General features: G+C 48.3%; 3 protein-coding genes across 3 annotated transcripts in view; all 3 read left to right on the top strand.

The window, feature by feature from the left end:
* Positions 1-8,672: 8,672 nt before the first annotated feature.
* LOC111160819 (paraneoplastic antigen-like protein 8A) lies at positions 8,673-10,437 on the top strand. Its single transcript, XM_022524175.1, has 2 exons — positions 8,673-8,731; positions 8,877-10,437. Exon 2 carries the CDS (start codon positions 8,965-8,967, stop codon positions 10,435-10,437), a length of 1,473 nt encoding a protein of 490 aa, XP_022379883.1. The 5' UTR covers positions 8,673-8,731; positions 8,877-8,964.
* A 26,079-nt stretch (positions 10,438-36,516) lies between these two features.
* LOC111160599 (paraneoplastic antigen-like protein 8A) lies at positions 36,517-39,451 on the top strand. The gene is made up of 2 exons (XM_022523795.1): positions 36,517-37,688; positions 39,036-39,451. The coding sequence occupies exon 1, from the start codon at positions 37,073-37,075 to the stop codon at positions 37,685-37,687; it is 615 nt and encodes a 204-aa protein (XP_022379503.1). The 5' UTR covers positions 36,517-37,072; the 3' UTR covers position 37,688; positions 39,036-39,451.
* A 12,490-nt stretch (positions 39,452-51,941) lies between these two features.
* LOC111160589 (coiled-coil domain containing 8) overlaps positions 51,942-53,209 on the top strand; it is a 47,434-nt gene continuing 46,166 nt past the window's right edge. The window contains exon 1 of the mRNA XM_022523783.1: positions 51,942-53,207. Coding sequence (XP_022379491.1) covers positions 52,161-53,207 — 1,047 coding nt within the window. The 5' untranslated portion in view covers positions 51,942-52,160. The remainder of the gene's footprint in view (positions 53,208-53,209) is intronic.

Below are 53,209 nucleotides of genomic sequence, written 5' to 3'. Positions count from 1 at the left end.
GGAGGAAGCAGGCTCCCCGCTGAGCAGAGAGCCCGATGCGGGGCTCGATCCCAGGACCCTGGGATCATGACCTGAGCCAAAGGCAGAGGCTTTAACCCACTGAGCCACCCAGGCGCCCCCTGACCCAATAGTCTTAACCGTCACCTCCATTCTCCACCTGGCTTGCATCATGTCTTCGGAGAATTTATGGCAAATCCATCCAATAAAATTATCCCCATTAGCCCTTTCTCTGGGTCTGGCCTGTGCTGGGTATACAGAGGTAACCAGTGACAGCCCTGGCCCTGCCCTCCCAGGATTCACAATTCAGTGAGGGAGACACACCCATCTGAAGACCAGGATGGCCCAGAGTGGGCAGAGGTAAAACAAAGGAGCCTAAAGGGGGCACTGAACCTAGCTTCGGGGTCAAGGAGGGCTTCCTGGAGGAGGAGGTGAATAAGTTGAGATTTGAAGGACAAGGAGGTATGTTCCAGGTCAAGAGTGACCAATGCTTTGCAGAGAGAAGCCCGGGGACCTAAGAGAGTCTACAAAAACTTACAGTAAATGTAAAAACCCAGGCCAAACCATAAAAGTACATTCTAGAGCTTCTCCAGAACTACTCTAAGGTAATCACATATTTCAGGCCTGGCCCTGAGGCTTGGGCTCAGATAGGTGGATGGTAGAACAGAGGAGCATCTCTGCTGAGAGCGGCTGTCAGTCTGTACCAGGCCCAGGCCTGCTCAGGGATCTCCGTCCTTCCTTTCTCCCCTGCGCCGTTCCAGAGCCAATGTCAAGAAGCTTAGCTTTACATCCTCTTTGCTTGGGGTCCAAGTCCCCAGTTAGGGGCACAGGGAGCCAGATAGATGCAGGTCCAAATCCTGGTTCCCTATACAAACTGGACTGTAGTCTCTGGGCTTCATTATCCTCATCTGCAGGATGAGTTCATAATCTCTATTCAATGTGCCTACAGTAAGGGTTAAATACAGACCAGATCACACTTCTGCCCAGATTACCACAGTGGCTCCCGTATTCCTCTGAGTTAAAGCCAAGTCCTCCCATTGCCCAACAAAAGCCTGATCTCTTCTTCCTTCTCTGGCCACCTCTCCCACCCTTTTCCCTTCCCTCATTCTGCACCAGCCACACGGGCCTCCTCACTGCTTCTCAAACCACTCACAAGCTCTGACCTCAGGGCCTTTGCAAAGGCCATTTCTCCCACCTGGAAAGCCTTTATTGCACCTATCTCTAAAGCTCATTCTCTCCCTTCACTCAGGTCTCCATTTAAAAGTCACCTCCTCAGAGAAGCCTTCTGTGACTGCTCTCTTGAAAATACACCTTCTCATCCATCACCGCCGCCTTAGTTTATTTCATGGCACTCCTAACCCCCACCAGGATGTTCCATTTATTTATTTACTGCCCTCCACTAAAGCCTGTGGATTTTGTTTTTCTCCCTGCTGTACCCACGGTGTTAGAACCATGCTTTAAAAATAAAAGCAGCCATTTTATATTACACTCTATGAATATATTAATATGCTCATGATGATGGTGGTAATAAATAATAAGAGCGCAGCCCCACCCCAGAGTTCGCCCCCCTAACTCAGGGCCTCCCTGTCTCCAGCTCCCCACGCACCCAGGAGCCAGGCCAACATGGGTTTTCCTAGAAGATGACTGTCATCGGCTCTTCCCATTTGGTGATTTTTTTTCAGCTGGACTGTTAGGGAGAGGGAATTCAAGAAATCTGCTGGGAAAGTTTGCCAGGCTAGAAAATAAATGTTTATGGTGAGGTCAGAGGCAAGCAGAAACGCATGTGTGCTGGGGGGACAGTGAAGGAATATAAAGCAGACTACGTGAGCGGTGACTACTGCCCACTCTGTGTGCCCGGGAGAGCCAGGCTTTGGGAAAGATCAGATTGGACGTGCTCCCAGGGAATGGCCCCCCACAGGACTCAGGGCCATCTGGAATGACTGGCCTCACTCCCTGGCACTGGGAAAACCCTCCTCCCGAGGCAGAGGGAGGGCAGGAGTTTCTCCCGTGGAGTTTACTACTTACCTACACGAGTGAATAAGCATTTCTTTGTTCTAGCTTTTTCCCAGTGCTGCAGACAGAAGCAAATTTCTGTCTTTTTCCTCTGCTGCTTTTTTATTTTTTATTCTTTATTTTAAAAAATGTTTTATTTATTTATTTGAGAGAGAGGACAAGGAGTGGGGAAAGACAGAGGGAGAAGGGGAAGCAGACTCCCAGCTGAGCAGGGAGCCTGACCGGGACTCGACCAGAGGACCCCGAGATCATGACCCCAGCCAAAGGCAGACGCTTAACTGACTGAGCCACCCACATGCCCCCAAAGAATAATTTAATGTCTCTCTGTGGCAAACACTGTCTAGGTTCTGAGAGTATACTAGTGAGCAAGACAGAGAAAGTGCATACCTTGGGGTGCTAACGTTGCCATGAGGAATACAATTTTAGGGAAATCACTATCTTTAAACCGCTCTGGGGGCTGTTTGTTATGCAGCAAGTGCTAACTGATACACTAATGAACCAAAGGAATGTGATAGTGACTTTGGTGAGTGTGTGTGAGAGGAAAACTGGTGGAGTCTGTTAAGACTTCTTAGAGGCAGTGACATCTGGACAGTTTGGAATGACAAGAAGGGAACACATGAAGGGGTCAGGAAACAACAAATGCACACATCCTAAGGTATGGTTCACAGAAGAGCACAGCTGAGAAAGACCGAAGTGGACAGGGAATGCTTCCACACAAGCTGGGGGGCAGGTTGCGGGGGCGGGGGGGGGGGGGACTGGCCCCAGGTATAATTTATACCTTTGTCCATTTAACTAAATATTTAATAAATGACAGTTCTCGAATTATGGGAATAATGATCCAAATAAAGAACACAGTATATATTCTTTGGGTTAAATATTTTAATAAGATAGGGGCGCCTGGGTGGCTCAGTGGGTTAAGCTGCTGCCTTCGGCTCAGGTCATGATCTCAGAGTCCTGGGATCGAGCCCCGCATCGGGCTCTCTGCTAGGCAGAGAGCCTGCTTCCTCCTCTCTCTGCCTGCCTCTCTCCCTACTTGTGATCTCTCTGTCAAATAAATAAATAAAATCTTTAAAAAAAAAAAATATTTTAATAAGATAAAGAGGCACCTCTTTCTTCTCAATACGACCATATGAATTTTACAATATGAATTTTACCCTTAACTGTTATGGAAGGGGTTACATGTTATGAGAAAGATTAGAATTAAAACAATAAATCCTGGGGCGCGTGGGTGGCTCAGTGAGGTAAGCGTCTGTCTTCAGCTCAGGTCATGGTCCTGGAGTGCTGGGATCCAGCCTGCGCAGTGCTCTCCCTGCTCAGCGGGGAGTCTGCTTCTCCCCCTGTTCCTTTCCCTTCCTCGTGTAATCTCTCTGTCTCTCCCCCCCCGCCTCAAATAAATAAATAAAAATCTAAAAAAATAAAAAATAAAAAGCACATACACAAAATAAAAACCCAAAGTTGGAACAGAAAGGAAGAGGATTGGAAGGGTGATCCCAGACCGGAAGTGCAGAGACCCAAGGAACGGTTGGGGCTGCAGTGGGGGAGGGGGGACGGGGGATGTGTTGTCATGGAAACCACAGCACTGACTTCCATCCAGAGGGCTTCAAAAGTATTTTTAGATCTGCTGGTAATCACCGTGGCTCCCTGGCAGGAGAGGGAGCAGATAGCTAACTCTATGTAACACACACACGCATGCGCACACACATGCACCTTCACCCACCCATACACGTGCGGATACACACACAAACACATACATATGTGTCATTGTATGTTTACAAATATATCTATTTATATATTCCTTTTGATATTTATTTTTTTTTAAGATTTTATTTATTTATTTGACAGAGAGAGATCACAAGTAGACAGAGAGGCAGGCAGAGAGAGAGAGAGGAAGGGAAGCAGGCTCCCTGCCGAGCAGAGAGCCTGATGCGGGACTCGATCCCAGGACCCTGAGATCATGACCTGAGCCGAAGGCAGCGGCTTAACCCACTGAGCCACCCAGGCGCCCCTCCTTTGGATATTTAAAAACAAATTAAAATTTTGTGTTTTTTTAATTTTTAAAAGATTTTATTTATTTATTTGAAAGAGCGTGACAGGGAGCACAAGCAGGGGGCTCCCTGCTAAGCGGGGAGCTCGACCTGGGACTTGATCCCAGGACCCTGGGATCATATCCTGAGCCGAAGGCAGACGCTTAACAAAGTAAGTCGCCAAGGCACCCCAAATTAAAATCTTTAATCTCAAACATTTATTTATGTATCTTATATGTGTTTTTGGAACACTTAGCAATCTGCTTCTCTGATCGATCCCTGATGGATACACTGATAGGCATCCATGCATTAAGGGGTTAACTCAGTAGGCCTGGGTTGTCCAAACCTGCACATTCCAAGGAAATGACTGGCTCTTTTTTTTAAAAGATTTTATTTATTTATTAAAATTTATTTACTTGACAGAGAGAGACACAGTGAGAGAGGGAACACAAGCAGGGGGAATGGGAGAGGGAGAAGCAGGCATCCTGCCGAGCAGGGAGCCCGATGCAGGGCTCAATCCCAGGACCCTGGGATCATGACCTGAGCAGATGCTTAATGACTGAGCCACCCAGGTGCCCCAAAATGACTGGCTCTTGACCCACTCCTAGTTGACCTCTAAGCGTTTGGAGAATCCCATACTAACAACACCATTCATCATGGAGGCCTTGAGCCGTGCACTATCACTTTGACCTCTGGAGTCAAAGAGGCAGAGTGAGCTCAGCTACACAGGGGCTCCACGCCTATGTGATAGACCCAGAAATAAACATGGTGCACACTGTGGCTCAGGTGAGCTGACCTGTGGGCAATACTGTGTGATGTGCTCTCACCCATTGTTGCTGGAAAAAGTCAGCGCTGTTCATATGACTCCACTGGGAGAGACAACTTGAAGCTCATGGCTGGTATCTCCGAGACTCTAACCTATCTATTCTTTCTCATTTGCTGATTTCACTAATTCAAGTCATCAGGACATTCCACAGGAAACCACTGTCCCGACTTCTAATAGCCTAGATCAATTTTGTCTGTCTCCTGAACTTCATGTAATAAATGGGGTCATACCATACATGCTTTTGTGTCTGGTTTCTTTGGCATAACATCATAGTTGCAAAATTTGTCCACACTGTTGAGTATAGTTGTAGCTCATCCTTTCTAACAGAGTAGTATTTTATTATGGGAACATGCCACAATTATCCCTTCTGTTGGGTAGCTTCAAGATCACAGCTCTTATGACTAGTGTTGCAATGAATATCCTTCCCCCCCAACCCCCACGGCCTTTAGTGAGCACATTTCTGTTGGGTATATGCATCTGGGATTGGAGTTCCTAGGTTGTAGAGCTTTTGTACATTTTGCTTTAGTAGACACAGCTAAAGAGTTTTCCAAAATTCACATTGTCACCAGCCATGTACCTGTATGAGAGTTCTAGCTGCTCTTTTCTTCATCAATGCTGGGCATTTTTGTGCTTTCTCAATTGATCTATTCTCAATCAGCAAATTTACAACAGCTGCCTGTGTTAGCGCTAGATTTCATTACAAGTTGCCAGAATTTTCTAATGAAATTACCCCATTTGGTAGCAGTTAAGCTATACCCTCTTGGTGCTTTCTGGGACCCACCAGTTCAACCATCCTGGTTCACTGGAAAGAGCATAAAAGAAAAGTCTGCTCAACAGTGGGAAGGCCCCTCGGGACTCCTGTTACAATAATAAAAAGAGCTGACTGTGTGTCCAGACCAAATACACATTTTGACAAAATACTGAGTGGCTGAGTATTTGGTCACAGGCAAAGATCGCCATTATAGAATAAACTTCAGGCAACATAGGAACAAATCTGAAATGTTATCAAAATCTTTAAATTCATATCACAACTTTATTTTTTCAAAATGTATTCACTAGCGTCACTTAGTAGCACAGATGGCTAACAAGACATTTTTGACCAGTGTTGTTGATGGTGACATATCACCAAACTATTAAGATTTCCTTCTTTGTTGGAGTGCCTGGGTGGTTCAGTGGGTTAAAGCTTCTGTCTTCAGCTCAGATCATGATCCCAGGGTCCTGAGATCGAGCCCCGCATCAGGCTTTCTGTTCAGCAGGGAGCCTCCTTCCTCCTCTCTCTCTGCCTGCCTCTCTGCCTACTTGTGATCTCTCTCTCTGTCAAATAAATAAATAAATAAAATCTTAAAAAAAAAAAATTTCCTTCTTTGCTAAAAATAACTGACTACAGTAGAAAATTTGTTTCCCTTTCAGCTCACAAGCTGGAAGATCTGGTTGATGGTGATGATGCTATTTCACTGAAAATGATGCTATTTCACTGAAATCCCACAGAACTGAAAATCCCATGAAAGTGCATCCTTGTGTCCTGCTTGAAAAAGCTGTTTCAGGGAATCTTTTTTGAGGAGCCAATTTAAGGCTGTTGCTTTCTTTTCTTTTGTAGTAAGGCTTTATCAATCATCACTGATCCTCATTGTAGCTCACCTTTGCAGGATCTTCTAATGATCTCTTTTTTTTTTTTAAAGATTTTATTTATTTATTTGTCAGAGAGAGAGAGAGAGAGCACAGGCAGAGGCAGAGGGAGAAGCAGGCTCCCCACAGAACAAGGAGCCCGATGTGGGACTCGATCCCAGGACACTGGGATCATGACCCGAGCCGAAGGCAGCTGCTTAACCAACTGAGCCACCCAGGCGTCCCTCTAATGATCTCTTGCTGCCTAATAGGCAACCCCAAGATTTGGCAGTGTAGACAACTGTTTTGATACATTCATTGACTCTGTGTGTCAGGAATTCACACAGGGAACAGCACTGAAGGTTTGTGTCTGCTACATGATGGCTGGTCCTCAACTGGGAAGATGTAAATGGTTGGGAGTGAGTCAAATGGTTGGGAGCTAGAATCATCTAGAAGCTTCCTTACTCACATGTCTGGTGCCTGGGCCAAGATGGTCTGAAGTTTGGGCTCAGCTGGGAATTGTCGATCGGAGCACACACATGTGGCTTCGCCAGTTGGCTTGAGCTTCCTCACAATACGGCGGCCAGAGGCTAGTTGACCGTCTTCTTACTTGGAGCTCAGGGATCCAAGAATGGGAGTGTCTCAACAAACAAGGAAGAAGTCGCATGGCCCTTTATTACATGAGAAGTCACACAGATTCCCTTCCGTGATGCTCTTGGCCCAATCATTTCCCCTTGACCACACTCTCTGTTGGTTAAAGAATTTACAGGTCTGCTCACATTCAATAAGAGGGACGTAGATCACCACCTTTCAATAGGAATATCAAAAAACTTACAGCCACATTTTAAAACCACTGTGCAATGATACACATTCATTCTTCAGCTGATTAATAGAATTTCCACAGGTGAGGTACATAAGATTTTTATTTTTATTTTTTTACATAAGATTTCAAAACTCTAGTTATAGCTGGAGTGTTTATTGGAATGATATATCCAGATTTAACAATATGAATGACATGTCTTTTTTTTTTTTTTTCATGAAATATCATGGGACCTTGGGCAAGCACAGTCAGGCCTCAAACTCAAAGGATCGATCCCACCCAAGTTCAGGGATACCAGCGGAGCCGCATTTGGCTATTTGGTCTTGCAAAGGCCCCAATTCCAAAATGGAATCCAAATCACAGATTTTGGTTGAATACTTAGGCCACAATTGTACTTCGCTGCATCTTTCATATGTGATGTCCCTGAACCTTCAGAGTGCTGATCAGGAAGGTTTTTATTGGTATTCCTTTTAGGGAAAAGAGGAGGGAGCTTGGAGAGCTCAAAGTCTCCCAGGCTGCGCAGCCATTCAGCAGCATTGCCAGGTGTATGGTTGAGTCCTGACAGGAAACAGCACCTCTAAGGAGTCATTGAGAAGCGCTTCATTAACGATCAACAAAGGTGTTGCCTGTGGGCAGCAAGCTGAGGAAGCCAGCAAGGAGAGGCGAGGCACTATACCCAGGCGTGAAGGGCATGTGGGGCGGAAGGTGGGAGTTTCTAGAAGCTCCTGGATATTTCTGGAACTAGGATAATGGTGAGCGAATGAAAGGGCTGTCAGGAGCTGCGGCTTTGTTTGTTAGAGGAACTCAGGGGTGGGGGGGGCGGTTAAGCGGCTCTTTCCTCTCGCCCTCTGGTTTCTGGTGATTCCCAGGGTTCCCATGGGCAGAACCCAGCAGAAAGGCAGAGGTTAGGAGGACTAGTTGGTTGCCATCGTGGAAGTCAGGACACTCCGCCCGGGTCCCCGAGGCCCACGTTCAACTGAAGTGTGGAAAGAGTGCGTCTGGAGGGACAATCGACGAACGCGCAGACCCTCTGCTCAAGGAGCTGCTGAACGCCCCCACCCCAACTCTCGCGCTGGGCTCCCCAGGCGGGAGGGCGCATCCCGAGCGCTGGCCGGTTGCCATGGCGACCGCGGGAGCGGCGCGGACGCAAGTGCGCAAGCGCGCGCTGCGACGCCGGCCCCGGTTCCGCGCAGCTGCCGGGATCCGGAGGAGACGACGCGTGACCAGCCGGGCCCGGAGCGGGGGCAGACGCCCCCTCCTCGGCCCGTTCCCGGGGAGCAGCCGGCCTGGGTGGGCCGAGCCGGCTCCTGGCGAGCGGCGGCATCCCGGCGACCTGTCCCCGGACCGATCGGGGTCGGGGGCGGGGCTGCGAGATCTTGCCGGGAGGCCGCGGGACAGGCTTTGGGGCAGGGCCGAGCGCAGGTTTTGGCCGGTCGCAGGACACCTGTGAGCACCCGGGGCCCGGTTTGGGGAGGAGGGGCCTGGGAAAGCGCGAGGAGGCCTGTAGGCCCGCAGCGCAGGGGGGCCGCTGAGATCTCTGAGCCTGGTCGTCTTCTGGGGAATCTGACCTCCCTCTCCTGTCACCTTACAGGATTAATATCTGGGGACCGCTGCCTCCTTCGGCCACCTTATAGACTGTCGAGTGCACGTGGGATTAGAGACGCTAGGTGTCCGTGACCATGGCCATGAACCTTCTGGAGGACTGGTGCCGGGGAATGGAAGTGGACATCCATAGGTCCCTGTTGGTCACGGGCATCCCCGAGGACTGTGGTCAAGCGGAAATTGAGGAGACTTTGAATAGGGTCCTCTCCCCGCTGGGCCCATACTTTGTGCTCAATAAGATTTTCCTGCGGGAAGAGAATGCCAAAGCTGCCCTGATTGAGGTGGGAGAGGGTGTGAATCTCAGGGCCATCCCGCGGGAGTTCCCAGGAAGGGGGGGCGTCTGGAGAGTGATTTGTAGAGACCCCACCCAGGATGCTGAGTTTTTAAAAAATCTGAATGAATTTCTGGATTCCGAGGGGCGCACCTGGGAGGATGTGGTCCGCCTGCTCCAGCTTGGCCAGCCCTCACGGCCCCAGAATCGGCCTCCACAGAACTGGGCAGACACTTTGGGGGTGCTCTTGGGGGCAGTGGTGCAGATCGTCTTCTACATGGATGCTGAGATCCGCAGCCGCGAAGAAGCCGGGTTTCAAGAAGGGGCTGATGACCAGGTAGCTTCAGCCTCAGCGGCGCGGAGGAAGGTGAAGAAGCCAGGGTGGGCTGCCGAAATAGGTTCCGCTTTGAAGATGGAGAATCTTGGCAGCTGCAACGACCCAGTAGACGAAGGTGACCCTCTGAAACCTCTGGTTCGTAGGGCTGGAGCTAAAAGTCGCTCCAGGAAGAAGAAGCAGAAAAAAAGACCCAAGCAGGAATCCGTGCTCTGGAGGAAGCCCAGAGGCCGCCGTTTCAACAGCTCGGCCTCCTTGGAGGATCCTGAGGCTGCTGGGGCTGAAAACATGGAGGTCTCCGATTCCATCAGGAGCAAAAGGAAGCTACGTGTGAAGCAGGAGGAGTCGGCCTTGAAGAAGCCCATGGCAAAATGTGCCTGGAGGGCTCCCAGCAGCTCATCCCATGACGCGCCGTCAGAAGCCGTGAGCCCTGGGGTTGCTTCGCAGTCAGACCAAGGTGGCGGTCGGGAGGGCCCCCCAGAGAAGAAGGCCATGGGCGGGGCCTTGGCAAAGAGCCCTGCGCCTGTGAGAAAGAAGAAGAAGGTGAGCTTGGGCCCCGTTTCATACGTCCTTGTCGAGTCAGAAGATGCCAAGAAGAAGCCAGCGATGGGGAAGAAAGGGCCGGGCTCAAGACGAGATGGGTCACTTCAGAAGGCCCCACGAGGCCCCCAGCCGGTGGGGTTGCTGGCCTCCACGTCTCGGGGCCCAAAGGCCAAGCCAGAAGGTTCTCTTCAGGCCTCCGGTGGTCAGAATGGCAACAGAAGTCACTTGGGTTGTGCCGGCGAATGGCTGAGTGGAGAATCCGAGCAGGAGCGACAGGTGCTCAGGGCTGTCGCAGGTCAGGTGGAGCGTGAGCAGGATGCCAGCGCGGTGGAGGGGGCGGGTGGCCCACCAGCTGAGTTTTTAGAGGGTGGAAGCCCTGACCTTCCTCCTAGAAGCCCCTGAAGGTCAACCTTGGGGACACCTATGGGCAGGAGGTGGAAGGGCGAACCCCCCACCTCTCCTTTGTTGGTGAGTGTCACTATGGGGGTCTCAGGTCGTTCTGCCACATCCTCCAACCCAACTCCCTTGATCAGAATCGAATAGTGGGGAGTAAGAACATTTGTCAGGGTCCATGACTTGGAGGGTCAAGTTTTCTGGAAGCCTGGTTGGGGGATAGACATTTTCAAGCACTTAAAAGGTCCAAGGGTGTAAGAAAGAAATTCCAAAGAACACCTCCTTCCCTGGTGAGGTCTTCTAATTTATCCACAGAACCCAGAAAGCCTTGATTTGGGGGACCACCTGTGATGAGTTGAAGGAAGACCAAGGACGAAGCATCCAACGGGGAACAAAGTTTTTCTCCTTATTGAACGTACCATGACTTTGACTTGTAGGAACCCAGTTTGGGGAGATGGGACTCTCAGAGGAAAACCATCTGCAAGCTCTTAGGTGGGAGAGATTAAGGGAGGGAGGTACACCTCTCTGCTCTTTTCTCTGCCAGCCCTGCTTTTGCCCCTCCCCCTCAACTCACCTTCAGAGTTTGGAGAGTCGCTAAGCAGACTGGGAGAATCTTAGAATATTCACTTTTCCTTACAAAGGCAGGGTCCCTGTTCATGTTCTGCCTCTCATCCTTGTTCCCTGCTTCCTGGAGAGTGAGCCGGCATCTGCATGCAGGGCCTGGAGTTTTCTCCCATCTTCTCTGTGTTTCGCCCACCAGGAAATTAAGCGGACATCTTCAAAGCAGACCTGCCTTTCTTGGTGCGGGTGTTCTTCCGCTTCCATCCTTGTTAGCCGGCCAGAAGGCAGGAAGGTCCCAGGAGTTAGTTCCGGAGGACAAGAGTGTGCGCTTAGGCTTTGAAGTGTTTGAGATCTAGGTTCTGTCAATAAAACCGGTACTTGGATTCCCAGTTGGAGTCAGATGCTCTCAGGAAGCCTGTGGGGAGGAGGGGTGATCGGTAGGGAAGGACTCAGGCACTGTTGGCTTCCCAGCCCTAAGTCCATCCAGCGCCACCAAACCCTCCACATCTTCGGGGCTGACAACACGTCTCACATTATAATAAGAAAGGGAAAAAATTCTTTAAAAAGTCGGCTGTTAATTGCTGTTCTCCGAATAGACTAGCATACCGTGTCTGTGTGTGTGTGTGTGTGTGTGTAGGGGAGGGGGGCGGGATACCCAACATCCGTGGTTCTCAGTGTCCCAGGAGGCCCAAGGCATGCTCAAAGATGTAATCCCAATCTATTTTTCTCATGTCTTAAAAAAAAAAAAAAGCTGGAACTTGAACTCGTCCTAAGCCAAACCCGTCAGATAGGAGACAATCAGAATGTTACCTTGTGTTCCTAAGTGAGCCTGATTTTGCGCAGGTCTCCAGTGAGTTGTTTCTGCCATATGTTTGCATACAGCCGGACTTCTTGTAAGGGTGGCTGATGAGAGCGAGGTTGCGAGTGGGAGAGGCGGCGTCCCGCGCATGCTCTGTAGCGCAGCACTCTGGAAGAAGTCTCCGTTTGTAACTCACACGCCCTTGGTACGCTGCGGTGTTCAGCCGTGTGCCACCCCGTCCGCCCGTTCCCGTGGCGCTTAGTAATCCTTCTCTTCCCGCGGAGTTTTAGCCCGTCCATGAGCCCAGGGGTTCTCTCCTGACTTCAGTTTCTGTGCTCGGGAATGTGAACAGTTGTTAGATGTTGTTAATCATTCCAACTTGAAAATAAACGTCTTGTGACAATTAATTCCAAAAACCTGGGTGAGTCTTAACTGAAGATGCCTGGCCGCGGGGCGGGGAGGAGGGAAGAAACCGGTTTCCGGCGGCAGCTCTTTCCTGTGCATCGCATCCGTGCGCGTGGAGGTTTTTCCTTGGGTTTGTGCAAAAGGCAGGAGCGCGCTGGCCTCTCAAGGTGAGGAGAGCCGGGGACTCCCCGGCACCTGGTTTCAAAATTGGGCCCATTGGGTCTTCACTGTGTTAAAAGGTGCTGCCATGATGGGTAAAGGTAAACGTGTATGTTACAAAGTAAAATGTAGCTAATTAAGTCTGCAGACGCGCTTCTAGGTGAGGTCTTGGATTTTTTGAGAAGAGGGTCCCCCCCCCCCCGCACCCCCAGTGAACACCTCGCCATCCTAGACTCCCAGCCTGGCACGAGCTGTTGTCAATCCTGCAAGGATCATCAGTTTTCCCTGACGAAAGATGCCTTCGAGGTGTCCTCTTTGTCCGTGGCCTGCCACCCACGCAAGAGGCTCTCTCCCAGATCTTGGGGTTTCCAGAAGTTTCGGGAACAGGTATCTGGTGACGTGATGAAAATGTTAGTTCGTTTCGAAGAGCAGCTGGAAGAGGAAAACCCTTTCCTCCCCTCCCCTCAGACAGAAGCAGGTTTTTCAGCTACAAATTCAGTTTTTCTCTTGCCCAGCACCCTCCCCTGCGAGGTTTTCTGAAAGGTCAATGGAGGTGACCTTTGGAGAGACCAAAAGGGAAGAAGGCATCTGGGGACAGGGGAGTGAATGCGGTGCTCAAGTAGAGGCACAGAGAGGCCTGGGTACTAGGTTTATCAATTGGGTGCTTTTCCCTTCTCCCTCCATGGAAAAGCCGTATCCGGCCAATGTCTTTGAGTACCTCCCGAGATGTAGCACTCCCTCTAGTTCACCCAGGCTGGCAGTAGAATCTGGAAGGCTCATTGGGCCTGAAGTTGGGGGCCACCCAGGGATGGGGACCAGGGAGATGCCGGCAAGTCGGCTGTCCGAAAGGAAGCCTCCCAGTCCCTCTCTGGGAGGGGGCCAGCATTCTGCTCAGGGCTGTGCTGGGAGCAAGGCTGGGCCTTTACCATTCCTCTGGGGAAGATGGGAGTGATGCCAAGAGCCTCCGTGTAGACCCCTGAGGCCCCGAAGGCCGTGTCCGTGCTCATCCATGAGCTCAGCCAGCCCCGAGGTGTCGGGCATGAGCTCCGTGACAGCCGGGAGCCAGACAAAGATTCCTGCCATCCTGGGACTGGCGTTCCGCTGGGAGGTAGAAACGGGCACACACCAAGCTGCAGATACCGAAGGGGTGGTGAGTCCAATGCTGAGATACACAGCAGAAGAGGGTCCAGACGAGGGAGTGCGTATGTGGGAGAGAGCGCTGGCTGTTTCATGTAGTGGTCAGGGAGGGCCTCCTTGAGGAGGTGACATCTGAACACACAGGCAGGAAGTGAGGGAGGGAGACAGGCGGCCGGCTGGTGGCACAGCATCCCAGGCAGAGGGAAGAGTCTGCGTGAAGAATGCCCCGTGCGGCTGAGAAAAGGTGAGGAGGAGGCTGCGGGTGCGGCCAGAGCAGAGGGGGACGAGGAGGAAATGAGGAGGTGAGGTCAGGGCTGTTTGGGAGGCTCATAGGCTTCGGAAAGGATGCACTTCGCCTTCAGTCTGAGTGAGCCGGAGCCATGGGAGGGTCTGAGCAGAGGGCCGTGATCAGACTTAGGTTTTCACAGGCTGCAGGGTAGGGGTGGAGGGGTGAGGGCAGAGCTGGAAGCCCAGTGAGGAAGGAGGTGACCGCACTAGCAACGGTGGCTGGGCCAGGGGCCCATGGGGGCTCTAGAAAGAGCTGCCCCTTACATGCTAGATCGCAACTCGGTGAAGAATAAAGATGTGAGTTTACTGCCCGTTCATACTTTATGTTCAGGGAAAGGCACAAATTCTTCAGTGACCTGTTGGGTGAGTTTTGACATAAAATGGACCATCGTCACCATTTTTAAGTGTCGAGTACATTCACGCTGTCCTGCAACCGTCACCACCACTATCCGCCCAGCTCTCTCCATCTTGTGAACTGTAAGCTCTATACACCCCAAGATCAAGAGCGGCGTGCCCCGCCCCACCCCCGAGCCAGCCGGGCGCCCCACCGCCGCCGTTCAGCTTTCAGTCTCCGAGCCTCACTAGTCTGGGCACCTCCTGTAAGTGGCCTCGTACAGCGCTTGTCCTTTTGTGACTGGCTTGCTTCACTGAGAATAACGTCCTCAAGGTTCATCCCTGTGGCTAGTTTTCCTTATAAAAGATACATTTGCTCGATCAAAGAAAAACTATAAAAAGGAACAGTACAAAAGTTGTAGACGAAAATACAGATGAGTTCATCCATCATTCTGGCATGAGAGAGGCTTTTCGAAGCAGGTTATAAAACCTAAGGGCCTCGAAAGGAGAAAGATCTGTTGTCAACACAAAGATTTTTTTATAGATTTGCACTTTTTGTGGCAGAAAGGGTGCCGGGCTAGACCAGAGAGCTCCGGGGTCTGTGCTAAAACTCAGCGCAGGGCACATCCAGGCCTGTAGCACTGTCCCCAGGAGGCCGGCTCCACCCAGTGCATATGTCCGGCTCGGTGACAGGTTAGCCATGGCTCCCGAGGATCCAGCCCTGGCTCTCGTCCAGGCCTGATGGTCCTGTACTAGCGCAGGAATGCAGGGCCGGTCTCAACATGGCAACACGGCCCCAGAGGTCATCTTGGTGCTCTGTGGGAAGGTGGCATTTCTCCTGCGACTCGTGCGACTTTGAGAAAGACAAGGAGTCCTCCGAGGTTAAGCATTTCTGTTAACGATACCGCACTTCCTGTGACTCCCACTTTCAAGCTTCTGGCTCGGTTTCACCAAAGCCCTACCCTGGCTCTGCAAAGGGAGCTCTTGAAAAATTGTTCTCCTAATGGGGAGATACAGAAATGTCTGGGGGGGGGGAAACATGCTAGGTCGGGGGTGACCACATCATCAAGAAATATGTACGTAACATGTAACAATGTAAACTTGCCATACATCGTTTAATTCATTTAGAAGGGCAGAGTCTGTGCTTTTTAGCCCTGGAAAGAAAGTGAGGGGAAAAAAGATAAACCACAAATGGGTTTATGGCTGGGACAAATATTAACAGCATTACATAACAGACATGGGGCTAATTCTTTTACCAAGAGCTAATGGGAAATAAGAAGAAAAAGACAGCCTGACAGAAAAATATAAAAGGCCACGAACAGGTAGTTTAGAGAAAAGAAATCAAGATGCCTAATAAGTGTGTGAAAGGAACACTCAACCCCATTCCTATTTAAGAATCAAAAGCAATGAATTCTATGGGGGCGCCCTGCTGGCTCAGTTGGTGGAACACGTGACTCTTGATCTCGGGGTTGTGAGTTCGAGCCCCACGATCGGTGTAGCAATTACTTAGAAATAAAATCTTTTAAAAATTTTTAAAAAGCAACAAAATATAGTTTTTTGACAATCAGAAATTTAAAAGTTGGGTAAAAAGCCACTGTTGGTGAGGCTGTGGGGAAATGGTCGATCTCACCCACTGCTGGTGGGAAGGCGGATTTGTCCGGACATGCTCTAGTGCCTGTGATTTCAGGGCTGATTAAATCAACCGTTGAGCTTGCTGATGTGGAAGGCTTTCTAGGCCATCATTTAAGGAGAAATTCACAAGAATGCATTTTAAGATCGCATTTGTTTAAAGAGAAATGAAGATTTGTGTATAAGTGCTGGTATATGGATAATTTATTTCTCTGAAAGTGATAAGTAAAAAAGCAGTAAGAAGCTGTCACTGTTGTTATTTTGGGGAGACAGTAGTGATATCGTGCTTTTAAATACTCTTTGAATATTATAACCACACACAAATCACTAATTAAATAAGGAACAAATTAATTAACTAAATAAAAGTAGCCAGAGAGAATACAGCCACTTTAGAGAATTATTGGGAAGTTTCTTAAAACATTAAACCTTTGGGGCGCCTGGGTGGCTCAGTGGGTTGGAGCCTCTGCCTTCGGCTCAGGTCATGATCCCAGGGTCCTGGGATCCAGCCCCACATCGGGCTTTCTGCTCTGCGGGGAGCCTGCTTCCTCCTCTCTCTATCTGCCTCTCTGCCTACTACTTGTGATCTCTGTCTGTCAAATAAATAAATAAAATCTTTAAAAAACAAAAACAATAACAACAACAAAAAACATTAAACCCTTGTCGTGTGACCCCAGGCATTCCAGTCCTAAGTGTTTACCCAACAGACATGAAAACATGTCCACGTAAGCCGCCTACATGAATATTCATAACAGCATCTTGCCCATAAGAGCCTGAATCTGGAAACCACTCAAGTGTTTTTGTTTCCCTTGGGTAGATTGCTAGCGGCAGCACGTCCATTCAAGGGAATATCACTAATAACAAAAAGGAATGAAGGACTGATACCCACGACAATATGGACAGATCTAAAGGCTCTATGGTGAGGGGAAGAAGGCAGCCATTAAATATACACGCGTCCTTGTCTTAGCTCAGAATAACACAGATTAGGTGGCTTATAAACAACAGATATGTATTTCTCACAGTTTTGCACGCTGGATGTCCACGATCAGGGTGCCAGCATGGTTCTGGGGAGGGTCCTCTTCCGGGCTGTAGACGGGAGACTTGTCCCTGCACCATCACATGGCGGAGAGAGGACCAGGGATCTCTCTGGGGTCTCCTATAAGGGCACGAATCCCTTTCATGACCTAATTACTTCCCCAAAGCCTCCTCTAAAACCATCACATTGGGGGTTTGGATTTCAACATGTGGGTTTGGTGGGGAGACACACTTGGCTTATACCATTAATGTATGGTTCCATTTCTGAGAAGTTTCAAGCAGGAAAAACTCACTTATGGGTGAGAAAAAAATCACAGCTGTGCTTGCTTCAGCGGGGGACAGAGGGTGGCTGCGAGAGGGCAGGAGGGAAGTCTATGGAGGGCTGGAATGTTTTGTGTCTGGTGGTTACACGGGGGTACACACTGCCCAAACCTAGGGACTTAGAATGTGAGCATTTCACTGTCAGTAACTTTTATAACCTCTAACTTTTACAAAAGCAATTTTTTAAGATGTCATTTATTTATTTGGCAGAGAGAAAGACAGCAAGAGAGGGAATGCAAGCATGGGGAGTGGGAGAGGGAGAAGTAGGCTTCCCGCTGAGCAGGGAGCCCGATGTGGGAATTGATCCCAGGACCCCAGGATCATGACCTGAGCCAAAGGCAGATGCCTAATGACTGAGCCACCCAGGTGCCCCTATAAAAGCAATTTTTGAAAAGTAACCAGGGAGAGATTTTATTTTCATCTTGACCATGCTGTGAGCTGAATAATTAGCCAAAAAACAGTAATGTCGAACAGTCAAGCCATATCACCAGTGAGGCTGGTTTAATGCATTTTGGGTACAATCATCAATCCTGGGGTAAGCCAGAGCCAGCCCACTCAATGGGCCCATGGACCCCTCCGATCAGTGTGTGCCTGGGTGGCTCAGTCGGTTGAGCGTCTGACTCTTCATCTCGGTTCAGATCTTGATCTCAGGGTCTCAAGTTCAAGCCCCGCACTGGGCTCCCTGCTGCGCGTGGAGTCTGCTTAAAAATAAGTAAGTAAAGAAATAAATAAGTAAACAAATGAAATAAGACAACCGTTTATAGCCCAGCATGGATCTGTGTTTAAAATTCACACCTGACACATTTGTTCTTATAAAACCGTGCATGTGATCCGCATCTCAAGTGTGTGGATGTCACATTCAGTTCAAGGTCAAGGGTCTCTAGGTGTAGGGGGGGGGGGGGGGGGGGGGGGGGTGCTGCTGCTTGGTTCACGGTGAGGGCGTAACAGCCCAGAGGAGCTGCTGGAGAAGGTTGTCCTGTAGCAGCCATGACCTTGACATTTCTGAGGGGGCAGGTGCTGGGTTATTGGAAGATGTTAATGATTCCAGATGAATCAAATTCTCCATTGTTGATTTTCCAGCGTCTGGCTTGGTTTAACTGAACCACATCCTGACATCATAAGGCAAACTTTAAAATCCGCTGCCCTCGGGGCGCCTGGGTGGCTTAGTGGGTTAAGCCTCTGCCTTCCGCTCAGGTCATGATCCCAGGGTCCTGGGATCGAGCCCCGCATCGGGCTCTCTGCTCGGCGGGGAGCCTGCTTCCTCCTCTCTCTCTGCCTGCCTCTCTGCCTGCTTGTGATCTCTGTCTGTCAAATAAATAAATAAAATCTTAAAAAAAAAAATCCGCTGCCCTCTGAGAACAGCCAGGACACTCAGGAGAACACAAATCAGTCTGGCCAGGAGAGCTGGCAAACAATGACGTGGGTTATGAAGCTGTGATGTTACTACAGTTTGTTCATGAGGAAGAAACAGGCCAGCAAAACCGCAGGGCAGAATGGTGAATACAGAAATAGAATGTCGTACATGCAGGAATGCAGACTCTGAGCGGGTTCTATTTATTTTAAATTCGTAGAAAAGAAAAAAGGGATTTTTCTCAACATTGCTGGAGCTTAGGAAACTGGCCGGCCATTCGGAAGAATAGACTGAAGTTGGATTCTCCACCTCTTTCCTTGTTTTCCCAAATACTTTCCAGATGACTCAGAGACATAAATGTAAAAATGAAATCAAGAGACATTTAGGTAAAAACAAGAGAAACACTATAGCGTGATGACCACAGTTAATAATACTGTATTGCGGGTGCCTGGGTGGCTCGGTGGGTTGGGCGTCTGCCTTCAGCTCAGGTCATGATCTCAGGGTCTTGGAATGGATCCCCACATCGGGCTCCCTGCTGAGCAGGGAGTCTGCTTCTCCCTCTGTCCATCCCCCCTGCTCATGCTCTCTCTCTCAAATAAATAAAATCTTCAGAAAAAAAAAAAAAAAGAAACATCTCTGAATGCTGCTTCCCAGGCCATACCTTTAATACCTTTTACCAGAAAGTAAACATAATCTTAAGTATTTAGGTGGATACATTTTCACAAAACACACCTGGGTAACCAGCACCCAGATGAAGAGCCAGAACATGCCTGTTACTTCCTGCCCACCCCTCCATCCCCACCTTGCAGAGGTAAGTTCTGCCAAAACCATACATTTTATTTTTATTTTTTAAGATTTATTTATTTGAGAGAGCACAAGCACACAGAGGGAGAGGGAGAGAAGGAAGCAGACTTCCTGCTGAGCAGGGGCCCTGATGCAGGGCTTCATCCCAGGACCTCGGGATCATGACCCAAGGTGAGGCAGACACTTAACCAACTGAGCCACCCAGCTGCCCCTACTTTGTCAATTTTCCACTAAACACTCACATTGTTTTTATTTTTCTTAAGTAGCAAATATTCAGCCATAAAAAGGAATGAATTACTGATACGTGCTATGATGTGGCTCAGTCTTGAAAGCATTAAGCTGGATGAAGGAAGCCAGGCACAAAAAGCCACAGATCCTATGATTCTATTTATATGAAATGTCCAGACTCAGGGAATCTATAGAGACAGAAAGTACATTAAGCGGTTGTCAGGGGCCAGGATCTGGGAATGAGGATCCAGTGCTTAGTGACTAAGAGCTTCTTTTTGCAGTGATGAAATATTCTGGAACTAGATAGAGGTAATGCCCTTGAATGATACACTTCGTTTATTTTTTTAAAGTAAACTCTACTCCTGACGTGGGGCTTGAACTCGACCCTGAGACCAAGCCTCGCATGTTCTACCCACTGAGTCAGCCAGGCGCCCCTGAACCGCACAGCTTAAAATGACTAATTTTGGGGCACCTGGGTGGCTCAATGTGTTTAGCCTCTGCCTTTGGGTCAGGTCATGGTCTCAGGGTCCTGGGGTCCAACCCCGCATCGGGCTTTCTGCTCAGCAGGGAGCCTGCTTCTCCCTCTCTCACCTTCTCTGCCGACTCGTGATCTCTCTCTGTCTGTCAAATAAATAAATCAAATCTTTAAAAAGAATGGCTAATTTTATGTCATGTGAATTTCAATTCAATTTTTTTTAAGTATTAAAAAATCTGGCAGCTGTCTCATGGCTCCTTTTTGAGGGGAGTGGAGTGGCTATTCTCCTTATACTCCCCTTGCATTAAAAAAGCCACCAAGCCGGGGCGCCTGGGTGGCTCAGTGGGTTAAGCCGCTGCCTTCGGCTCAGGTCATGATCTCAGGGTCCTGGGATCGAGCCCCACATTGGGCTCTCTGCTCAGCGGGGAGCCTGCTTCCCCCTCTCTCTCTCTGCCTGCCTCTGCCTACTTGTGATCTCTCTGTCAGATAAATAAATAAAATCTTAAAAAAAAAAAAAAGCCACCAAGCCAAACACATGTGGAAACCACATTCCCTCTCACTGCCGGGTAAATTACTTCCACTGCAGATCTTGGAAGAAGGCTTTTCAAGTCATCTTTAGATAGGCATTTGAATTTTTTAATCAGCATGTTTTTGGTTTGGAGAGTTTTTGACTTCCCGGGGGTCAAGTTTTAAAATTCTAGCCTGGGCTCATGCATTTTTGCAAAACTGGAAAAGCAAGAGGTGTTGCAGAGTGTACAAGTCCAGTAAAGCCATGGGGCCCCAGCCTCAGTGGGAATATTCTAGAACAACAGCGAGTGTGTAGCTAATGCCAATGAATACAGTCTACTTTCATACTTGAGGTGATTCTGAATGTTCCTTTTATGACTTTCACTCTTAGATAAAAAATGTGGGCGCTTAGGGGCGCCTGGGTGGCTCAGTGGGTTAAGGCCTCTGCTTTCGGCTCAGGTCATGATCCCAGGGTCCTGGGATTGAGCCCCCCCCACCCCAATCACATCGGGCTCTCTGCTCAGCAGGGAGCCTGCTTCCTCCTCTCTCTCTGCCTGCCTCTCTGCCTACTTGTGATCTCTGTATTTCAAATAAATAAAATCTTAAAAAAAAAAAAAAAGAGGGGCGCCTGGGTGGCTCAGTGGGTTAAGCCGCTGCCTTCGGCTCAGGTCATGATCTCAGGGTCCTGGGATCGAGTCCCACATCGGGCTCTCTGCTCAGCAAGAAGCCTGCTTCCCTCTCTCTCTCTCTCTGCCTGCCTCTCCGTCTACTTGTGATCTCTCTCTGTCAAATAAATAAATAAAATCTTTAAAAAAAAAAAAAAAGAAATGTGGGCGCTTAGAGAATGTTTCATACCACCGATTTTTCAAGATTCTGTACATGCTTAACTGAAGCATTTTCTCTGAGTCTAAGGTGAGCTGTTTCAAAGATTGTCAAAGTGCGAGAATAGGGAGGGAAAAAAATCTGAAATAAACAACCAGAAAACAGAGAGATAGGTCAATGATGAAAGGGGATTGGCTCTGATTAAAAATGAAAATGCATTATAAAGCTGTCGTTAAAATAGTTTGGTACAGAGTGAAGATTGGGAGAATACCAAGTCTCGCACAGAGCTACGTAAATATACAAATCTCGTTTCCAACAGAGGCGGGGCTTCAACTCAGTGTGGGAAAGATGAATTATTCACAAAATTTTGTTGGGAGAGTAAGCTATTTGGGGAGACAGAAGTTGCCCCTTACATCAAAATTAGTACTAGGAAGATTAAAAGATGTATAAGATAAAATTGGAAGAGTTGCAGAGAGAAAGATGGGTGGGTAATTGATCATCTTGAAGGGGAGAAAAGTTTTCTTTTTTTTTTAAGATTTATATGTTTATTTGATAGAGAGAGAGAGATCACAAGCAGGCAGAGAGGCAGGCAGAGAGAGAGGGGGAAGCAGGCTCCCTGCTGAGCAGAGAGCCCAATGCGGGGAGGGGGGGGGCTTCTCCTGAGCCAAAGGCAGAGGCTTGACCCTCTGAGTCACCCAGGCGCCCTGAGAGAAAGGTTTTCAAAGCCGGCTGGACTTGGGGAGTGCCAAGGTCGGGTGACCCCCACATAAATGTTGGCCAAAATTGGGACTGGGGGTGTTTCTGTCTCATGTAGTGCAAAACCCTCCAAGAAAACCAGCCGCTTAGCCACTGGGACCACAGAAAAGTTAAATTCCTTATATAGAAAAAAAAAAATCCACAAAGTCAAGACAGTGAGTGACATACTGGGGGAAAGTAGACGGAGTCTTCCTTCATGAAAAGCTCATGTAAATGATCCAGAAAAAGAGGAACAGCTCCTGGAATGTCTGGATGGCTTAGTGTCGGTTAAGCATCTGCCTTTGGCTCGAGTCATGATCCCAGTGTCCTGGGATAGAGTCCCACAACAGGGTTCTTGTTCAGCAGGATCTGGTTCTCCCTCTGCCTGCCTTTTTCTCTCTGGCAAATAAATAAATAAAATCTTAAAAAAAAAAAATAAACAAGCAAACAACCAGAGGAACAACTCCTAAGAACAAGAACAAAGGGACATGAGTAGGAAACTGTCAGAAAAACAGATACCATAAACTCATAAAAAGATGCTCAGCCCCACACTCAAAGCAACACATGGGGTGCCTGGCTGGCTCCATCAGAAGACCATGTGAATCTTGATCTTGGGGTGGTGAGTTCGAGCCCCGTGTTGGGTGTAGAGATTACTAGAAATAAATAAACTTTTAAAAATGCACAGCGAAAACAGCTGCGAGAGAAGAACGGACGTACAGAACAATGGAACAGAGCTGAGGATCTAGACAACACCTGTGAGATACCATGTGCCATCCATCTGATGGGCAAAAACTCTGGACTTTGTGTAATGGCCAGTCCTGGCAAGTTTCCAATGGAATAACCTCACTCGATCTCATCGGGAGTGCGAACCAGTCTGGGAACAACATAGCAAAAGCTGTCGCACTTTCAAGATGGCCCTTGTTTTGGGGTTTTCTCCAACATTATATACTCTCAAACGCATGCCACAGTACCCACTCGAGAAATACCCAAGGGGAGTCTGTGTAAGAGTGAAAAGTGAAAGTAAGCCAGGTGTCCATCAATATAGAAGTGGGAGAATTAATTGTGGGGGGATGGGACACTCCCTAGACCTTAAAAAAAAAAAAAGGCTCAGATGTCTTCCGCTGATGCGGAACAACTTGGAAAATATTTTACGTGAAAAGTACTGAGACGCAGTAGGGGTCACGTGGGATCAATCATTTCCATATAAATGAAAACCATTATGTGGTTATACAAGTGGTATTTTTAAATGCAAGTTGTTTTTTTTTCCTGGAGGGAGAAATAACTGTGAAGACGTTACTTCTGAGATGGGGAACTGAGTGGAGGTGGCGCGGGGGTGGGCGTTGTCATAATGGGGACCCATTATTACTGTCCCTATCTGTAATTCTCACATTTGATAACATAAGTTTTTAGAATGCCGACGTGTCAAGATCATTGGACATTTTTCATTTTCTCTATTCTTTGCTTTAAAAAAAGCAACACGGTACTTAAAAAAAAAAAAAAGAAAAAAAGAGGTTAAATCACCCGCCCCAACCACATTCACAGATATTGCTACGTTAACCAGATTTTTCTACAGTTCCTGGAAATGTCTCCTGCCATTTCTGAACAAATATTTGCACTTCTTATAAAGCGTCTTTGTGTTGGAAAGTGTATCCCTGCGGATACTGGTTAAAGTTTAGATTTTGGGTATGGGCATGTCTGCACCTGAAAAACTCTAGCAACTATTTCTGCAAAGCACATGCCTCGTCACGCTCAACGCCATGACAAAGGAACCTCAGGGACAGTTGCCGTGGAAGAGTTCCAATCCCCACGTGATCACTCTGTAAAAGCAAGTGAACGCGCATAACAACTGAGCGCGCTCACGTGCCGTGGGGGGTGGGGCGCACGGGCTGGGTGTCTCCCCGTGACTTTGACATTCAGGCACAGCGGAGTGAACAGCTGTCCCTGGTCTTAGCAACTTAACTGAAAAAGAAAAAACTCCCCACTACCTCCTCGTCCAGCTCCCGGAGGTTAACACATGAGTTGCAAGGATGAGCTGCTTAAAAAACTTGTTACGATAGGAGAGGAACAGAAATTTTGGAAAGGAAGTGTAATAGCGGGACAGGGGCGGGGTGCCAAGAAAGCCCCGCCTGACTGCAAATGCATCATCAATGTATGACATTCCTAACAGTTTGGTGCCCCCAGAGATGAGATTTTGGAGTTTGATGAAGGCCCGATTATGGCAAGTCAGCAGACAAGATCCGACCCAAGCGGCCAAACCTTTGGAGAATAGAAAAATAAAAACTGGATTCCTATGTCCCTTGTACTGAGATAAATTCCACGTGGATCAAAAATTTAAAAGCAAACCATGGGGTCATCAAGAGCTCCAAAACACGGTAAATTGTGTTAACTATACTAGAGTTAAAATAAAACAAATGGTGAGTTCATAGATGCTCTTAAAGTGGAGAAAACGTTTTCCTAAACAGAAAACAAAACCCAGAAGGTTGTTAGGGGCAAGCTTGATACATTTGAATTCTAAAGCTTGTATGTGACCAAAGAATCATACAGAAAGTTTTAAAAACCGACAAACTGTGAATGCACATATTTAAAATCATCCCACTGGGCCACCTGCGTGGCTGAGTCCTTAAGCTTCTGTGTCTGCCTTCAGCTCAGGTCATGATCCTAGGGTCCTGGGGTCAAGCCTGCTTCTCCCTCTCCCACTCCCCCTGCTTGTGTTCCTTCTCTGGGTGTGTATCTCTCTGTTAAATAAATAAATAAAATCTTTAAAAAATAAAATAAAATCAATCCACTAATGCGCTTTCCCCCTCTATTTTCAAAACCTCTTTTTAAAAAAAAAAAAGAAAGAAAAATATTGATTTATGTTTTAAGTAATCTTTGCACCCAGCGTGGGGCTTGAACTCACAACCGTCAAATCAAGGATTGGAAGCTCTATCAACTGAGTCAGCCAGGTGCCTCCAAAACCTCTGTTTATCGTATTTTTTTAAATTGGATTTTCCTTGAACATTTTAATGGCGATTAAATGCACTGGTCTCATTTTCTTTTCAACCATGCCTTGGCTCGCATGACCTGGTCTTAAGCAGTTGCTTATTCTGATCTCCATTACACAGATCCAGAAGGATTCAGAGTGGTGCTGTGGGTTGGTTTTGTTTTGTTTTGTTTTGTTTTGTTTTGTTTTTCTGAACAGAATTGCAAAACTCTTGTCATGTCTTATCACAAATGAAAAATTCACGAGGGAAATACGGAGCCATTTAGACGAACAGCAAACCCTTGTGTTCAGGCTCTCTACACAATCATTTGTTGTTATAAAGTTTTTATGTCACCAAGGCTGAATAAATCCTGGGCAGATGCTCCTGTCATTTCTCAGAACCCAAGGAATGTGAGTGGTGGCAGCTGCCGACTTGGACAGTCTCACATGTGGTGGGGTATTCGCATTGGGGCTGGGATATTCGGATAGGGCTATGTGTCTTATTCAGACAACAGATTTATAGGAGCGATCAGACCTGCAGAAAAAGGGAGGGGGGGAAAGAAAGGAGAAAAAGAATTCCTGTGACCAGTCATGTGGTCTTGCCTTCGAACACATTTTATTTTTAGGTTGTGGTGGCTCGGTTTTTATTTAATAAGTGTCCATATAAAGAACAAACAAGAGATGACCCATAATCCCACAGCCCAAATAGCTCCTGTGGACATTTTAAAACAAAATAGGCACAGCGTTAGGCATTCCAACAGCGCAAGATTGAAAACAGAAAGCACTCCACCATCCTACCTCTTTTCCGCCTCCCCCTCCACGACCGACGGCCCTAGTACGTTCTCAATTTTTCTTCCAAAGAGGAGAAATGCTCTGTGTATATGTACATCTCTCTCTCTATGTGTAAGTGCCTGTATTTGTGTGAATATATATGCGTCTGTATGTACATATGTTTGTGAATATAAGTGTGCAAATGTGTGTAAATGTTCGTATTTATGTGTATGTGTGTATATGCGCGTATATACGCATGCATTTGCACGTATATATGGGCGGACATATGCACCCCTATGCAAACATATGTTTCTATGTGAATAATGTGTGTATATGTGTGTGCATACGCAAGCACGCTTTGGGTTTATGTGTTATATGATCGTGTGTATGACAAGAGCAGAAGCCAAGGTCCCTCAAGACCTAGCCTGGAGGGGCCCCTGGGTGGTTCAGTTGGTTAAGCGACTGCCTTCGGCTCAGGTCATGATCCTGGAGTCCTGGAATCGAGTCCCACATCAGGCTCCCAGCTCCATGGGGAGTCAGCTTCTCCCTCTGACCTCCCCTCTCATGCTCGCTCGCTCTCTCTCTCTCTCTCTCTCTCTCAAATAAATAAAATCTTAAAAAAAAAAAAAAAAAAGAAAAAGACCTAGCTTGGAAGTCACGCTGCATCACTTCCGCCTCCTGCTATTGGTCAGAGCAGTCACAAGACCCGCCCAGATCCGGGAGGCGAGAAGCCGACTCCCCCACTCGATGGTGAAGTCACACTGCAAAGGGGCGTGGCGTAGAGAGACGGGCTTCCCGTTATTTTAACAATCCATTATTTTAACAATCCACCGCAATTCATTATTGTGCTGCACTGTTGGGGCCTTCCAAGTTGGGTAGTAGATTCAAGAGCGTTTATTATAAACAGGACAAACAAATCAGGTGCATACATAAAGCAGAAACTGAAGGGCGCCAGCGACAAGAGGGGGTCACAAAGGGGGCTTATGAGTAACAGAATTCTCTGCATCGAGGTCCAGAATTAAAAACAAAAGTCTCTATTCTCCTTTTCTCCCTTATATATCCAGATCGAAGATGATTCGTCATGGATGTTATAGTTGATTTTGGAGTATTTACCCCAAATTTCAGAATAGCAAACTTGACGTTCTGCTTTTAATTTCTAATCATTTTTCTTTAGTGAGTTGTGGCTTAAATGCAATAAAATAACTAAATACTATTTTTAAAGTTTCATTTATTAAAATAATCTCTGCGCCCAATGTGGGGCTGGAACTCACTAACGCGAGATCAAGAAGTACCCGCTCTATTGATGAGCCAACCAGGCACCCCTTAAATTCAGTCCTTAATAGTTATTTTATATAATGCTATGAATACTAGTACATAGAATCATTCGAAAAGATTAGAATCGTAATTAATCACAATAAATTCCAATCTTTATTGTTTGTTCCTTTATTGTTTAAAAATCAATTTCAGCTTTGGTATTATGTCCTTCTTAAATGTGTACTGCCAAAAAAAAAAAAAAAGTGTGTGGCCACCACAGTTTCTAATATTTGCATCTACTCTCTTTAAATATATGAAGCCTTTCGTAGTTGTTTTTATCACAAAATCAGCAGCTTTTACAATCATCATTTATTATTTTAGCATTTTACTCTTTTTTTAGAGATTTTATTTATTTGGCAGAGAGATCACAAGGAGGCAGAGAGGCAGGTAGAGAGAATGAGAGGGAAGCAGACTCCCCGCTGAGCAGAGAGCCCCATGTGGGACTCTATCCCAGGACCCTGAGATCATGACCTGAACCGAAGAGAGGCTTTTTTTTTTTTTTTTTAGATTTTATTTATTTATTTGACAGACAGAGATCACAAGTAGGCAGAGAGGCAGGCAGAGAGAGAGAGAGGAGGAAGCAGGCTCCCTGCAGAGCAGAGAGCCCGATGTGGGCTCGATCCCAGGACCCTGGGATCATGATCTGAGCCAAAGGCAGAGGTTTAACCCACTGAGCCACCCAGGCGCCCCCGGAAGAGAGGTTTTAACCCACTGAGCCACCCAGGCGCCCCAGCATCTTACTTTTGAAGTACAAATTATTATTTTATATTTCAATCCAAAACTTTGCACCATATAAAGACCATGAGGAGATTTTTGCTCCTCATTACATCAAGAATTCAGTTAACATTTGGACAATGTGTGTTCAGGTAATGATAGTAGATAGAAGTCATCTGCCTAGTCCCCACCTCTGATGGGATTAGGGGGATGATCACCTAGGCAACCACAACATCACTGATCTGCTGTGTTCAGGGGGGCAGAGATGGCCGCTTGGCTCTCCAGAGGTGGAGGCCAAACTTGTACACCTTTGTGAAATAGACCATGTTGATCCTGCCATAAATCTCATTATTTCCTACCGTTTTCCATAGGTGTTTTGTCTCTGAGCTCTGTCCCTATTGCTGTATGGAAATATCATTTATTAATTTCCAATTCTGGAAAGTACTGTAAAAGGGAAGGAAGTGACTCTGTCCCATCCTTTTTCTTGATGACTGGAATTCAGATGTGATGACTGGAACTTGAGCAATCATAATGGGCCATGAGGTGGAAGCTAGCTGACAGAGAATGGCAGAGCCACAAGTTAAAAGGAGCTTGGGTCTCTCATGATTGTGGAACCCCACAGCAGCCCTGAGCTGCCAGCCTTCAGATTTCTCTCTCTCTCTCTCTCTCTCATACATTAAGTATTCACATCTTTCACTTGAGTGATGTACTAAGGCATTTTCTTACCATGCTCAAGGACTGTTAACATTTCCAAAAGAAACATCACAGGCATTGCAGGACTCTGGAAGATTTTGCCAATTTCTTTTTCTTCTTTATAATTTTCTATATAAGAATGAAACTACTGTTTTAAAAACCTTTTGATTATTTATCTTGGTTTTCCTTCAGTCTATACAAAGGACACAAGATACCAAATTAATCGGATGCTATGGTTTAAGAGCACAGCTGCCATTTGTACCCCTGACTTCCAAACAGACTCATCAGAACTCACTGTGTTTTTTTCTTGAATATGGTGACTAAGGATCCAAATTGTTATATTCTATAATTCACAGAACTACACTAATACGGTCAGTGATTTGAAAAACTGCCGGGGGGGTGGGGGGGCGCTGGATGGCTCAGTGGGTTGAGCCTCTGCCTTTGGCTCAGGTCATGTTCTCAGGGTCCTGGGGTCCAACCCCGCATCAGGCTCTCTGCTCAGCAGGGAGTCTGCTTCTCCCTCTCTCTCCGCCTGCCTCTCTGCCTACTTGTGATCTATGTCTGTCAAATAAATAAATAAAATCTTTAAAAAAAAAGAGAGAGAGAGAGAGAAGAAAGAAAGAAAAACTGCCTGGATTTGAGGAGTGGGAACTATCAAATGCGAGTGTCGAAGAAGAAGGCAGACCTATGAGGTCTCCCACTGTGAGAAGCTCCCTCAAGAATTCTTTGCAGCCTTCCCAACCGCTATGGAAGGAACCAGGTCCATGAACCATCAGGAAGATTCCTCTAGATCAAGGGGCATCTCAAGATCCTTAACGTGATCACATCTGGGCAGTCCCTTTTGCCACACGAGGCAGCTGGGTCCCAAGGATTAGTACCTAGCTGTCTCTGGAAGCCTTTAATCAGCCAATCACATTTCTTCAAGTCACATCCCGCAAACACACCGCAGCACTGAGATTTGAACCCAGGTCCCAGTCACTCCTCAACCCCCCAGTCCATCTTTGTTCTCCATTCTCGGTGCCAGCGGGAGAGGATCCACCACAGGCCCTGCTTTTTCTGTTGCTCAGACTCAACTTCCCACACCGCTTCAGAGGCCCTCCCAATGTTGGGCGCCGCCTTCCCTCCAACCCCGCGGCTCCACTCCCCTGCCACAGACTCCTGTTCCTGGACCGGAGCTTGTTTGCTTTGGAACTTGGCCTATGAACACCCTCCTGGGCTTTCCCTCCCCCTTCGCGGGAGGACACGCTCAGTTCCCTGAGTTTGGCTCACGTGGATCCGGGTGGTGGGTTGGAAGGACACCGGCCAGCTAACGCCAAATCGCAACGGCTTGGGGGCGGCAATGGATGTGTAAATGGACTGTGGACTGAGGAAGAGGTCTCACTTGTCTTTCTGCCCCACCCCCCACCCCCTGCGAAAGCCATTCCCTGCTCCCATGCGGGGGGCGGGACAGGGGTAAGGGAACCCAAACTCAAACAGCCAGCCTCCTGGTTTCACAGAAAACCCAGTACTGCAGACCTCAAGTGTGAAACCTACTCGTTTTTTCTAGTAATCTCCAAGGCGGTGGCTGGTGACTCTCCCCTCTCCCTCCCCTCTCCTTCAAACTTCAAGTGCCCCCACTGAGGCCCCAAACCCCAGCTGCTGGACTCCCATCTTCGTTTATTAAAAACAGAGCCCTGGGGGGCAGTGAGCACAGCATTATGTGGTAGAGTCTAGAGCGTGGATTCGTGGATTCGCAGCCGGACTTCAAGGGGCCCCGCCTCTCATCAGCTGTGTGACCTTTGGGAAGGTGGTTCCCCTTTCTGTGCCTCTGTTTTCTCATCTGGAGGATGGGCATGAAATAGTAACAGTTTCTGCCTTGGAGGATTGAAGAGGGGCACACCATCTCAACATGTTCCATCACTGGCGGTGTTCACTCCCATCCCCTGATTAAAGGGGTGTCAGCCAGGCTTCTCTACCATGAGTCACTACTTTTCCCTGTGCGACACCTCTCCTGGCTTTTCTTTAAAGAACAGTGTCCTATACTTTGCTTTATTAGGTAAGCAGTACTTCTTGAGGATTTCAGCACAGGATTTCATAGAAAGGGAATCTTGCTGTATCGGCGTAGAGAGAACTCTCTCCATATAGATCTGTATCTATCTATCCATCTATCTAGTCCATTCTATGGATGCTTAACTGTCCGCTGTGAATGGATGTTTGATCTAACTGCACTCTTCTGCTGTAACTCTTTGCTTTTTCAAATTCACAGTCTTGGGGTTCTCCCCACCCCTCCCCGCTATACAATCCCTTTCTGTGATTCCTCCTTTTCTGGCTGACATTGAACCCCAGAGGGGCCCTGGTGGGGGATGATCCTGGGCCATTTTCTCTCCCCTCTGAACACTCTTTGTCTAGATGATCTCATCCAGCCCCTTGGCTTAAAATACCTTCCATGTCCCCATGACTTCTAAATTTATGTCCCAGCCCTATGTCTCCCCTGAACTCCTGGCTCATATGTCTAACTCTGCTTGGATGTCTGTGAGGCATATCAAATTTAAGGCCTCTAAAAATGGGATTCCTGATCTCCCAGCTCATTTCTCCCTAAAGCTTCCCCATCACAGCGAACAGACTCACCATCATTCAAGCCAAAACTGGAGTCATAAAAAAATTTTTTTTTAAATTGAGGTGCAGGGGCGCCTTGGTGGCTCAGTGGGTTAAAGCCTCTGCCTTCGGCTCAGGTCATGATCCCAGGGTCCTGGGATCGAGCCCCGCATCGGGCTCTCTGCTCAGCATCCCTTCCTCTCCTCTCTCTGCCGGCCTCTCTGCCTACTTGTGATCTCTCTCTCTGTCAAATAAATAAATAAAAATCTTTTAAAAAAATAAATAAATAATGAATTGAGGTGCAATTCACATAATAAAAATGAACCACTTTGGGGGCGAATGAACCATTTTAAAGTGTGCATAAGCGGCATTTAGTACATTCACAGTCTTAGGGAACCATTTCTAATTCCAAGAATTGTCATCGCCCCCAAAGGAAATCCTGTAACCGTGAAGCAAGGATGGTCCGTTCTCCCCCCACTCAGTCCCTGGCAACCACTAATCCACTTTCTACCTCTGGATTTACCTATGTTCGGTATCTTTTTAAAGATTCATTTATTTGAGAGGAAGAGCACGTGAGCACACACAAGTGTGGGGGGGAGGGGCAGAGGGAGAGGAAGAAGCAGGCTTCCCGCAGAACAGGGAGCCGGATCTGGAGCTCGATCCCAGGACCTGAGCCAAAGGCAGGCACTTAACCGACTGAGCCACCCAGGTGCCCCTACCTGTGTTGGATATCTAATCCAGGTGGAATCCTAGAACATGTGGCCTTTTGTGTCTGGCTTCTTTGACCTAGCATGACATTGTCAAGGATCATCCATGTTGTAGTGGGGCCGGTCATACATTCATTCCTACACCGGCGATCAGAACACAACTTCATTATAATTACAGGCCTTCTCCATCTGACCACAAGCAGGCTGACCTAGCCTGTCCTAACCAGCAGACCAAGCTCCTAAAAGCAGAGCTTGTCTCACTCATTCAACTATGCCCAGCACGTTGCCCAGAGCCTGGAACAAGGAAACTTCTCAGTCAATATTGAGAGATTGAATAAATGAACCATTCTGTCCCCTGCTTCTTGATTTGGAATGTGCAGAAGCCCAGGGAAATGCAACGGAGCCCCAGGAACTCATTAATCTATGACATAACTTTTTTAACATCTATCACTACGCATAGTTATAAAAAATTTTTTTTCCTTACAACGCGAGTTTTTAAGATCTGCTCTCTTAGCAACTTTCAAATATACAATACGGTGTCACTAACTATATGACCAGGCTCTACCTTGTATCTCCAGGATTTATTTATGCCTGTAACAGGAAGTGTGCACCTTTTGATGACTTTAACTTATCTCCTAGCTCTGGCAATCACTGAACTAGTCTCTGTATGGAGGAGCTCAGTTTGGGTTGTTTGGGGTTTTTTGTTTGTTTGTTTTTGTTTTTGTTTTAAGATTCCATGTATAGGGGTACCTGGGTGGCTCAGTGGGTTAAAGCCTCTGCCTTCAGCTCAGGTCATGTTCCCAGGGTCCTGGGATCAAGCCCCACATCAGACTCTGCTCAGCAGGGAACCTGCTTCCTCCTCTCTCTCTCTCTGCCTGCCTCTCTGCCTACTTGTGACCTCTGTCAAATAAATAAATCTCTTCTAAAATTAAAAAAAAAAGATTCCACTTATAAGTGAGCTCCTAAGGTATTCATCTTTCTTTGTCTTATTTCACTTAACATGATGCCTTCAAGACCCATCCATGCTGTTTCAAATGGCATGATTTCCTTCCTTTTTTAAGATTTTATTTATTTATTTGAGAGAGAGAGAGCATGAGTGGGGGTGGGGTGCAAAGGGAGAAGCAGACTCCCTGCTGAGCAGGGAGCCCCATGTGGGGCTCAATCCCAGGACCCTGGGATCATAACCTGAGCCAAAGGCAACTGCTTCACAGCAATTGTAAATAATACTCCGAGGAACACGGGGGTGCAGGCACGTTTTTGAGTGAGTGTTTGTGTTTCCTTTGGATAAATATCCAGAGGTGGAATTGTTGGATCCCATGATAGTTTAAATTTTTGGAGGAAGCTTCATACTGATTTCCATAGTGGCTAAGCCAATTTACATCCCCCCTGGCAAATATTTTTGATTGCCAATTTCATTTCATATTTTGAGGGGAAACTCATCTTTGTATTATAATGAACAAGGGGTGCCTGGGTGGCTCCACTGATTAAGCGGCTGATTCTTGCTTTCGGCTCAGGCCATGATCTCAGGGTCTTGAGATCAAGTCCCACACCCAGCTCTGCACTGAGCAGGGAGTCTGCTTGTGATTCTCTCTCTCTCTCTCTCTCTCCCTCTGCCCCTCCCCCTTGCAATGCTCCCTCTCTCAAATAAATAAATAAATCTTTAAAAAATTAAAAATAAAATGAACAAAGATATGTTATGGAGTCAAACAAGAATTTTTAATGCCAAAATAAGACTTCAAAGAAATCTCTGTCAAAGAGCCATTTTCTAAAGCCCCTAGATGAGAGGACACATTTTCTTTCTCTCTACAGGAGAACTTGAAAAGCAGTGCATTAGGGGTGCCTGGGTGGCTCATTTGGTTAAGTGTCTGTCTTTGGCTCAGGTCACGATCTCAGGGTCGTGGGATCCAGCCCCGCAACAGATTCCCTGCTCAGCAAGGAGTCTGCTTCTCCCTCTCCCTCTGTCCCACCTCCCCACTGCTCATGCTCACGTTCCCTCTCTCTTGCTCTCTTGTGTGCACGCTCTTAAATAAATAAATAAATAAATAAATAAGTCTTTTTTAAAAAACTGATCTGGAGTATAATTTTCTGTGTGCAGGCTTGCAGTTGGTGGCCTCTGACCTAAATAATTGCCTCCAACTAACCACGGACAGTCTCCAAGACATAGTCCGAGGTCATTCTATCATCACATGCTGCCCTGTGTTCTCATGGAGGAAACATATCGATCATTCAGTGCAGCCACTCTTAGATGGATGGGGGTGCCATGGTGAGGTGCTAGGTGTAGGGTCTCCTGCAGAGGCCAAATTTGGAGTTTCAGTTAAAGGACTTTTCACATCCTGGGTCACCCCCAGGTCCCTGCCAGTCCTGCCCTCAAGTTCACACATTCTACTTGTCCCATCAGCCCCCAGGATGACTCAGAGGAGGAAATACTTTGAGAGTTCCAGAGGGGTCTTTGAAATTTAGGAGAGAGAGAGAGAGAAGGACATTTCATCATAAATGCTAGCCCAATACTGTGTCTATGTAATATAATATAGTCGTGGCCACGACAATTATAAGACATGAAAAAAAAGAAAGAAAGTAGAATGTTGTTTGCAGTAAATGTCTGTAAGTCTTTCCTTGTTAATGAAGCTGCCTTTTGGATACAAGTTATAGAAAATCCAAGTCAGAGCAGCTTAAAACAATCTAGACAATATGCAGATTACATTAATTACAGATCAATAAGGAAACGGTGACAATCTGATTTGTTTTTTAAGTGAAAGACTTGAAAAAGTAAAAAATAAAAAACTGAAAGACTTTAACAGACTTCACAAAATATCCAAATGGCCAACATGCCCTGAAAAAGAATCCTCAATGTCATGGCCAACAGAAACTTCCAAATTAAAAACACGAGATTACACTCGGGAGACAATACAAGGAGATACACAGCTGAGTTGTCAAAGTGGAAAATTCTGGCAATAGCTAGGGTCAGTGAGGAGGTGAAGGAACTGGAACTCTCAAGCGCGACCAGGGGAGGATAAAAATGATAACGACTACTTCGGGAAACTCGTTGTATCTGCTACAACTTAGCATCTGGCCAGGTTTATAACCAACAAATACGGATGTATATGGTCACCGAGAAACGCGGACAACATAATATGTGATTCTATTTATGTAAAATACAAAACTAGAAAAAATGCATCTGTGCCATTGAAAGTCAGGAATGCGGCTACCCTTGACAGGATAGAGTGACTTGGAGAGAGCAGAGGACACCCTTCCGGGGTTGCTGATGGTGTTCGTTTATCGGATTTGGGTGCTGGTTACACGACGTGTTCAGTTTACAGATTTTCCCTTATAACTTGTTCACTTCTCATAATACATGTTGTATTTCACTTTAAAAATGAAGAAAAGGGGGGGGCACCTGGGTGGCTCAGTGGGTTAAAGCCTCTGCCTTCGGCTCAGATCATGATCCCAGGGTCTTGGGATCGAGCCCCGCATCGGGCTCTCTGCTCAGGGAGCTTGCTTCCTCCTCTCTCTCTGCCTGCCTCTCTGCCTACTTGTGATCTCTCTCTCTCTCTCTCTCTCTCTCTCTGTCAAATAAATAAAAAATATCTTTAAAAAAGAAAAACAAGTTGCAGAGGGATAGGTTTCAGGCATGGATAGATCCCAGAAGGGTGTGATGACATCAGGACAATGGCTTGGTTCCTCTGTGATTAATTGTCTCAGCTCTGCTTTCCTCTGGATGTGGAATTCACCCTCAGAATGCTTTCTCGCGTGGTTTCAAGATGACCTCTTGCAGCTCCCGTATTTATTCTTTCACATCTGGGAGGAAAGAGTATATTCCTCCTAATTTAGCCTCAAATATCGGGAGCTTCTTTCTAATTGGTCTGAGATCAGGTATCCACCCTTCACCAATCTCTGAGCAGGGAGATGAAATACAGTGATTGGCTTAGACCTGGGTTACCTAGGTGACCATTTCTGAACCAATCACTGTGACGGGGGGTGGGATTATGCTGATTAGTTCCGGCCATTCGTTGACCCACTCTGAAGCTGGGAGTTTGGAGCATGTCGATCCAACTTTAACTTGATGGCTTTTATTACTGGGGTAGGGAGGGGAGAAAAGGACATTGTGAAGGTGATCACATGCGCAGATCATTTCTTTTTTCTCTTTTAAAAATATATTTGAAAAAAATCACAGACTTAACAGGAAAGTTGCAAGTACAGTACAAAGAACTCTTTTCCCTCCTGAAACATTTTCCAAGAAAATTGCCAGCATGGTGCCCTGAATGTTGTTAGGACAAGGACATTCCAAGGTAAAGAGACTCTTGTTCCCTTTGGTTCATAAGTTTTATGTCAGACAACGTATAGCTCACATTCTTCCACAGACTCATGGATTTTTATTTTATCGAGAAGTTTATGATCTCAGTTTTAACACTGATGCTCAAACTGTCCCAGATTTGGCCAGTGGGAGCCCTCCAAGCTGGCTCTCTGTCCTTCCACCTGTTCTCATTATTCTTTGAGCATTTCCTTACTCTCTGTCCGCCCCCCTCCCCCCCCCGCCCAAAGATGCTCCAGGCTCTACTTGTATCTTCTCTGTCCCCTTTCCCCTGGAATCAGCCATTTTCTCAAAGGAGAAAGGAGGGTGCTTTTGAAGGCAGGTGGCTGACCCCTCACCTCTGAGTGACCCGCTGGACTCTGATTTCAATGCGGCTGGCCCTGGCCAATGGCAGAGGCGATGCTCCAGCGGTTGCCATGGAGACTTCTGGGCAGCAGAGCAGCGGAAGGAGGCGGTGACGTCACTGCTGGAGCAAGTGCAGCGGCCACATCCTTGTCTTCGCCGGGGGCCACAGGGCACTGAGGGCAGCCCCGGGACCAGCCGCGAGTGACCAGCCACCCTGCTTTCTGAGCCCCCATCCACGACACCCCGGTAACAGCAGCTCCAGGGAGACAGACCCGCCATCCCAGATTTGCTGAGGCTGCCAGGACGGGTGAGACCTCTGGAGACCATCACCAAGAAAGGGGAAGTGCATCTTTATACCCTCCTTGGTGCAGCCTTGCCCAGACTCGGGACCCAAGAGCCAGCTGGCAGACACCACCTCTGTTTCACTGTGCGTAAGTCCCTGGGAATTCCCAAGAGCCTTCTCGGGGTAGGTTACAGAGAGCTGGACACCGCAGCCCTGTGGGCAGGGCCAGGGGCATCCTCCGCTAGAGGGACAAATCAGGCCCTTGAGGCCTCCCTCTTACTGAGCCTTTGGGAAGGGATCGCGGCATCCTGGATAATTTTGTGCATCCCCGAGGCAGCTCAAGTGTGCACAAGCAGGCATACTGCTGCCTCCGGGAGCTGGGCAAGATGCTCTTCGGGGTCAAGGACATTGCTCTGTTGGAGCACGGGTGCAAGGCGCTCGAGGTGGACAGTTACAAGTCCCTGATGATCCTGGGAATACCGGAAGACTGCAACCATGAGGAGTTCGAAGAGATCATACGGGTCCCTCTGAAGCCTCTGGGCAAGTTCGAAGTGGCCGGGAAGGCCTTTCTGGAAGAAGACAGATCCAAGGCAGCCATCATCAGGCTGGAGGAAGACATCAATTACACCGTGATCCCCAGGGAGTTCAAGGGCAAGGGCGGCATGTGGAGAGTGGTCTACATGCCCCGGAAGCAGGACATTGAATTCCTGACCAAGCTGAACCTCTTCCTGCAAAGCGAGGGCAGGACGGTGGAGGACGTGGCCCGGGTCCTGAGGCAGGAGCTATGCCCAACAGTGCCGGGCCCCCGAGAGCTTCCTGCCAGAAAGTGCCGGGCACCCGGGCCCGGGGAGAAGCTGGGGGCCGGGGCCCCTGCGGGCGCTGACGGGGCACCAGCTCTGGACTCCGTGGAGAAGCAGAGCAAGGCTGGAGATGACAAGAGAGGCAAGCGAAAACACAAGAAAAGCCGACGGCGGCACCATGCATCTGACAAGAAGCTGTGAGGTGAGGCAGGGAGGGTGCGAGGGGCAGCAGGGTGAGGGGAGGGGCCCTCTGAGTGGGTGCAGGTGATGAGGGGAAGGGGCGGAGGTAGGCTTTGAATTGGTCTGGGGAAGTGGATTGAGTGTGGAGAATGTGGGGGAAGTGGGGAGTAGGACTCCAGTGTGTGGGTCACTGTGAATGAGAGTGAGTGTCAACTGCGTGACCGTGGGCAACATCTGACTAATGTGAATAAGGGGGGCATTGGGATCTGAGTTAACTTGTGGGGTACATCTGAGTGATGGGGGTAATGCCTGGTTGAGCATGGGCCATTCATTCATTCATTCATTCTATGGCTATCTATCACACATCTCCTGTGTCCCGGGTGCTTCTAGGAGCTGGGAGAAGGGAACAAATCCAACACAGATCCCTGCCTTCATGGCACTCGTAGAGACTGGGGAACATGTGAGTTACTGGGGTACCTCTGAGTGGGCATACGGACTGTTTGAGTAGATGTGGGTAATATCTGATTGGGCGTGGATCACTAAGTCATTCAACAAACATTTTCTGAGTGCCCACAGTGTACCAGGCATGGTTTCAGGCACCGGGCGAACTGCAGGGGACAAACAGACCCAAATTTTGCGCTTGTGGCACTTGGATTAATATCTGAGCAGGTGCGGGGAACATCTGAGTTACTTGAGTACATGAGGGAGCACGGTACCATTTGCATGTGTGGGTGGCATCTGAGTATGAATGTAGTATATGAGTTAGAGTGGGTAGCATTTGAGTAGTTGTGGGCCACGTGTAGCTGTGGGGGCAACACCTGAGTGTGCGTGTGAGCATTATCTGAGTGGGTGAAGGTAACTTTTGAGTGACCACCTGCAAACAGCGCTGAACAACCTGGAGACCCCAAGGGACCAGCTGGGAGGTCGCAGTCCCACAGTCCTAGCTGAGCACTGCATCATCTGGACTGTTGCCATGGAGACCACAGGTTGTCGAGTTGTGTGTCCCCCCACCCCCCGCGTGAGCAGGTGTTTGCAGGAAACAGAAGAGGAGAAACAGGGTCCGTGATTCCAAGGGTTTGGAGAAGGTCTCTTGGCAGAGTTGAGGAAAAGCCAAGCCAGAGGACCACGTCGGGGAGATCCCTGCTCTGGAGAAAAGCTACTATCCCCTCTCTGCAACCCCGTGAGTCCTGCTGTCAGGGACAGCCCCTCTTGCTGAGTACGTGTTGCCAGGAAGAAACACAGACCCTTCTAGCTTTGGACCCTGCTGGAAATCCTGCCATTGCAAAGTCTAGACCCGTTTTTTGTTTTTTTGGATTTTGTTTTTGTTTTTGGTTTCAGGTTGTTTTTTTTTTTCTTGGTCTTTTAAAAGGATGGACTTTGAAGGTAACTCTCATCCAGAGTGGGCCACCAAGTTTTGCAGAAACCATGCCTGACCAAGTGAGTTGCCTGCTTGTCACACCTGAGGAGCCCAGCATTCTGTGTTTGACTCTGTCAAAGGCTATCGCTGTCCTGTACACACTTGGTCTCCTTTATAAGGGATGGTCACACACGGGACCCTTCTGCTCCGATTGGCCCCAGGGGTTAGGATATGGGTCTCCCCAAATTCCATTCCGGAAGCTCCGACTTAGGCACAGGGGCCACCCCACTCTAAAGAACAAAAGGCAAGACTTTCAGGAAATGGTCCAAAAGGAGGTAAATAATTAGGAGGTCACCCTCAAGAGTTACCCATTAACAACATTAACTTGGAGTCCCCCGTGATGGTGAAGAACAACAAAAACAAACAAACAAAAAAAGAATCAGTAAAATCCAAATGTCCTTGGGTAGATAGAGCTCTTATTCAGTGACATCGGGTCTGTGAATTTGCAAACTTCCACTAGTTCAGGGATTTGCAAAGGTTTGGGCTGAATTTCTTTGGTTTAAAAAAAAATGTAATTTATATACATGCCACTCTGATTCTCACCTACCAAAGCATGATAATGGAGACCCCCCCAACATATTACTCTGGTGGGCATCAGTCACGTCTGCGAATTCCTGCATCCAAACCCTGTTCTTATTTCTGTGAGGCTACCCCTGAGCTCCCACACTGAACAGAGCCAAAATGTGAAGATTCTCTCTCTACGCACCCCCCCCAACCTTGGCAGCTAAGGTGCAGGCAAGGGACCCACACTCGGGCAGTCAGAAATCCCTCTTAGGTCATTGCATTCCCAGCAAGCATCAAGACAGAAGGAATTTTTAGAGTTCACAGGCGATGACACCCTAAAAATCTGGAAGACTCTGATTTCTGTAAACTCCCCCAGCTGGCTCTGAGTCATCAGTCTCACCATCCTTTTCTTTTGTGCAACGGTCAGGATGAAGCTTTCCCTGCCATCTCTGCATATATATTTACTGTTCTTGCAAGTGCATCTGTGGTCATAGTGCTCTATTGACCTTTCCTTCCCTTGTAAGTTTCCAGTCAGGCAACCTCACTCGCAGTGTATTATGTTACTGTGTTCACTGTTTCCTCAGAGTCTGGGCTTGAATAAGACCTCAGGCACATTAGCTTGTTGCATGCCATTCTCCCATCAAGGCACAGTCATTGTATCATAACAAGGGACGGTGTAACATTCTTTATTGTCTATTGCAGCATCGAGACTGTATTTGTGCATATTGTGGGTTTAGGGTCTTTCCCGCACAACATCCATATGTGTGATACACAACATGGTGTGAGTCAGTGTTCAATGTTGCCCCTAAAACTCAATCTCCTACCCCTTCTCGAGGTTTTCTGGAAGTTTCCTGACATAGCAATGCAAGCAGTTGTGTCAATCGGCTACCATTTGAAGCCAGTTATCTGTGTGAGTCAAGACCTGGCTGGCACACAGCAAATCCTAAGTGAAAATTCCCAGATAAATTGGACGTGCAGGCTAGGAGACGCCCACAGCTGGCCTGGTGAAGCCCCATTTCTCAAGAAATTTAGGTTCCACTAAAACTCTTCACTGTTCTTTGTGGTTGACGCTCTATTGTACAAATAGGAACTTAGAAAATAAATGTATGTGAATGCAATCACAGTATGCTTTTTGATATGTTGGGGGAATCCACACTAGATCTAATCTGGAAAAATAATCTAGGAGTGCCTGGGTAGCTCAGGTGGTTAAATATCTGGTTCGTGATTTCACCTCAAGTCATGATCTCAGGGTCACAGGATCAAGCCCCATATTGGACTCTGTGCTCAGTGGGAAGTCTGCTTGAGATTCTCTCTCTCCTCCTCTGCCACTTCCCTCACTCGTGCATGCCCTCTTTCTCTCAAATTAATAAATCTTTTTTTTTTTAAAGGGAAAAATAATCTATCTGGTAAAAAAAAAAAAAACAAAGAAAGAAAGAAAGAAAACAAACATTGTAAAAACTGCTTCCATGGTTGCCTGAAGTTTTCTAGGGCTGCATTATTTTTTTAAGGGGTAGCATCAGATCTCATGGCCAATAAAATACAAAACACACAACTTTCTTTTATCCCAGTGGATCCCAGTGACTGATGGAGATGGTGAAATGGTTTATCTGGAATAAAATAATAAATAACAGCTCTTCTGTGTTCCAGGCACTGTGCACAATCTTTCGTACTCATTAATTCGTGGAATCTTCCCAACCACCAAGGTTTGGCACTGTGGGTCCACAACACCTTATCCAAAACCTCCAGGTCAGATGCACTTCAGAATTCAGAGTTTGGGGTACACTTGGGTGGCTCAGTTGGAAGAGCATGTGACTCTTGATCTTAGGGTTGTGTGTTCGAGCCCCACATTGGGTGTAGGGAATAGTTAAAAAAAAAAAAGAATTCAGAAAGTTTGGGATCTCAGAAAACTGGTACAGTAACTATATTTTATACCGTGTAATTCACCCCATGGACAGGTTTGGGTAATTCCCATAATCAAGCCCATTAGTATTCTTTAGGGAAGTAGGATATTGACATGAAAGGAAATAAATTCAGACTATAAAGAGCCTCATATTAGTCTAGATCTTGCCTCTAAATTTTTTTCCCTCACTTTTCTGGAGGGACGGGGTGATGCAAAGCTTTCTTAGTTGAATTTCATAAAAGATAAGCGATTATGAGACGTACTACCATGACGATCTTCATCTCACTCTATGGATAAGGAAAAGGAAGCTCAGAAAGGTTAAGTGGCCTGCCTAAAACCACACAGGAAAGCTCAAGAAGGACCGAAGTCCCAGGCTATCTGAGGACAGTCTGCGTTCCTTCAACAGTCCTCGGTGAGGGCCAGGGATTCTGAAGGAAGGCCGGGAACCTCTGAGAGGCCAACCTATATGTGATTCCCATAGGGCTGACGCTGGTGATTCTCCATGGGTTCCCAGATTGCCTCTCTGTGCTTCTCCACCCTGCTCCGCACCCCGGGAGGCCACCTCCGTGCACTGCATTACCGAAGCGCCTTTGCCGGATGACTTCCGGTCTGGATCAGCCAATGGGAGGCAGCGGCAGGAATCAGAGGGCGGAAGGAGAGAGAGGTCCGGGTATTTCTTCTCTGCGCTTGGGCTGCTGGGCTCCCTTTGCTTTCTGGCGACTGCTGGATCCCTCTACAATGACAAATCAGTCTGCTTAGTCACTCCTCTGCTTACTCCATCCCCCTCAGAAGAAAGTTCAACATCTGTAGAGCCCATCAACCCCTGCCTGCCTCAGCACCTCACGACACCCTAGCCACCCCAAGACATGCTCCTCCAAACCCCAGAACTTTTGTCCCTATTGTTGCCTCTGCCTGGGATGCTCTTACATGACTCCCCCTGATTCTTACCCCTCGAGTCTCTTTTTCCAGGAAGTCTTCTGTGCCACCACAGGATGAATTATTCCCCCCACCTTTTATCTCCTTATAGCTCCCCTGTATTTTTCTGGCTTGGTATGTCTCTCGATGGTGATTAATTTATTTGTAGAGATCTTTGCTTAATGCCACTCCTCCTTGTAAGACTATGAGCTCCCAGGAAGCAGAGCTGGGTCTGTCTCATAGTATCCCTGCGGCCCAACACTGTGCCTGGCACACAGTAGTTACTCCAGAAATTCACATACATGTGTGACTGTTTTAAGGTAGGTTTTATTTTTATTTAGGGATGGTAAGGCCAAGAGATCAGGGGATGACTGTCATTGAAAAGACAGTTTGTTATATTCACAGAGCCCAAGAAAATGGGACATGTTACACCATGGGGGGCCACAGGAGAAAACCATCTGCCATTGGTTAGGAGGCAGAGGGAGGAGAGAGGGAACCCTGGGCAAAAGCTTTTATTATGGTTTCTGTAGGAAGAAATGAGTGAGGCAGGGTAAGCAGACTTATGATTGGCTAGTTTGAATAATTTCAGGGGTGCCTAGGTGGCTCAGTTCGTTAAGCATCTGCCTTCAGCTCAGATCATGATTCTGGTGTCCTGGGATGGAGCCTCGCTTCTGGCTCCCTGCTCAGCAGGGAGCCTGATTCTCCCTCTCCCTCTGCTGCTCCCCCTACTTGTGCCCTCTCTGTGTGTGTGTAAAATAAATGAATAATTTCAGCAGATGCTGGGGTCTAGGGGCTGTCCCTAGTTGTCTGGGACCTGGCCCTGGGGTGCATAGGGCAGGTGGATGGTGTCAGAATGTGAGGGCTGGAGGTGTGGGCTCTGGACTGGTTGGTTTGCATTTGAAGAACATGTTCAAGGGCAGTCAGTGTTTACTTTCTCTTAGAATTGCCTGATTCTGGGAGAGGTAGTCCCTCAAAGATCAGCCAGGCTACAGATACCCATGCATCAGAATATGGAAAATAAAAGACTCGGTCATTACAGTAATAAACAGAACACAGATAAATATCTATGACATGAACAGGGGAACTGAATCTGAAACTCCTCTAATTGGCTTGCTCACTAGGCAACCTGCCAAATAAAGCAGCAGAGGCCTCTGCCTGGTGTATGGAGGTTTGGAGGTGAAGAGTGGTGTTGGACGTGTGGCCTGGGTTCAAATCCTGACTCCTCCACTTCCCTAAGGCACAATGAGCCTGGGCGAGCCATTGAGCCTGTGTCTCCTTGCTGATTTGTAAAACGGGAATAACAGTAACCTATTTCACCAGCTGTGGGGAGGAGTATCCCCATTCTGACATATGAATAATGTGGCACAATGGCTAATAGGAAGGCAGACATTAAGCGTTGGCCACTGGGTCCTGGGTCCAGCTGATTGTGTTTTGCATGGACAAAGAGCATGTTAGCCTGGTTTTAGATCTCACATTCCTGAACTAAACGTGGGCCCAGCTTCCTCAGAAGACAGTATGTTCTCTGTGTTCTGACAAAGGGCTGTCTTGGAACCTGGGCAAAGCGGTGAGTACCCCCCTTGGGAGATAGCATCCAACCTGGGCCTGAGCATCAACAGGGTACACGATGGAAAGAGCACCCAAGGACTCAGAGCTTCACTGACAGACCTGGGTTCAAGTCTTGACTCTGCCACCAGCTGGTGGTGTGCTCTCAGGGAGGTGATTCCACCTTTCTGACCTGTTTCCTCATCTGTAAAGCCGGACTAACACATCCCATGCCACAGTTTCTTTGCAGCAAAGTGAGGGTATACCGTGCATTATAAACATGGGCTCTGGAGGGGCACCTGGGTGGCTCAGTTTGTTAAGTGCATGACTTCAGCTCAGGTCATGATCTCAGGGTCCTTTGATCAAGCCCCCCCTACCCCCCCACCCCCGCATTGGCACTGGGCTTCCAGCTCAGCAGGAAGTCGGCTTCTCTTTCTTCCTCTGCCCCTCCTCCCCACTGGTGCACACGCACACGCTCTCTTTCTTTCTCTCAAATAAATAAAGATTTTATTTATTTGACAGACAGAGACAGAGCAAGAGAGGAGCACAAGCAGGGGGAAGTGGGGAAGGGAGAAGAAGTCTTCCCGCAGGGCAGGGAGCCTGATGCGGGCCCTATTCCAGGACCATGGGATCATGACTTGAGCCCAAGGTAGATGCCTAACACCTGAGTCATCCAGGTGCCCCTCAAATAAATAAAATCTTAAAAAAATATAAACATAGGCTCTGGAGTATTATTCATAAGCACCCCATCGTGGAACAACCCAGATCTCTACCGACAGGTGAAGAGATAAACTATGGTAGATTCATACCCACAGACCGTCACGCAGCAACAAAAAGAATGAATTATGGATGCGCACAGCCACGTAGGCAAGTCTCGAAATCCTTACCTCGAGGGAAAGAAGCCAAACAGGACACATACTCAGTGATTCTTTTTCTAGAAAACTCCGAAGCAGCACCCTCTAAGGGACAGAAAGCAGATCCATAGCTGGGGGTAGGTAGGCAGAAGGGAATGGCCACAAAGGGCACAAGGGAACTTTGGGAGGTGATAGAAGCCTTCTCTGTCCTGACTGTGGTGGTGATGACATTAAAACTTACAACGCGAGGAGTGCCTGCGTGGCTCAGCCACTTGAGCATCCGACCCTTGGTTTTGGCTCATGTCATGACCTCAGGGTCATGAGATCGAGCCCTGTGTCAGGCTTGCACTGGGTCTAGAAGCTGCTTAAGATTCTCTCTCTCCTTCTGTTCCTCCCCACTGTGCATGCTCTCTTTCTCTCTCTCTCTCTCTCTCTCTCAAATCAATCAATCAATCAATCAATCAATCAAACTTACCACATGGGACATTAAGAAGAGTACATTGTATAAGACATAAATTATACTTCCAATAGAAATGATTTAAAAAAAATGAAAACAAGAGTGGGGTGGTTGGGAGGTGGACTGCCTGGGGGAATTACTTCATTTCCATGGCTCAATCCCCTCGTCTGTGAAATGGGTTGCTATTACTACTGATTGCTGAGGGCAGTCACGAATACACAAAAAGAGGCATCTTTATGGGAAAGTTAGGTATATAATGCCAAAGGTTTCCCAGACTCCTGAAAACAGGGACATCTAACCTCTGGATCACCCTGGGGTGAGGCTGGGCAGTGGAGAGAAGTTCTGCAGGCAGGGGCTGTGGACCCTTGAAAACCCTTCTAAGGTTCTCATCACCCATACCTGATCCCAGGGGGTCAGGAGACAGCACAGTAATTCGTTTTGGGAATAATGATTCTTGAGAGACAAGGTGAAGGGCTAAAACTTGGATGTTTCAATTTGGAACTTTCCTCATTGGAGTCCGGGGGGATTAGCAGCCACACTGGGCGGGGGGGATGTCTAGATTTGTTCCCTGTGCCTGCTGTCACAACTCACTACAAACTAGGCAACTCAGAACAATAGCACTTTATTCCCTCGAGGCTAGAAGTCCAAAATCAAGGGGTTGGCAAGGCTGAGCTCCCTCTGAAGGCTCTAGGGGAGGCCCCTTGCCTCTTCCAGCCTCTGGTGGCTCCTGGTGCCCTCTGGCTCATGGCCACATCACCCCAGTCTCTGCCTCAGTGGTCACACTGCCTCCTCCGATTCTTCATGGCTTCTCCTCTGGGTCTGTATATCTCTCTCTGCTTCTCTCTTATGAGGACAATCCTGCTGTCCCGCCAAGATAATCTAGGGTATTCTCACCCCCAAACCCTTCATTACATCTGTAAAGATCCTTTCCCAAATAAAGTAACACTTTCAAATTCCAGAGATTTGAACCTGAAATCTGGGGGTAGCCATTATCCAAACTCTTACAAGATCTCTGAGATTCCCACCCCTCCCCCGCTTTAAGGGTCCCTCTATGCTGCTATAAAGTGGAGAAACCCTAATTCCCAGTCTGGCTGGTTTGCAGGAGCTGTGTGGTATTTCCACCTGGCCAAGTTCCCCCCATGCCTCTGCCCAGCCCTACCAACCATCACCTCCGTCAAAGTCACTCAGGGAGATTATTTTTGTAATGCTGTACTCCCCCACACATCCTAAGATGTTCTGATCTGGTAGGTTGGACTCGGAAAATTGTGATTTCTAGAACTCTCACCGTGATTCTGATATAAAACCAGATTTGCGCATCACTGCTTTAGAGAAATGTGACACATGAATGAATGAATGAATGAATGAATGAACGAACGAACAATTTTTCAAATATACAACGATTCTGTTGACTTTGCTTCCAGACTCACCAAAGAGCCTCCAGATTTTGTGTTGAAGAGGTGGGAGGCAGGGGTGTCCTGACTATGTGGCCAGTTCTGGAGGACAGCATCTGCCTTAAGGTCAGGTCAGGATCCCGAGATCCTGGGATCAATCCCTGCATCAGGCTCCCTGCTCAGCAGGATCCTGCTTCTCCCTCTCCCTCTGCCTGCTGCTCTGCTTACTTGTGCTCTCTCTCTGTGTCAAATAAATAAATAAAATCTTAAACAAACAAACAAACAAACAAACAAACAAACCAAAGGTCACCTGGGAGAGAAGTCTTCAGAGAAAGCTCACCAACTTGCTCCCCATCCCCTGGCCTCCATAGGCAACTGGGAAGATAAAGGAGGCCTGAGTGATTCAAAGCTCTGTCCCTTACTAGCTGTGTGGCTTTTTTTGGCCTCATTTTTTCTCATTTAGAAAATGGGAATACTTGCTTAAGAAGGGTCGTGAGGAGTGGAGCACTTGGGTGGCTCAGTCAGTTAAGCATCAGACTCTTGCTTTCTGCTCAGGTCATGATCTCAGGGTCATAATCTCAAGGTCATGAAGTTGAGCGCCCCCTCCCCCCAAGCTCAGCCAAGAGTCTGCTGGAGATTCTCCATCCCTCTGCCCTTCCCCGCATTTTCTCTCTCTCTCTCTCTCCTACTCTCAAATAAATAAATAAATCTTAAAAAAAAAAAAAAAGAGAGAGAGAGAGAGAGGTTGTAAGGAGTAAAAGAAAAAATTGCACAGGGAAAGGGAGAAGGTAGGAGCTTGATCAAAGTGAATTTTTTTATACTTTTTAATTTTTTATTAACATATAATGTATTATTTATTAACAAAGTGAATTATTATCAGGATTATCATGCTCTCTCCTTTTGGGCATACCCAAAGAAGGGTGGAAATTGTCACGAAAAAAGAAAACCGACACTGATTTGCCTGCACAGATGAGGAAAGGACTTCAAGACTAGCCATTCAGTGGAAAAAGCGAAATTTGCAGTAATAGATCTAGTGCAATCCTGGTTCATGCACTCAACAACTATTTTGAGCACCTACCCGCACCGTTCTAGGTTCTGAGAATTGGGCAGTGACCAAACCAGACAGATGTCCCTCCCTTCATGGGGCCAGTATTTGAATAGTGAGACAACAAACAAACAAAAAGTAAATAAATAAATAAGAAAATACTAGGAAGTGGTAAGCACCATGATAAAAATGTGAAAAATCCCCTGGGGTAAATTCTAAAATTACACATGTAAGCATTTTTTTTTTCCTGCAAAAACACAGAATGTATTTCCCTGTGGTTACTTCACGGGAAGAGGCTGGAGGCTGGGAGAGAGACTTGTTTTTCACTTTATACCTTTTTGGAACTTCATTTTCTTAACGGGTGTGAGTCACTTTTAGTATTTTTTACTTATTTTTTATTTTATTTATTTATTTGACAGAGAGAGCTCAAGGGGGAGCGGCAGGCAGAGGGAGAGGGAGAAGCAGGCTCCCCGCTGAGCCAGGAGCCCAAGGTGGGGCTCGAGCCCAAGACTCTGGAATCTGGACCTGAGCCACCCAGGCGCCCCTTTAGTATTATTTTTTAAAGTGACAAGCAAGTGTAGCTGGGTAGAGCGATCCGGGCCACGTTTTGCTTTCTTCCCCCCACTCTTTTTGGATTTTTCATCTCTTTTAAACACGTATAAAAATGGGAACCGTGATTATCATTTGTTCTGGGGCGGCTGGCGAAGGCTTTCCGCTGCCAAGGATCTGAGTAATCTAAAACAGAGCGGAACTGCTCAGGGGTTGGCAATTTTTGTAAGAATGTTGAACGTTTGAGGTTTTCATTTCGAGGATAATCCTCCCCGCCCCGCCCCACTCCCAGCCCCCTCCCCCACACACCCCTTTCCCAGTTGCAGAACGCATGTATCTCATCTGCGAGGTCATTCCACTTGGAAGTCTTGAGTTTTTGGACTTGGATCCATAAACCAACTATTCCTCAAACGGGTAGCCTAGGGATTTTTAGCTTCCGGTAGCTTTTCCGGGAAGCTGAGTAGGGGATCAGGCCTAAAGTAGGGATAAGGAGCCCAGAAGAGGTGCGGCTGGCTTCCCGCTCCGGACACTCCCCTCCCAGAGCGAACCCGCGCTAAAGCGTGTCTCTGCGTTGCCGTGGAGACCGCTGGGCTGCTGGAAACTCCGCACAAGGGAGGGGCGGGGCGGTTGGAGGCCAGGCGGGGGCTGAGCGCGCCGGCTGGGATGGAGCCTTTGAGAGGGAGGAGAAAATCCAGCAAAGCCTACCGACCGGGCTCTGCAAAGGCAAAAACAACCCAAACGAGCCAATAATTGTGCAAAGGCCTCGCTGAGATCTTCACCAACCTTCCCTTCCCTCTCTCCCGCTCCCTCCCTCTTTCTCTCCACATCTGCCTGGTTCTTTCAAGAGCTAAATAAAATCCCACGTCGTGAGTTAAATAAAATGATGTGTTCCTTTTTTATACCTTGTATTAAAGTCATTGTTATTTTACAGGGTCTTTTTGCTGTTGTTAAAATTTTTCTCTTTTAACGTTTGTATGTTTCGTTATAATTGGTTTCCTTTGTAATCCGATGGATGTGGTTCTATGCATTGAAAAACTTTATCTTGGGGCGCCTGGGTGGCTCAGTGGGTTAAGCCGCTGCCTTCGGCTCAGGTCATGATCTCAGGGTCCTGGGATCGAGCCCCGCATCGGGCTCTCTGCTCGGCAAGGAGCCTGCTTCCTCCTCTCTGCCTGCCTCTCTGCCTGCTTGTGATCTCTGTCTGTCAAATAAATAAATTAAAAAAAAATTTATTTAAAAAAAGAAAAAAAGAAAAACTTTATCTTGAATAGGGCCCCATAGCACTTAGAAAGGGTTAAGGATTCCTGAGATAGAGGACTCAGGAGAAGGTAGAGGCCACTCCTATTGTTGGGGTGCAGGGAACGGGGTGGGGTGTAGAATGACCACCCCAAAAAAACATTTGGGCAGAGGGAAATTGCCAAGAGAAGGCGGCACCATAACAACCTGGAGGTTGGGAACAGCAAGTGCAAAGGCCCTGAGGTGGAACTGAGTGGGGCCTCTAATAAACAGTGAAGAGGTGGGAGTGGCTGGAGCGCGGTCAGTGAGAAGGAGAGAAAGAGAGAGGGAAGTGGAGGAGGTATGCTAGGGCTTTGTGGCCCACGGTGAGGACTTTGATTTTACTCTGAGTAGGATGGAGGATTTTTAAAAGAGTAGAGACAGATCTGAGTTAAGTTTTTAAGATTCCCTCCAGCTGCTGGGTTGGGGTCAACAGCAGGCAGTGAGGGGGAAACAGGGAGATTTTCCATGGGTCCGCCTTACCACATAGCTCTGAGAATTCCCAACAACAGTCCCCCCTCCCCCCGCACACAGCAGGGTGCCTGGTTCCAAGGAAACTCTCCCTGCAAGTTCACTGTTATTAGTACTAATGCTGAGCCAGCTGCCTTGGAGTTACCCAGGAAGCTTTGCACATCCTGGGCCCCCCCATCCCAGGGATCCTGACCCCTCTCTGTTCATGGCTGATTCTGAGGACCTCTGCTTGAATTTCACTTATTTAATTAACATTTTTGACTGCTAAAAATCCAAGCAATCCAAGAAGATAGAGATGGGAAAAGTACATGTCTCTGCCACCTCTGGGGGTCCCCAGTGTCCCTCCCCAGAGATAGCCACTGTTGGCGGTGCTGGTACCTGGGATCAGTACATCTGCAGGTCTAGACCCTTTGCCCACCCCACCACCACCCACACACACACCTCAGACAGTTTCAGATTCAAATCCAGGTTTCTCTCACTTATGGCTGTGGGAACTTGAGCAAGCGATTTTACATCGTCAGCTATAAAACGGGAATGATCTGTGCACTTGGGTGGCTCAGTCAGTTAAGCAGCTGCCTATGGCTCAGGTCCTGATCTCACGGGCCTGGGATTGAGTCCCCACGTTGGGCTCTGTCCAGCGTGGACTCCCTCTGTACTCTCACTCTCTCGCTCTTGCTCTATCTCAAGTAAATAAATAAAAATCTTTTAAATAAATAAAATAAAATGGGAATGATCCCATTACCTGCATCATAATGTTATATATAGGGAGGATTTCGTGGGGTTAATCCACAGAAAGCACTAGGAAATGCTCCATAAAACCTGACTATCCTTTTTACCAGGTGCTTCTTTTTACATAGCTGCATAGTATTCCAGTGTGAGACTTATACAACTGAGCCAGTCCCTCCTGATGGACAACACTTCGGTTCATTCATTCACCCCCAAAATATTTATTGAGCACCTGCAGTGTGCCAAGGCCCGCGCTAGAGCCTGGGGCAGTAAGATCCTGGTACCGTTTCTCCTCCGACATATATGCTTGAACAGGTAGGACCCGCGGGTACCAAAGTCGCATGATGTTGAAACCTAACAATACAGTGCCAATGGCTTGCCAAAGGCCGGCCTCATTAGCACACCCACCTCCAGGGCTTGGCTGGAACCCGCGTTTAGAAGGGCAGGTTGGGGAACTGCCGCCTTTCCCCGGAAGGTGCTGACGTGGGCCTTGGCGGGGGCGTTCTGCTTGGAAGCGGTGGCCCCAGGGAGGCCCGGAGCGCGGCCACACCCCTGTGGGGGGAGGGGAGGGAGGGCGCCCCGAAGGGAGTGGACAGCCCCCCTGTCAGTCTTCCCGAGTCCCGGAGTGTAAGATGAGAAGGGGGAAGGTGGGCCTCACCCTAGGGGACAGCGAGGAGGAACTTCCTGCCCGCGCGCGCTCCTTCGCGCTGAGCGCACGGGCTGGGAGGCTGCAGGCGCGTCAAGGTCAGCCTGGACCGGGGTGGCCGCCAGCCTGGGGGCGGGAGACCCTTGGGGAGGGGGGGCTGGGCTGTGGCCTCCAAGCGCCTCGGCCATATTGAATAGCCCCGGCTGAGCCGTCTTTGTGTGCGCAGGCCTCTCCCAAGGTGCAGGCGCGTCTCCGACGCAGGAAGAGCCACGGGGGCAGCCGGTGCCCTAACTTGGAACCCGGACCCCACGTCTGCAGCTGGCGGTGGGCTTCGAAGCCTCAGGACGGACCGCTCCCCGGCTCACGTAAGCATCCTGGGAACCGATTCCCGCCAGTCCTTGGGGCGGGGGAGCCGGACTTCGTCAAGACTGAACTTTGTGGCGGGCGGAGAAGTTGGGAGGGATCGGCTCATCCTCGGCTGGAGAGGCGAGACCCTCCTGGCAGTTCTGCGGGGACGCCCCCCACTCGCCCCCACCCTCCAAGACTCAGGCCTACAGTGTAGTTTGGGGTCGTTGCCCCCACCCCCGATTTCACCCTGGAGATCTTAAAGACCCTCGAGAAAAGCCACGTGGGGGGCTGGTTCCCCTGGGGTTTCCTCCCCTCCCCCGACTGCCTGATCCTCTGGAGCGTGCCTGATGTCTGCAAAGATGTGGATTTGGACGTCCTCGTGGAAGCCTTGAAGCCCGTGGGGACCTTTAAGAAGATTGGCAAGGTGTTCCGCAGGGAGGAGGACTCCACGGTGGGGATGTTGCAGATCGGGGAGGACGTCGACTATCTGCTCATCCCCCGGGAGGTCAGGCTGGCGGGAGGCGTATGGAGGGTCATCTCCAAGCCCGCCACCAAGGAGGCGGAATTTCGCGAGCGGCTGATCCAGTTTCTGGAGGAAGAAGGCCGCACACTGGAGGACGTGGCCCGCATCATTGAGAAGAGCACCCCACACCCGCCCCAGCCCCCCAAAAAGCCCAAGGAGCCCCGGGTGAGGAGGAGAGTCCAGCAGATGGTGACCCCGCCCCCGCGGCTGGTGGTGGGCACCTATGACAGCAGCAATGCCAGCGACAGCGAGTTCAGTGACTTCGAGACCTCCAGAGACAAGGGGGACAAGGGGGACAAGGGTCACAAAGGCGCGGGGTGCAGCAGGAAAGTGCGCAAAATGCCAGTCAGTTACCTGGGCAGCAAATTTCTGGGGAGCGACCTGGAGAGCGAGGACGACCAGGAGCTGGTGGAGGCCTTCCTGCAGCGAGGGGAGAAGAAGCCCAGCGCGCCACCTGCCCGCCGCCGCGTGAACCTGCCAGTGCCCATGTTCGAGGACAACCCCAGGCCGCAGCTGTCCAAGGCAGACAGGTGGCGAGAGTATGTCAGCCAGGTGTCCTGGGGGAAGCTGAAGCGGAGGGTGAAGGGTTGGGCGCCCAGGTCCAGCCCTGAGGGGGGTGAAGCCCAGCAGGCATCTACCAGGCCGGAGAGGGTTGGGGCCTCGGGGTCAGGCAGAGCCAGCCTGGGGGACAATGTGGGCAACACAGGAGATGGGTGGGAGCCTGACATGCCCCCAAGACGATGGAGGCCCAAAATCAAATGGGCCTCTTTTCGCCGTTGCAGGAGGGAAGAAGCGGCATCCACAGATCAGAGGGCGGAGGCTGCAGATGATCAAAGAGTTGAGGCAGCCGATAATCAGGGAGCTGAGGCTGCAGATGATCAGAGAGCAGGGACTGCAGATGATCAGAGGGTGGAGGCTGCAGATAATCAGAGAGCTGAGGCTGCAGATGATCAGAGAGCAGGGGCTGCAGATGATCAGAGGGT

Source organism: Enhydra lutris, unplaced genomic scaffold (assembly GCF_002288905.1).
Source record: "Enhydra lutris kenyoni isolate GAN:26980312 unplaced genomic scaffold, ASM228890v2 scaffoldscaffold77, whole genome shotgun sequence".
NCBI lineage: Eukaryota > Metazoa > Chordata > Mammalia > Carnivora > Mustelidae > Enhydra > Enhydra lutris.
Note: the sequence above shows the minus strand (reverse complement) of the source record. Positions and strands in the feature narration are given on the sequence as shown.

Excerpts from the sequence above, each read along its gene's own strand:
- LOC111160819 (XM_022524175.1), top strand. The coding sequence starts at position 8,965 with ATGGCCATGAACCTTCTGGAGGACTGGTGCCGGGGAATGGAAGTGGAC.
- LOC111160599 (XM_022523795.1), top strand. The coding sequence starts at position 37,073 with ATGCTCTTCGGGGTCAAGGACATTGCTCTGTTGGAGCACGGGTGCAAG.